The following is a 72,089-nucleotide window of genomic DNA, read 5'->3' as shown; positions in this document are numbered from 1 at the left end:
ACTTCCTCGTCTACTTTCCCGACTTCTACCAGCTCCATGTTATTAGTCGAGGGCTCCCCGCTAAACCTCTTTGACCCGCCTGGATTCATCCGCCCCCGTGAGTCTTCTTTCAGCTGGTGTGCATATAGGGAACCAACGCCTGCAGCGAAAAAGTCTAGTCCATCGAGCACGGGGAGCTCCCTCACCGAGTCCAAGAGCTTAGACCACTGGATGCATATGTTGAATATTGGCGGTGCTCCCTCAGTCCTGCTGCGGGGAGGAGAGCATGGCGTTTTTGACGACGTGTCTGCAGGGTTGTCCTCGTGGAGACAACGTAAGAGCCACCCTGTTAATGAGTGCAAGTAGGATCGCTGAGAAGTGATCCATGACTCGAAACAGGCTCTCCAATTCCTGAGCTCCATCTCAAGGTTGGCCGCTGAACGGGCTAGCTGGTGTGGCTCAGAAGGCGACATTATCGTGTATTTCTTAATCCCAGCATGTTTTGACGGTGTGCCAGCAAGTAAGAGCTTCGCGTCATCCAGTGTACGCTTCTGTATATGGTGGCACTCTGCCATCACCTTCCACATTTTACCTAGCCTGTTTGTCACACCAATATAATATCGTTGGTGATCAAGCTTAAACTTCAAGATCAAATATTTTCAGAAATTTGTTTACAATAGAATTAATGCAGATACTACTTAATTGTCTCTAAAGATTTCATATTATATTTGAGTCACAATATAATCCTTAAGTGCTTTAGAAATGGGATCATAACTTACATACCCTTCCACCAATTGTAAAAGCTGAGGCTGCAGTTCATCGTCCCTCAAAGATTCAATCCTTTTCGAGATAGATTCAACCGAGTGTATCGAGACTTTTATCTGAGTATGCAAATCCCGTATGGCTGCTCTCGTTTTTTCAAGAGAAGAAGGGTCTGCCCCGCTCACATCTTGATTTCTCAGTTGCGCACATTTCTTCTCATATGCTAGCCGAACACGTTCACCAGCCTAATTAACATTCAAAATAGTCAGCCACCAAAGCTATAAACATTTTAGTTATCCTCGATCAACAAGATTTTCATTCTATTTTCTGATTAAGTCAGACTGATCAAGAGATTTAGAAGGCTAAAAGCAGTATAATCATTAGAATTCTATGTATCTCCTCAATGTTAAGTAACATATTTCACATTTCAAGTAATATGATGAAGAGGTTTGTGAAACTCCCATACCACTAACACCAAATACTGGGCACCACAACAAAATTAAATAATAATGCACAAACATTAATCATGAGTTTAGTGATTTATAGAGGAAACTATTCATCCTAAAATGATTGCATATGCATAAGAGTAGATCGAGAACTATTCATCTTTCTCTGAAGAAAATAACATCTTATGTATTCTAACATTATTTGTGAAGTGACTAGTGGAAATTGATAAATTGATGGCAGCAGCATACCCTAACTTCCTGGTAAAGTTTCTTTTCCCATACAAATAATCTGTCCAGGGTAGACTGATGACTGCTCGAAAGCATGGAGGAGTCATCAGAAGTATCACTGTTGCTTTGATAACATTCATCTTTTAAAGTTGAGGGATTGATCAAGAATCTAGATGATGATGATCTTGAAGATCCCGAACGAAACAGAGATACTGGGTTCAACATTTTCATGTCTGCAAAAGAAAATTAAAATTAATAGATGTACACCAAAACAATAAAACCCAGTTCTTGTTGCCTTATCTTCAACAGTAATTTTATCGTAGTTCAGGCAATAGATAGTTTTTCCTAAAAGCAATGATATGCTTTACGTGCAGTTCACTTTAGACTATCACAATAAGCACTCTTCTAAACATTTTATAAACCAGGGAGTTTCTGTCTAAGATGCAAAATGTCAGAATTAAACTCATGCTTTAGGAATTTTAAAGGAATCACAACCCAATGTGAATTGGAACCAAACGTGCATAGTATCTCATTCTAATGTTCCACATTCGTAGTCCATAAAAGAAATGCTTTAGATGTCATGACTGAGACTGGAAATGCATTTCTATGAATTTGTCTTTATTGCATGAAGGGAGCTTTTGTTTGGAAAAATGCTGCAGAAATTTGTCAGATGTTCTGGATGAATACTGCTCAAAAAATTAATTTAGCCATAAGAATTTAATAAACGATACAAAACAACACCAACTAAAAAGAAATGAAAATAGTCGGCAACAAGTAAACGTACGCTTGTCATTTGATGTTGATGAATACTGAGCCCTGATTGACTCTAATATAGATGACACCTCTGTAGCTGAATTGCAGGCAATCGTAAACTGCGTTTCAAGGTCCTTAATAACTTCTGCCATGCTTGTTGGCCTTCTATTGACATAAACCGTAAATCCAGGTGCTACCTCCTTTGCTTCACAATCCACAACTGCAGTCCCTTTACTACTAAGCTGGCCCCTATTTTGTGCCTTAGCCACTGCTGTACTATGATTGCCGCCATTGGGTTTTAATCCTTGAACATGATGATTGGCATTTGATTTTAACCCTTGAACATGACGATTGGCATTTGAGTTTAATCCTTGAAAATGATGATTCGCATTTGAGTTTAACCCTTGAAAATGATGATTCGCATTTGAGTGTAACCCTTGAGCATGATGATTGGCATTTGAGTGTAACCCTTGAGCATGATGAATGGCATTTGAGTTTAACCCTTGAGCATGATGATTGGCATTTGATTTTAATCCTTGAGCATGATGATTGGAATTTGAGTTTAATCCTTGAACATGATGATCTGTATCAATGTGTTCGTCTATTTCATCATCATCACCACTATCATCGTCGTCCTCGTCATCGTCATCATCAACATCTTCCACCACAACTTCATCTTTAACGAATTTCTGGTGGATTCTAGCTCTCTCTTCTTTTGCAATTCTCCTGAACTTAGTTTCTTCTTGTTCAGATTCTTCCTCAAGATCAGGAATCCCTTCCTTTTCTCTAACTTGCCTTAGCCCATCATTATCATCATCATCCAAAATCTCATGATCAAGATTGCTCGTTGTGGGATAACCATAGTAATCCAGTGAAGCAAAGGGGTTCCAGAAGAAATCCCACTGGGTGTTTTGTGGTGAAGGGGGGAAATTAGGCCTATTGTTGGGTGAGTAATTAAAAATTGAAGAACTCGCGGGTGGGGATTGCATAGGGAAAAAACCATCCATCCCATACTGATGCACTGGGGAATAGGTTTCAATCCTGAATGTTTCAGGCAACTGAGGTCTCTCCTCAACAGAGACCGAAGCATTTCCACCTGATCTAAGATAGTTCACTCTCAAAGTGGAACTGTTCTCGGGCGGCAAAGGTGTTATTGTGAAGGATTTTGGCTCAATCGAGATGAAGCCACCCCCAGATTTCACTTTCTTAGCTGGTGTGAAAGGCGGGTTGGTAGTGAATGCATCTAACAAGAACTCCCGAGGCTCATCCACCTCAACATAATCTCGAAGAGCAGCCGAAACTCTTTTCATAGACTGGATATAAGCAATGTGACCAGAAGCAAACCTCAACCTGTACTCAACTGCTTCTTTAATGAACTTCTTCCTATCTTTACAAAGCCTCACTGACTCTTCATCATCCACCTTGGATGAAGAACATCCCATTTCTTAACCCCTTAGATAGGCCTCTAAGAATTCTCCAGACGCAAATCGAAACGAAACTGCCCTCTTACTCTCACCACATTCATACTCAAACTGTTCATAACAAGACGATGAGTTCCCTAAAGAGAATCATAACAAGTGTAGCCAACAAGTAAAGAAAGACACTCACAAAAGCAATACAAAGGCAGCCCCCAAAAAATAATGTTAACAGATACACAGGATTCAGGTTCTTTTCTTAGCCTTCAAGTCTTTGGGAGATTACTAGAAACTCAAATTTGATAAACAATTCAGATAATCTCATGAGAATATAATGCATGAAACTTAAACACAAACGACAAAGAAATCTCTTATTAATTACAAAACATCAAGCACTAAAATGTCCAAAATTTTGAGCTTTCACACGCATTCTACACCCAAATTTCAGAGCAACAAACCCATTCTAAAAAAAAAAAAATCAAAAATTATCATCAATAATTGTCCAAATCAAGTGAAAAAGAGAGAGGCTTAAACTCAAACTAACAAAGCATTAAAAACCTAGAACCATTCTGCAATTAAATAACAGTGAGAAACAAGGAGGAGAGAGTAGAATTAAAAAAAAAGACAAATGCAAATAAACAAATGACAAAAAATCAAAAGAAAATGCGGTTTAGGAAATGGTGGTTCATGATTCCCAACTAATTAAAGAGCTAAAAGACAAAGAAAGAGACGAAGGAGAAGAAGAGTTAGTTCACACCTTTGTTATCAGTGAACCGGTTTGCGGACACAAACAGGGAATTAATTTCACTTTTGGTCCCACGACTTTTGATGTTCTATCACTTTTGGTGCACAACTTTAAAATTTTTTAATTTTGGTGCCTAACTTTGTTATTTTTATCAATTTTGGTCCTTTCGGCCAAATTGACAGTTAAATGTTGTTGGATTTTATATTGTTAGGGGTAAAATCGTCATCCCAAGGAAACATCTTCAATATCTAAACAAAATCACCGTAAAATCATATCTATAGGTGTTTGATGATGAGAATAATGGGGAAGATGGGCAGAAACCAGACAGATCTATGGGATTTATAGTTTCGACCATTGGCAAACTCTTCTTTTCCTCTTAATCTGATTTTTCTTTTGTTTAAATATTGAAGATCTTTCCATGGGATGACGATTTTGCCCCTAAAATATAAAATCTAGAAATATTTTACCGTCAATTTGGCTAGAAGGACCTAAACTGATAAAAATAACAAAGTTAGGCACCAAAATTGAAAAAATTTAAAGTTGTGCACCAAAAATGATAAGAACTCAAAAGTCGTGGGACCAAAAGTGAAATTAATTCCACAAACAGGTGCAGCAAGATCACTGTGCCGGGGCTCTGTTTTTCGTGCAGACAGAGACAGGGTTTAGAGGAGAGAGAGAGAGAGAGAAAGCAACGGTCAAAAAATGAGAGATTTTTTAAAGCGAGTAGAAAAAGAAAAAGACGGAAAACAAAAGGGACCAAAAGCAAAATAAAGTGGGGGGCCTTGAGCGAATATGGACTTGCTTTCCTTTTTTGACACTGTTCTTCCTCTTATTTACCAAATTGCACTCGCCTTTTCTACTTGCGGCGGAGTGGAATGTTTCCTATCATCTATAAAATCACAATTACTCGTATCCAACTTTTTTATTTACCAGATAACTAAAAACTTGTGTTAGACTATCTCACAAATAGACAAGTGGAGTCAAAGATCAAATGTAATATTAATAAAGAGGAAAAAGTTTAGTACTTATATAAAAAAGTGTAAGTTTTTTGAATAGAAATGTAATACTTTTACATTTTGATTAAAAGTATTATATTTTTCTTTAAAATTATTACATTTTTATATTAACCCGATCCCATCTGAATCGTCTCACAAATAAGGATCTGTGAGACGGTCTTACACAAGTGTATGTAAAATAAAATTTGGTATTACTAACAAATTATAAAGGAAAAATTATGGTTTTTGTCCTTCAATTGTTTGTAATTGTTAATTTAGTCCCTAATTTTCAATTTGATCGAATTGACCTTCCAATATTTTTAAATTTCATTAATTAAATCACATAGTTACTGTTTCGATAACTAACGGCTGAATGATGCAATAGTGATTATAGGACTTAATTAACAAAATTTAATTAAAACAATTAGAGAATCAATTCAATCAAATTAAAAATTAGGAATTAAATTGACAGTTACAAAATAATTGAGGGATCGATTCTTTCAATTATAAGATATAGAGTTTTCTTCTTCAATCTCTATTCCCATATAAGCAAATATTGGATAGCAACAAAAATAAGATTAAATTCTAGTGCTAGTTATCAACATTAGATTATGACCTGAAAGATAAAACATATACACTCGAAGATAATAATCTGCAATGCCACCCTAACAGTTTCCGGTCAATAGCTTCCAAGATATCTACTATAATATATATATATATATATATATATATATATATATATATATATATATATACTATACTATACTAATAAGAGTCCAAGAGAATTAAGCCTATAATGGGTAGAAAAAATGGCGGTCAAATTTTTTAATCAAATGAATGGTTCAGATTGACCAGATTTTAATTTTTCCTTAAGATTTTCTAATTTATCCCTAATGAATATGATTATACGTTAACTTTTCCGTTAAATATTATCTTTTTCGTTAATTTCTGTCAGTTCACCTAACTTATTCATTGATTTCAATAAGAAAGGTATTAAGTTCGAACCTCATCCCAATCAAAGTTGGCATAATTAGTACTTTATTTTACTCTTATTAAATTAAATAATAATTTAATAGCTACAACAAAAAATAATAAATATGCATTTCTTTAATTTAGAATTATGTGTCTACAATGTCTTTATTTAAAAAAATAGTATTCATTATCAATAAATTAAATAAGAGAAATAATTTCATTAGTTATATTGTCTTTATTTTTCTCCAATATAAAAATTCTTTACATTCAAATTCATCACTTGATTATATTCGCTACATTGTCCCTGCAATATCTTTATTAAAAAAAAAAAAGTCATTCATTATCAATAAATTAATTAAGAGAAATAATTTTATTAGTTATATTGTCTTTATATATTTTTCTGCAATGTAAAAATTCTTTACATTCAAATTCATCAATTGATTATATTCACTACATTGTCTATTATCTTTTTTTGTGCACTATTTTTTAATTAACTATCAAAGTTATAATACAAAATAATGCTATATATTTATTTACCAAGTATTTTATTAATATCATGAAAAAATTTAAAAAAATATAATTAATAAAGTCAATCATATTAACTACTTGAGTGATTTGTTGACAAAGAGAGTATTCAAATCACACAACAAATTGAAGTGAGAACTATCTCAGAATGTTCTTGTTTGACAATCAACAATTAGTGGTTAGCGTTAACGGATTATATTAGCCTATTTGACAAGCGAATTATATCAATGGTTGGTAACAAGATATGTGAAAAAATTAGTTGTTTAGATTAACATGTAAAATAACCTAATGGTATAATAATAATAATAATAATAATAATAATAATAATAATAATAATAATAATAATAATAATAATAATAATAATAATAATAATAATAATAATAATAATAATAATAATAATAATAATAATAATAATAATAATAATAATAATAATAATAATAATATTTTTTAAAAAAATAAAAAAATAATAAAAAAAAATATAATTAAGTCAATCATATTAACTATTTGGGGGATTTATTGATAAAAAAGAGTATTCAAATCGCACAACAAATTGAAGTGGAAAACTACCTCGCAATGTCCTTGTTTGACAATCAACAGTTAACTCTTCAATATTAGTATATATTTATTATTTTATGCCCTAATTTTTATTTGCTCTCCCTTATGTCCCATATTTGGTTTCAACCGTACCTATACAATTATTTTATTGACAATTATAATCAATCTTGACTATATTATCTTGTATTTGTAAACTTAGAATTAACCATTTAAATACACAACATTCAACATTCAATTATCTATGCATGAACAATTCCAATATAATATTGCATTGATATATACTTTAAAGTATTTATTTAAAAAAAAACATTGGGCATTATCCCAATCGCGCAATGCGCGTAAAAAACTAGTATATATATATATATATATATATATATATATATATATATATATATATATATATATATATATATATATATACTAATAAGAGCCCAAGAGAGTTAGGCCTATAATGGGTAGAAAAAATGGCGGTCAAATTTTTTAATTAAATGAATGGCTCAGATTTATCAGATATTAATTTTTCCTTAAGATTTCCTAATTTATCCTTAATGAATATGATTATCTGTTAACTTTTCCGTTAAATATTATCTTTTCCGTTAGTTTCTGTTAGTTCACCGTTAACTTACTCATTGATTTTAATAAGAAAGGTCTCAGGTTCGAACCTTATCCCAATCAAATTAAAATTAGCATAATTAGTACTCTATTTTACTCTTATTAAATTAATTAATAATTTAGTAGCTACAACAAAAAATAATACATATGCATTTTTTAAATTTAGAATTATGTGTGTACAATGTCTTTATTCAAAAAAATTATTCATTATCAATAGATTAAATAAGAGAAATAATTTCAATGGAAGGACTATGTGGTCCAATGGTACCCGAGTTGGATTTCCATTTGGAAGGTTGTGAGTTCGAGCCTCAGTGGAGGCGTTATTAGCTCTTTGTGTTTCAGTAGGTTGAGAAAGTATATGAACAGATACTACAATGTAATAGAGCTAGTAGCATTCAAAAAAAAAAATAAGAGAAATAATTTCATTAGTTATATTGTCTTTATTTCAAAAAAAAAATAAGAGAAATAATTTCATTAGTTATATTGTCTTTATTTTTCTCCAATGTAAAAATTCTTTACATTCAAATTAATCAATTAATTATATTCACAACATTGTCTGTTATCTTTTTTGTGCACTATTTTTTAATTAAATATCAAAATTATAATGCAAAATAATGCTATATATTTATTTACCAAGTATTTTATTAATACCATGAAAAAATTAAAAATTAAAAAAAATATAATTAATAAAGTCAGTGATATTAACTACTTGAAGGATTTGTTGACAAAGAGAGTATTTTAATCACACAACAAATTGAAGTGAAAACTACATCGCAATGTCCTTGTTTGATAATCAGCAGTTAGCGGTTAACGTTAGTGAATTTGACCAGCGACTTATATCAACAGTGGGTAAAAAGATATTTGAAAAAATTAGCCGTTTAGATTAACATGTAAAATGACCTAAGGGTATACATATATTTCATAATAATAATAATAATAATAATAATAATAATAATAATAATAATAATAATAATAATAATAATAATAATAATAATAATTGTTATAAAAAAAAAAAGTATAAGTAAGCCAATCATATTAACTACTTTGGAGATTTATTGACAAAAAGAGTATTCAAATCAGCAATGTCCTCGTTTGACAATCAGCAGTTAGCTCTTCAATATTAGTATATATTTAATATTTTATGCACTAATATTTATTTGCTCTCCCTTATTTCTCGTATTTGGTTTCAACCATACCCATACAATTATTTTATTGACAATTATAATCAATCTTGACTATATTATCTTGCATTTGTAAATTTAGAATTACCTATTTAAATACGCAAATTCAACATTCAATTATCTATGCATGAACAATTCTAATATAATGTTGCATTGATATATTTTATAGTACTTATTTAAAAAAAAAAAACATTGGGCATTATCTCAATCGCGCAATACGCGTAAAAAAACTAGTATTGATAATAAATAATATGATTCCGGCCTTGGAACAAGTTTACTCTAAGACTTACAAGATAAAACATGTAGTTTTCACTAAATAATAATAATAATAATAATAATAATAATAATAATAATAATAATAATAATAATAATAATAATAATAAATTAAAAAACAAAATGGACGATTATAACTTCTTTTAGGGCGCATTCTCTACACTCAATTGTACATTTCTATATGAAACACAATCCCCACCTTAGCTCAATAAGAGGAACACATTTCTAGCATAGGGAGCTCAATTCCAAATCGTTGAAAGCAAGTCTAAAATGCAACTCTAAATTGGGGGTGAACTCGATACTTAAATTCAAAACCCTCGGTGATGAATATATTGAGTTTGGACCCAAGCTAAGAAGACGATTTAACCGTGAGGGAGGTGGGGAGAGGAGGGGGGGGGGGGGGGGGGAGTGAAACGACCCAAATTGGGGGGAAGATATGACTTGAAATGAGTCAAACCAACTTGAGCAAAGGAATCTGTTGGCCAACATTGAGGTCGGCCAAAGGCTAAGGAGTCGGGTCGCCACGACATGGTCAGTCAAGGAAGGTTGGTATGACGTGATCAGTCAGAAAGTTATAACTGTTTGCTTCTGCACATGGTTGTTTGGCATGCCTTGAATAAATAGTAACATACTCGTCTTATTTTGGCATCTCATGTCTAGGTAAAACACATTTATTGTAAAATCATTCCAATTGAATACAATAGGTATCTTGCTTAAATACTTTCCACATTCTATATTCATTCTATATTCTTAATCAGATTGATTACTTCGGGTCAACCAAGTTAATTAATTCCTATTATTGGACTATCAAAAAAATTGTCTAAAATTTAGTTGAGATCGACTAAATAGTAAACACGCCTTTGTTAACAATTTCACCATATTAACTCTACAACTATAGTGACAATGTTAAATGCAATCCTTTGTTTACATTTTTGTCATAAACCATTATATTAGACTCTCGTTATCCATAGAATTTACTCACTTTAAAGCGACATGTCATAAGTCATATAACTATTTATAAATTAAAAGTATTTTTAAATATGATGTGACTTGCACTCCTTGCAAGATTAGAAAGGGTTGCATGCACGGATATAAGGAAAATAATAAACCAATTACAAATTTGATGATTTGGAAGTAAGATTCACATTTGAAACTTGAAAGTAAGAGAGTATTGCAAGGATGATGGCCTTACATTAATGATTATCTACATCTACATCTATCTACAATTCTAATAAGAGCCAATAATGTTAGGCCCTTAATTGGAACAAAAAAATGTCGGTAATATTGTTTCTTAAAATGAATGGTTCATATTATTTTGATTTTAGTATTTTTTTTAAATGATTTTCTTTATTTACCATCTATTATATTATTTTCTTCTCTTAAATAACCTAAATTCCGTTAGTATAAACTTTAGTAATGAAATATTTCGTTAACTATTTATTATTTTTAACTTACTCATTAATTTTTATAACTTTAAAAATTATTTGATTTTTATGCATTTAAAAAAAAATTTAGGTTAAGTTTTTTTTCGTTTAATTAATCTTCTTTTGATTATTTAGATCAGAACAAAACTTAATATTTCAATTATACTTTTGCATTATTGGTATGATTTATGTCGTTATGGTATTAATATTTTTTGTATGTATTTTTATAATGGTACAATTGCACATTACTTTACAAATATTATACTATTATTTTTTTATAGGACAAATTTGTTCTTACATCATTGTCAGACCTGCGCGACCTAACTACAAAGTTGTTGATCATAAATAAAATTACACCCGGACTCTAAAACGGTATGACCATTTTCTAAAGAATTGACAATGTTGACATCCCACTGGCTCCAATTGTACAAGTTTACACATCAGAATTTTATCAATGCATGGAAACTTCTAAAGAAATATGTAAGTTAATTTTTATTATATCATTATAACAATATCTATTGTAACTATATATATTGAATTATTTATTATCATCCTCTATTGACAGAAATTGTAACAATTGTCATTGACAAACTCTCAAAACAATTTGTCTCAAAAACGAATGTAAATTTAAAAAAAAAAATCAATGATTTCATTATTGTTGATAAAAAAGTATGTACGCCACTTTATTACTCTTATTAAATTAAATAAATTAGTAGGTACAACAAAAAAATAATACATATGCATTTAATTAATTTAGAATTAGATGTCTATAATTAGATGTCTATAATGCCTTTATTTTAAAAAGTTATTCATTATAAAAAATTTAAAAAGAGATATAATTTCATTAGTTATATTATCTTTATTTCTACAATTCAAAGATTCATTACCTTCAAATTTATTAATTTATTATATTAACTACATTGTCCATTGTCTCTTTTTACATTATCTTTTAACTAAATATCAAAGTTATAATACAAAATATGTTATATATATTTATTTACCAAATATTTTATACAAATATAATAAATATTAATATCTTGTTCAATACTTTCACATGATAACCCACGATACACATCTCACAAACACATAAAACATATAGGGGAAAAACTACCACTACCAAATATCAATAGGTGCTTGTAAGATAAGAATTCATAGAACTAAGATCACAGTCATATACACAACAAAGCAAATCTAAAGCTTCCTACATTATAATCTCACTGCACGATGTATCCTTCTATGCTACCACCAGTAACCCAATTGCACATGACACACTACCAATAAAAAAAAAAAAAAAAAAAAAAAAAAAAAAAAAAAGAGGACATGTACTGAAGATGAAGATAATGATAATGCTACTCAAAAGAGAATTAGAGAAATTTAAATCAAAAGTAGTATTTATTTAGACTATCTCTTTTAGACTAAGTATTTAGGGGGTGTATTCAATCATGACTTTCATAGAGTTTTAAAGACTTTTATGAACTTTAAAGTTTGGAGGTATTCAATTCAAAATTTTAGAGAGTCTTTAAAAGTCAGGCGGTATTCAATCAAGATTTTTAAAGAGTCTTTAAAAGTCGTGTGGTATTCGATTAAGACTTTTAAAGAGTCTTTAAAAGTCATGTGATATTCAAAAGTTATGAACTTTTGTAGACTTTTTAATTTTAAGACTTTTGTAAACTTTTCCTTCTCAAATATAAATAGTTGAAATCCAACCATCAACCCCAAGATTTCAAATTTTCTTTTTAACAACTTTGAATGTTTTCTCTCTATTTAAACTCTATTTTTTCTCCCTATTTAAATTCAATAAACCTATCTAAATTCAATAAAATTATTCTTCATTATCCTATATTTTCCTCATACCTAAACTCTACCAATTTTTCTCTCTCCTAAACTTTAAAATCTTCATCTAAAAATTCGAAATAATATTATTTTTACTTCATTATTGCTTGTTTATATTGATTTTTATTTTTTTCTATGAATTTTGTATCCCTAACTTTCTCTAATTCTCCCTAAATACATGAACAAAGCAAATTTTTCATTGTAAAATTTTAGTAGTTGTTTCATAATATTCATATAAATACTTATATATTTTGATTTTTATTCTTTTTATGTTTATATTCGTAATATATATATATATATATATATATATATATATATATATATATATATATATATATATATATATATATATATATATATATATATATATATATATATATATATATATAAATTTTTTTTTAACGATAGGTTACTACGAATAGCGAATTACTATTCGCAACAACAATTTGGGGTTGCAAACATCAGCACCTTGTTGTTGTTTGCAATCTCAAATTGCTATTGCAAATAATAGTTCTTTGCGTGATGCCTAGCAATATATCAAGTATAATTATATATATATATATATATATATATATATATATATATATATATTATTAATATTAGATTTTTATTTTTTTATTTTATGCAACTTATAATTATATTTTTAAATATTTTATTTGATCAAGTCTTTTATTATAAATTTTATTGTTCAACATTGTTATGAATTTATAATGAAATAGATTTTTTTTTTGTTGATGTTTATTAATAATATATAAGAGTAATTAGCATATAAGTCTCATCATACTATGGATAAAAATAATAATGTTGAGAATGTTGATGTGTGTGAAGAACTATATAATAAGAAGAATTTTATGATATATTATAAATGTTTTGTAAGAAAATTGTAAATGATAAGAATCAAAATCATTGAAAGTTGCATTCAAAAAAAAAAAATCATTGAAAGTTTGTAAGGATGTATTCAATTTAGAATTTCAATGACTTTTGTAGACTTTTTAAAATAAAAAGTTGATAAAAGTCTATAAATATTTTTTATATAGACTTTTATAGAGTCTTATAAAGTTTTAAAAAGTTTTGAATGACTCTGTGAAAGTCAATCAAAGTTTATTAAAATCTATCATTTTAAAAGTCTTTAAAACTCTACAAAAGTCATGATTGAATACACCCCTCTTAGACTAGCGTTATTACAAATAAAGTTGCAAACATTTATTTTAGCGACAATTATAATCAATCTCTCATATATTATCTTGCATTTATATACTTAAATTACTGATTTAAATAAACAAATTCAACATTTATTTACCTATGCATGGACATTCTTATATAATAATTGCATTGCTATACTTTGAAATATTTATTTAAAATAATTATGAGGCATTATCTCATTCGCACAGAGCGCGTAAAAAAATGGTTATTAAAGCTATAAAAGCCGTAATTTCCATATCAATATCCGCTTCATTTAATAGTTAATTCATTTTTAATTTGGTGAGTATAAATACTCAGTTCCTGCCTATCACCTCCGTGTATTAAATTTGCAAATCATTAATAATAAGAATTAAAGAATTAATGAAGTGTAAATTGGGGAAGATAAATTGGTCAGGGTGGTTAATTTACCTCTTTGGTAGAGTTACGAGGCACGTTTCATCCTAAACACAAATTTATAAATAAAATAAATTATGGAATGTGTCTCAACATAACTACTGCGCACTAAACTTACTTTTTTTTTGTTATTAGCAGAATTCGAAACTTATATACATACTTGTAAATTAAAGATTGATGTTGTATATGAATAAATACTATAATATAATAGAGTCAGTAGTTTAAGAAAAAAAAAAAATTAGATGTTATATATTCACTTAGAATTACCCTCATTAAATGATGGCATTGCCGTCGCAGAGCTATTGCAACGACTACTTCTCCGTTTAGTTGAGAAAAATAAAGGACTTCATCATTAAAGTGAGAGAGTACGTGAATGGTGAGTTATTGAGCACTAAGGAAAACAAAAAGATTAATAATAATAATAATAATTAAGAAAGAGATAGTGGCAGATCAGATATAAATTACTTTAACCATCCATTTGTTTTAATGGTTTGTGGGTTATACTTTATCAAATTAATAATCAAATACTAAAATATTAAATTGTAATATACTTATTCATTCTTCAAGAGATGGTGTTAGATTTGTTTAGAATCAGGTTGTAAAGGAAAAAAAAAAAAATCTTAAGAAAAAAGTGATACTTTTTTTGAATGATGACGAAAACTTGTAATTATATATTAAAGTGTCAAATAATTTCATATATTTCTCGCAAGTGTTCAATTAACCCCTTATTCTAAAATAAAATCTAATTGGCTACATTTATTTTTAAAAATGTGTTCGCTTAGCATTTTCTCCAAATTTCCATCAGGTAATCTTTCCATAATGCTGATATAGAATTTAAATAAAAATAATTTGATAACTTGTTTCATTGTTGGCTCATTCAAGATTTCAAACGCAGTGAAAACCGCTACTCTCTCCCTCATCATCCTCACCACCATCATCGCGACTGCCAATCTGAAAACAAAATTAACAACTTCTTTTGGCTTTGCACTACCATTTAGGCTCTCCCTTCTGTTCTCGTGAAAGGTTGGTAAGTGATAGTACTATCGACACTCTACACATCCAAAATGAACAGAATAGATGTACTCATTGGCTGTCCAGTTCAAAGTTTTCTGAAAAATTTGGTTTCAAAGACCTCATAGATTATAGGGCATTTTTACAATTGGTGCACGCCCAACCGAGGCAGCTGATGAAGCAAACATGAGAAATAAAATTCTAAATTGTGACTAGGACCGCAAGGCCATGAATAAGTTTTGCCTCCGAGCATGTTCAGGAATTAGGTGGCAAAGAGTTTCAGGAGGGATGTCAATGAGCTCTACAGCAAAGCATGAAAGGGCATGGTAATAGGCATATAAATATCATACAACCATATATAGAAAATTTCAGCAACCTCATACTAAAGATACCGTGGGATTACTTGAGCACACAAGTAACAAGTGGGAGGCAGCAAACAATTTTTAGTTTTCAAATCGGCAGCCGCGATGCTGGTGGTGAGTATGAGGATGGAGGGAGAGAGTAGCAGTTTTTTCTTCTGGGTTTGAATGAATCAACAATGAAACAAGCCATCAAATTATTTTTATTTAAATTCTGTGTCAACATTAATTATGGAATGGTTTGTAAGATCTAAACATGTTCTAACTATACAAAGAATAATCTACGAGAAACTTAACTCATAGTAGCGGAAGCGGAAGCACTGTAGATATCTCCAGCCATGGTTGATATCCTGTTTGTATTGCCTCTTGAACAGTAGATCTGTAAAATAGGGTTAGCCGATGTACTGGTATTTTCTGAGCAGTATGAGTACTATATAATGAATCATGTATCTTGTACCCCATCAATACAAGCTTTATATAGGCACATTGGTGGAATACAGACTTAAACCTAAAGGTCCAACCCAACCAATTACTTAACGGGCCTAGTCCACTTGCATCACATAAGTAAGACCCATAATATATAATATACAATCGTTATTCTGTGCATCCGTATGCACTATGCATGATGCATACAGATGCAAAAACGATGTCGTTTTGACGTCTAACTTAAAAAAAAAAAAAATTCAGAATTGCATAACTACAGATCCATAATTTCATCACACCCATAATTTCATATCTATATATCTAGAATTACATAACTACACATCCATAATTTCATAACTATAAATTCAGAATTGCATAATTACACATCCATAACTTCATAACGATACATCCAGAATTGCATAACTACACATCCATAACTTCATAACTATAAATCCAGAATTGCATAACTACACATCCATAACTTCATAACTACACATCCAGAATTGCATAACTATACATCCAGAATTGCATAACTATACATCCAGAATTTCATAACAAAAAATCCAGAATGAATGAACTAAAAAATGAATAACATAATGTTGTTGCTGGGAATCGAAACTGATTTTTTTTTAAGTAGGACGCGCGTTTTGATGCAAAACGACGTCGTTTTTGCATCCGTATGCACCATGCATGGTGCATACAGATGCACAGCATAATTTGCCATATAATATATATTATACGGGAAAGTCTTACATGGTTACCTAATGAAAAACTTTGAGAAAATTCTAAGCGAACATAATTTTAAAAGTAAATGTAGGCAATTAAATCTTATTTTAAAAATAAGGAGTTAATTAAGCATTAGCGAATAGTAGATAGAACTATTGACACTTTGTAAAAAAAAAAAAAAAAAATTGCCGATAATATTGAGGTAAATTTAGAGTGGAATTAAGTGGTCAAAGGTATATATGAGGTATCGGTTCTTGAATGACAATAATGTTATTATTAGTTAAATTATTTACGTATGTAACTACCCTCACCAAATGTCGGGAAATGAAGGAATGTATGATGATAATGTTGAGGATAGGCTTTGCCTTTTTTATTTGTGATGGCAATAATATCCGATATGTTTTTTCCTTTTGTTTGTTAATTTCCGTATGATTTGTGGGTCACAATATTCACGTGATAATGTTGTTTTTTTACCAACAATTCTGCACGACGTACTAGAAGTGTATTTAAATAAATATTAAATATCACATTCGATATTTTATTGTTGTTTTTAGTACTTAGTGACTCTATTATAATATAATATCTGTTCATAATAATTACATTTTAACTCACTAAAACACAAAGAGTCAATATTATCTCCATTATAGATATCGAACTCATGACGTGCTACATATTTAATTATTATTATTAGTAGTTAGAAAAGGCTACATACATTAAAACATTTTAACACAATGCACCTCTATAAAAATCGATCCTTCAATTTATTGGCAATAATTATAATAATCTAGAAAAAAAAAAATGATCCAAGAATCCGATGCCATGAACAGGACACCTCACACCTTTACACACCATGTGGATAGCCATATATAGAAGCTAGCTAGCTAGATGAATGTTTATTATATAAATGCTTCCTCCTTAGAGTTTCATGACTTTTTTTTTTATTCTATTTCTTTTTTAATTTACAAAAAAGCTCGATCTAAATATGCATGCATTTTGAGCACAATTTTGTTAAATATTAATTTTAAGAAATTAAAAATTGTAAAGTGTATATATATATATATATATATATATATATATATATATATATATATATATATCCCTTGTGGCCTTGTAATAACATGCATTGACTCTAATTAGAGAATACAAACTTTAGATGTAAATCGTCGTAGTGAAAGTATCACAATTGATCTATATCTATTTTTCTAGGTAGAAAAGTTATTTCTATTAGGACTCTACTAGTAGTATTAGACTAGATCTCTTTTATATTAGTAGTATTAGACTAGATTTCTATTTCCTGTCTTTATATTCTTTGTATCCAATGTTCCTGATTAATATACAGAAAATATATTCTCATATGGTATCAGCTAGGTTTTCTCTCATGGAAAACGTCGGTGTTAATGACGGCTTTGTTCTTGGTTTTTCTGAACGGACCGTTACCGAGATTCCTACGATGCCTGCGAGTGGTAGCCTGTCATCGGCTCATCACTTCGTTTCTTTAAAGTTGACCTCCCGAAATTATCTATTCTGGCGAACTCAGATGCTTCCGTTTCTTGAGGCCAAGGGCTTCTAGGGTTTGTTGATGGTACAACACCCTTTCCGACGGCATCGCCGGCCCTAACGTCGACCGTGGACAGCGTCCCGGCGGCGGTTTCCGATCTCCCCGCCTGGCAGCTCGCTTGGCGTCGGCAAGACAAGGCCATCCTCTCCATGCTCATCTCCTCTTTGTTCGAAGAGACTCTTCGTTTTGCCGTCGGCAAGGGCACCTCTCGGCAGCTTTGGCAGGTAATCGAACAAACCCTAGGTTCGTCTACCCGCTCTCGTGCACACCGACTACTCGGCGAACTTCAGGGGCTCCGTCAAGGTGATTCCTCAATATCTGATTACCTTGGTCGTGCCCAGATGTTGATTGATGAATTGGCCCTCGCCGGTCGTCATGTTGAGTTGGATGATCAGAATTTATATGTGTTTCGCGGTTTACGCCCGGAGTTCCGACCGTTGGTGGCAACCTTAGCCCGTGGTGCGCCTATTCCCCTCCCGGAGGTTGCGGATTTTCTTGTTTCGCAGGAGTGGATCTGTTCGGACGACGGTGCGGCTCTGAGCGCACCGGCAGCCTTGGCCGTAAGCCGTGGTGGTCACGGCGATCGCGGTGGCAGCCTGCAAAACTAAGGTGGTGGCGGCCGCGGCAAAGGGCGCGTCGGTCGTGGCCGGGGGTGGTCCAACTCGGGTCGTAGGTGTCAAATCTGTAACAAGCAAAGGCATATAGCTACGGCGTGTTGGCGTCGCTTCACTCCTGATCAGGACCCTCAGGCGAATGTCGCCGTTTCTGGTGTAAATTGTTCTATGGACGACTCTCATCAGTGGTTCCCTGACACTTGTGCCACAAATCATGCTACCCCTGATCCCACATTATTGACGTCCTCTACTACGTATGATGGTCCGGAGACACTTCGGGTCGGCAATGGTACAGGTTTGTCTATTGTTACTGTTGGTTCTACTTCGTTAGCCGCTAATTCTAGGTCGTTTCGTATGTCTGATGTCTTGCATGTTCCTGGTTTATCTTCTTCGTTATTGTCTGTTCAGCGTTTTGCTAAAGAAAATAATGTCTTATTTGAGTTTCACCCTTCGTGTTTCTTTGTGAAGGACATTCAAACCAGGAACACTCTTTTTAAGGGGCATGCGTCCGGGGGTTTATATGTCTGGCCTGCCTCGCGTCCGGCTCCCGCTGCCTTTGTTGCTGCACGGTCCTCTTTCATTTGGCATATGCAGCTTGGGCATCCACACTCTCGGGTCCTTCGTCAAGTGTTAGCTTCTTCTAGTCTTAGCTCGTTTAATTCCAATGATTTGCCCGATATTTGTTCCTCTTGTCAATTGGGCAAGTCATCCCATTTTCCTTTATCGCGTGTTGAGTGTACTAGTTCGCATCCTTTAGAATTAATATATTCAGATATTTGGGGCCTTGCGCCGATACTTTCTGCAAATGGCTTTAAATATTTTGTATTATTTGTGGATGATTACACTCGTTACGTGTGGTATTATCCTATGCGAGCTAAGTCTGGTTTATATGCGATGTTTGATAAGTTTCGGTCACTTGTTGAACGTTCCTTCTCTCGTAAAATTTTGTCTTTTAAGTCTGATTTAGGGGGAGAATACAAAAAGCTTGGTTCAACTCTCGCGTCGTTGGGTATTCGTCACAGGCAGTCCTATGCGTATACTCATGAACAAAACGGCAGGGTAGAACGCAAGCATCGCCATGTTGTCGAAACGGGACTGGCGCTAATGGCCCAATCCTCGGTTTCGTCTCGTTTCTGGGATTATGCCTTCGAAACTGCTGTGTATCTTATCAATAAAATACCCACTCGTGTCTTGTCTGATAAGTCTCCTCACTACCTCTTGCATCGGTCTCCGCCCTCTTACTCATACTTACGGGTTTTTGGGTGTCTGTGTTACCCTAACTTGCGGCCCTATAATCACAACAAACTGCAATTTCGGTCGTCTCCTTGTGTCTTTCTAGGATATCCTTCGTCTTTTCGTGGCTATCGTTGTTTAGACACTAACACTAACAAGGTTTTTATCTGTCGCCATGTGCGATTCGATGAGATTGTCTTTCCTTTTGTTGCTTCAGTTGATTCGCAGGTACTCGCACCACTCCCGGAGCCATAGGGTGTTGTGCCGGTTGTGCTTCCTGGTGAGCCGAGTGCTGTCTCGGTTTTTGACTCTCCTGCCGTGCCCATAACCAGACCCGAGCCACACCGCCAGCAGCCTGCTTCTGCTGAGCCGCCCGTGACCGAGTCCGAGCGGACAGTCACGGCTTAGCCAACTGCTCGGCTGAGGGGTCGACCCCGTGGTCGATCTCGTCCCGCATCCTCGCCCGTTCGGTCTCATACGATGAATACGCGGAGCTCGGGACCGCATGATCATGTCGCTCTATCTACTGACGTCACTACTGAGCCTACATGTTTTACTCAAGCGGTCAAATTTTCCGAATGGCGGGATGAAATGGATTTGGAATTTAATGCGTTGGTGCACAACAATACATGGCGGCTTGTTCCTTTTAAATCAACTATGAATGTGGTTGGCTTTAAGTGGGTGTTTAGAACCAAGAGGAAAGCTTATGGTTCAGTTGAGCGTTACAAGGCTCGTTTGGTTGCCAAGGGATTCAATCAGGTTGCTGGTGAGGATTTCTTTGAGACTTTTAGTCTCGTGGTTAAACCAACTACGGTACGTCTTCTTTTATCATTGACTATTTCTCGTGGATGGACTATTCGACAGTTAGACATACACAATACTTTCCTAAATGGCAATCTCGCTGAGACGGTTTATATGCGCCAGCCCCCTGGCTATGAAGACAAAACGATGCCCGAGCACGTTTGTCTCTTTCAATGTTCCTTATATGGGCTTAAGAAAGCTCCCCGTGCTTGGTTCACTCGTTTGCATGATTTTCTGGTTTCTGTTGGTTTCTCACCTTCTAAGACGGATGTCTCTTTGTTTATATATTCATATGACAATACTCGTCTATATTTTCTGGTTTATGTGGATGATATTTTGGTTATGGGATCTGATTCGGCTCATGTGACTGCTCTTATTGACAAGTTGGCTCTTGAATTTAAAGTTCGTGATATGGGTGTGCCCTCGTTTTTTCTGGGTATTGAGACCGTTCTGTTGTCCGATGACATGTTTCTGTCTCAACAACGGTACATGAAGGATATTCTAAAACGAGCAGATATGGTTGACTGCAAGCCCGTGGCCACTCCGGTTTCAACCACGAAGGCCGAGACTGATACCGTCGTGCCGTACACTGATCCCACTCATTACCGCAGCTTTGCAGGTGCTCTGCAATATCTTACGGTAACTCGTCCTGATCTTTCCTATGCAGTCAATCGTTTGTGTCAGCACATGCATTCTCCCTCTACTGCGGATTGGGCGGCTCTCAAGAGAGTGTTACGGTATGTAAATGGGACACTGCATCTTGGTCTTAAGATTGCTTCTTCTCCTTCTCTGGATATTCATGCATATTTTGATTCGGATTGGGCTGACAATCCTGATGATCGCAAGTCTACTAGTGGTTTTGTTGTGTTCTTGGGAACCAATCTTGTCTCATGGGTTTGTCAAAAATAGCGTACTGTGGCTCGTTCATCAACTGAGGCTGAGTACAAAGGACTGGCTGATGTCTCTGCAAAGGTTACTTGGCTAGTCTCCCTGATGAAGGAGATCGGGTTTGCGCCACCTTCTGCGCCCAAACTCTGGTGTGATAATCTGGGAGCTACTTATCTGTGTGCTAATCTGGTGTTTCATGCTCGCACCAAGCACATTGAGATCGACTACCACTTTGTTCGTGATAAAGTAGCAAAGAAGGAATTACAAGTCAATTTTATTTCTACCAAAGATCAGATAGCGGATATTTTTACTAAGTCTCTTTCGTCTGTGCGTTTTAATTTACTCCGTTGCAAGCTTTGGCTGACCAACCTTGTGCTTGAGGGGAGTATTAGGACTCTACTAGTAGTATTAAACTAGATCTCTTTTATATTAGTAGTATTATACTAGATTTCTATTTCCTTTCTTTATATACTTTGTATCCGCTGTTCCTGATTAATATACAGAAAATATATTCTCATCATTTCTATATCGGATCATTTCGAATGATTCTCCACCATTACTTGTATTTTTGATTTGCTGAGCCTTGCTTGATATCATATCAATGATATGGTCGTTGTTAATGGATTATTAGTTTTTTTTCCTTTTAATTACTGTACCAAAAAAGATACCATTATTTTAGTTTTTAATATAAAGTTGCAATAGTTGAGTAGTAAATCAAAATCTCAATCACAACTTTACTAAAATAGTAAAAATTTTGAAGCTAAAAACCTTTAATACAACTAGGCCAGGCCAGATTATTCTAACTTTTTCTTAAAGTTTTATATCGTCTTATAATGTGTTATATATTCACCACATATATATGCATGTAATATATGTTATCAAAATTGTCGATAAGATCAGACCAGGTGATATATTATAACACAGGATGTAGGAGTTGACATAATTAAAATATTTTATATGTTTAACTGTTTCAAACATCACTAGCGACGTACAGTTGATAGGTTTATGCAAAACCGTTATACCAACAGCAACTACATGCTAAACCCCTACACGAGGATATAACTATTTCTAAAGTCTTTAATATGTACGTATTATGCTATCAAACTAGCATTATTAATCATAATTTCGTAAAATAATTTTTTTAAGTACTACTGACTCATATATACTTTCTCAATTTACTGAAACACAAAAAGTCAATGTTCACTGAAGTTCGAATCTGTAACGTCCCATTTAGTTGAGTCACAGAGATATTATTGAGTTACAAGCTACTTAGCATTCCGGATACAATTTGATATATCAATTACTAATTAAATTCATAAAGAGTTCTATTACATGGACTCCCAAAATTCTACTCCCTCATTTATACTCTCTGAGGCGGCAGATCAGGATTAGTTATTTTCATCATGTGGGTCCACAGAAAAATGTCTACATCAAAAATATGTGAAAGAGAGTACAAATTGAGAGTTTAAAATAGGAGTATGTCAAATATTTTCCATTCATAAATGAGTTGGGCAGTCGATGGTATTCTTAAATGCACCTAAAAAGATTCACTTTCGAACAACTGTCGCTGGGGGACCCAATCATATATATATATATATATATATATATATATATATATATATATATATGCATGGTCAGTACTAATCCTCAGATAATATTATTTACTCCGATCCGTACTATAATGTTTTGGTCGAAAATTCTATCCTACATAAGCTGCTGTCTTTATATTATATCAACCAATTGCATAAAATATACGGAGTATTATTTTTATAAATGTGTTTTGATGCATTGTTAACGGTAAAAATTTGGCAGAAACAAAATTACAGCCCTGACAGAGTGATACTGAAATTTGTACCCATCACAGTTTTCCATGGCACATGCTGACATGCACAATGTCAAAAAGTAAATAATTCGAGACTTGACCTTTTATTTATTTATTTATGGCTTTGGAGTTTGAATTGGAATACAATAATTTGCTTGCTTGACTGTTCCTTCGACAACTATTCCAACTGCCAATCAAAGTGGTGAAGTTGATCGAAGTAGAATCTGGATTAATGTTCGAATGGAAAAGACTCATTTATTTTAATCAAAACTTAAGAATTTGAATTTTAGTTTTGGATATGGAACAATAATCCAACCTTAAATTACTTATAATTCAACGAGGGGTTAATCACTGAATCTAATGGTGGAAATTGTGGGTACACAAAAAAAAAAAGGTAGTGAAGTAGTAAAGGTGTATTTGGTTTATGAGTTTACATATTATGAATGAACATTAAAAAAAAAAAAAGTGGTGAAGTAGTAAGGAAATGTTTGGTTTATGGTTATATATTAGGAGTGAGAATTAAAATCATAGTTAATGTTTGATTGATAACTTTTTAGAACACAACTATGGGAATTGATTACCCTTCAACTAAAAATCCCATTCCTTCATTAAAAACGGGTATCATTCTATTTTATTGGTAATATGATTTTTAAGTTTGGATTAATGATATATTTTTAGATTTTTTTTTTTTTTGTTTATATTGATATTTTGGATGTCGTTATATATATTATGATCATTTTGCTTGTTTTTTTTTTTTTAAACATTTATTCCTATTATAGGGTCAAACATAACCAAACATTAATAATATTGGTAATCATTTCAATTCCACCTACTACCAAATATGTAAAATACTTTCACCAAAACTTATTATTATTACCAAGTTAAGTATTTGATTCTTATTTCAATTCTGATTCTCATATGTGAACAAAACACACCCTAAGTTTTCAATTCTGGTGATGTGTCTCTAATAATTTATGTGCTAGCACTCTTGTACCCCTTTATAAATTAAAGTTAAAAAGATAGCAGTTAAAAAAAAAAAGTAAATGTATCATTAATCTGTAAAATATTTCTCTTTAATACTCATTGATTACTTTATGCAAATAATTAAGTTTAATTTATATAATTAATGACAATATTAACTGAGTTTTAATATAAAAAAATCAATTCCCAATGATAAAAGATGTAAGGATAACTGCATAGATTAGTAAAGTGTTTAGAGCAACCTCATTATATGAGAATTTTATTTGGTTTTTACATAAATGATTAGGAGAAAGAATATGGGAAAAAGAAGAGAAAGGAGGGGGAAAAAAATAATAAGAACTAACGCGCGTGACGTGCAACTGAAAACCAAAAGAATATAAACATAAAAGGGAAAATGGCACTTTTCCCCCCTGAGTTATATACTTATAGCACTTTTTCCCCCTCAATTATTTATGTAAGCACATTAGCCCCCTCAATTATTTTAAAAGTGGTGGTTTTTCCCCCAAATATATTAAATTGACATTTCTACCCTTAAAGTAAACATTTTATTTATTTTACTTCTCCAACAAATTATTGCGTATATGTAGCGATTACCGCGGTTCGGTTCGAACTGAACCAGACACTATAGCAATCGAATTAAAAGTTTTCAGTTATGATTCAGATCTAGAACCCAATATTTGGATTTCAATTTATTAAATTTAAGAATAAAAAAAAAAACTGGATCATGAACCGTGAACCGGCGGTTCTGGATCCAGTTCGCGATTTTGAACCGTCTTTATTTTAAAATTTTATTTTTTATTTTAAAATAGTCTAAATTCAACAATAAATGTATTTTATTTTTTCAGTTCGGAACATGAACCGGTCATTTCGGTTCGCGATTTTAATAAACTCTAAATATCGCGTTTTGATTATAAATTGTAATTGGAATATTTTGGTTTGGTTGCTATAGTATCTGTTTGATTTGAACCAAATTATAGTAATAATTTGTTGGAGAATAAAAATAAATGAAATATTTATTTTAAGGGTAAATATGTCCATTTAACATTTCAGGGGGAAAAAGAGCCACTTAAATAATTGAGGGGAAAAAAGTGCTATAAGTATATAACTTAGGGGTAAAAAGTGCCATTTTCCCAACATAAAATATCTTTGATCATCGCTTGAAGATAAATTAAGTTACTTAAGTCAGATTGGTTTACATGTCTTTTCCTTCCGACATAGATTTCTATCTCTGCTTAGCTTGAATCTTATTATCCAATACATTGTAATGGTCACCAATACTAAAGAGTGTCAATTGTATCAATATAGCCGCTGCCATCACAACCCGCCATAAACATTGAAAATAACATAAATAACCAGATAAGATCTATGTTTTTATGAATGCTATTAACTCTATTACAATACAGTATCTGTTTATAAATATTTTCTCAACTTATTAAAGTACAAAAAGCCAATACCTTCCACACTGGAGTTTGAACCTGAGACCTCTTAAAATAAAAACAAGGTAAGATTTAAATATATTAAAACAAACTAAATTTAAAATTATATAACCTACCATAGAAAATATGTAAAATAATAATAATTTGTTTGACCAATTAATAGTAACTTTAACAGATAAAATGTGATAGAGGGGCCGGTAACATTTTTTCAATGAATCAAAAGTTGTTATGTCATTAATTATGAGTGCAATCAATTAAATAAAAATATTAATAAATTTTAATCCATGACCGTACTTCGCAAATTATGCCGTGGAAACGTGTTTACCATGTTTTGTGAACATGTTTCAAAACGGCGTCGTTTTTACGGGAAAAAAAATTTAGTTAATGTGCGGTTAACGGCGTTTTGCATTATATGTTCAGATTATGAATTTACATTTATTAAATTATGAATTTTCTGTTATGAGATTATGAATTTACAGTTATGTAATTATGAATTTTCTGTAAATTCATAATCTCATAACAGAAAATTCATAATCTCATAAAAGAAAATTTATAATTTCATAACTGCACATTTATAAATCAATGCCTGCACATTCATGATTTATGAGTGTTGAAGAAGCTTGCGCGAAGAGGAAGTGACCGCGAAATATGAAAATGATGAACAAAAGTCGCGCTGTTAATTAAAAAAAAAAAAGATTGATGAAAGATAACGGTGCTATTTATGAACACCGTTACCGTTTGGGACCGTGTTCACCATGAATGATAAACACGGTTCTATGGCATAACGATTGACCATACTTGCATTGGTCTAAAAAGTTTTGAGAAACTCCCTTATGGGGGCCTATATCTCTTTAGTGACGACGTGGTATTATTGCTAGGCCCGAATACTTAAAAGTTTTTGTTAAGCAAATATTTAACAAACAATATAGTTAATGAATTTGTTTAAGTGTGTAAGTTAAAACTATTCCACTATACTTTGAGCATTGTATTTTTTATTTTATGAGTGATATTTATTAGTATTCATTAGGATAGAAAGGTTGAAGATGTTATTAATGACTAGCTAAAGGGACAATGCATTGGCAGAGTTGACAATTGATAGAGCATAGCAATCGTTATCCTTCGACCCGTGTCTAGTATGCATTGTGGACACGGTAACGATGCCGTTAGTGACATCATTATCTTTCACTTTTGTTTGTTTATTTATTTATTTATTTATTTTTTTTTTTTTTAAATTTCAGATCGTTTCGTTATAGGAGTATATGTTCATAATTTTATCACTATATGTTCATAATTGTAAGTTCATAATGTCAGAGCTCTGTGTTCATAATTCCATAACTGTACATTCATACTTCCATAACTGTACATTTATAATTCCGTAACTATACATTCATAATTCAATAACTGTAAATTCATATTTTCGAAGCTCTATGTTCACAATTTTAGAGCTCTATTTTCATAATTTTATCACTATATATTCATATTGTAAGTTCATAATGTCAGAACTCTGTGTTCATAATTCCATAACTGTACATTCATAATTTTATAATTGCATTCATAATTCCCTAACTGTACATTCATAATTCCATAACTGTACATTCATAATTTTCGAAACTCTATGTTCACAATTTTAGAGCTCTAAGTTCATAATTTTATCACTATATGTTCAGAATTGTAAGTTCATAATGTCAGAGCCATGTGTTCATAATTCCATAACTTACATTTATAATTCTATAACTGTACATTCATAATTTCATAACTGTACATTCATAATGCCACCAACAAATAATGCCGTTAACAGTGAAACATCAATTTTTTTTTTTTTAAAAACTAAAATACCCGAGTTTTTTTTTAAAACGACATTGTTTTAGATTCGTGTCCACAATGTATTATGAACACGATTCCACAGCATAATTTGCGTAGAGCATAGAGACTTGGCCAGCGAAGCTAAACTGACAGGCCCGCATGACAGTATGTGTAGTCCATACACCCAAATGGAGCCAAAATCCATTAAAGGGCATTATTAATTAGCTTCGAAGCACCTTGCAATGATCAACCCTCACCTTGTTCGCAATTTATATCGTCCACAAGGATGCGTATTGCATTGTGCACTTTGATGCAAAACGACGTCATTTTATATAATTATATAAAAAAATATACATAATTGTATAAACAAATACACATAATTATATAAACAAACACATATAACTGTATAAAAAAATAGACATAATTATATAAACAAATATACATAATAATAATATAAACAAATACACATAATGACGTCAACTCCCTTCTGCGCCTCCCAAAACGACTCCGTTTTGGGAGGCGCGAAACGCACAGTGCTGCGCGCGCTGTGGTGCAGAGTATAACGATTGCACCTTGTTGCTAGAAGTAAGTCTTAAATGATATTTTTCATTCGCTCTATACCAATGCTTTGGGGCATGTCTCATAAATCATGTGCTAGCCGTCATGTACTTTTTTTATATTTAAATTTTGAGCAAGGTAATATAAGATCATTAAAATTAAACTTTCACCATATGTCTATTTTATTCAAGATCAGTAACGTATAAAGTTAGAATGATGTTCAGTTATGTGTTGGATGTCCTAAACTTGAGTCAAGAGTGTCAGTGGATTGAAGCGGCTTACCAACAAGGCAAGATAATGGAGTTGGGTCATTGCACAACAACTCAGACCAATTTGTTAGAATTAAGAGCCTTAGAAGAAGGAACAATGGAGAATTGAATTGAAAAAGGAAACAACAAGGATATATAAAATATCCTCCAACAAGAAATGGTTCTGGCCCAACTATACTTAGCCCTTATTCTAATTACAATTGTCTACCTCAACACTAAGGAAGACTCCGTATTTATAATTTCATACTCCCTATTTATAATCTCATATATTGTATAGGAAAGTAAATAGCATAATATATTTCCTGATTCCTTGCTAATATCCTCCCTTGATTCCATGTTGCAATTCCATGACTTATGCTTTATTTATGACCAATATGAAATTATGCTACTTGATTGATTCATATTTTCATTTGTTTCCTGATTTTTTTTTTTCTTGAGTAAACAATCCACTGGTGTTTTGTCAAACATACACAACATTCTCAGAGTCCAAAATGAGACAATAGAGTTAACAAGACAATATTTGTCTATATTCTTAAACAAAATAATACCCCAGTTTAAATAGTATATTCTTGAACAAAGATTAATCATTTATGTCCTCTTATTTATGTATGTCTCATTCTGTAATTTTATACAAAGGGTTGTCTGCATGAACGTAACAATGCACAACCAATAGAACTTAGGAAGATGAAATTAGTAATGTATATCCCATCCTATCCTATATATAATATAAAGCTATATGGTCTTGTGAAAATTAAATGGTGATAGTCAATATTTAATTTTCACAAGACCATAATAATATTGTTATTGTGAAAATTAAATGTTGATAATCAACAATTAATTTTCACAAAACCATAATAATATTATTAATTATAATAACAATAATAATAATAATAATAATAATAATAATAATAATTGCAATAATAATAATAATGATAATAATTACCAAGTGGCTTGTAGTCCATTGGTATCGGTTTGCTCCCCTAAGTGGGAGGTGTAAGGTTGAACCTTAGTTGAGGCAAATAGTGTGTATATGTAAGGTATCCCTCTTCCTTATAAAAAAAATGATAATAATTTTCACGGACAGTTTCTAATATATATATATATATATATATATATATATATATATATATTATATATATATATATATATATATATATATATATATATATATATATATATTTATTTATTTATTTATATTTCAATTTCTACTGGCAAATTATTGTGTGAACGATGATCCACATAATTGTATGGATCATGAATATCAAATACATTTTTAATATATTAAAAATACATTGTTTTTATATTGAAAGTACCTTACATACATATATAATGTACCCTTAGTATATTTAAAATATACTTTTTATTGCATGCAACCCCAAAGTTCATAAGTTTGAAATTAATATATGGCATAGCTAGGCGGCCTAATATTTAAGATTGTTGATGTGCATATTGAGGACTACGGAGACAAAGATGCGTTATTCGTGGATTCATCGGATACTATCCAACAACACTCTCCAACTTAATTGACGTGAAGTGGCTTAGTAACATTAAGATTATATTCTTGAATTATTAGTTCTCATCTTTTATTGATTACACACTTAATTCGATAGTATTTGGAAGAAAAAATCAATGTTCGAACTAAGATTGTGATTTTGGTCTTTAAAGGTCAATTGTATGTTGTTACATCTAGAGTTAGAAATCTCAAAGGTCTAAAAATTTTGATCCGTGGTGACTCTAAAATTGTAATTCAATTACTATTGTAGTTTACTAAGTTCTTAAAAATTTGTAATATTAAATACTATGTACTAAATTTTTAATATAGTTTAAGATTTGTAGTAATCACCCACCTTAAATATTATTTTAATTGTAAATATATTTATGTTCATAATTTTATCATATGAATTCACACATAATAATTATTAAATAACAAAAATTTTATATATGAATAAACCTCATATAGAGTATATTTTTATAACATATTTTCCGTGCATCGCACGGGACAGATACTAGTTAAATAAATAACCACACGCATTCACATTAAAGAGCATTAATTTATAATATTTAGCTCTAGATTGTATGATTTGATGGGCTATATGGGAGAACCGAAACGATATGGTGTGGAACAACAAATGCAAGTATTTTTTAGAGCATCCACTAAAATGGATAATTTCAAGTTATTTCAGAATGCATTCTTCCCAAACAAGGAGCAAAGCTAATGTATTAAAAAAGAACTCTCCTGCAAGGATTGGAATAATTCAGAATTGGTGAGACCCACCAATATTTACACCAATAGTGAAGCCAGCCCAGCGGTGCATGGGCCCGCGTGTCAGACGTGCCGGACAATCATAAAATATATATTTTTTTAAAATTCAATTTTCCTTTTTATTTTTTTCTTTTTTTTTTTCTCTCCCTTCTCACATTCTCTTTCCTAATCACTCTTACATTTTCCCACATTCTTCCCAACTGATAATGTTGCTCTTACCTTTGATAAAACATGCGTTCAGCTTTGTGGACGCCTGGAAGGCCGTAAACGCTGTTGCGATTACTCCTAGACCGCACAGAAATCAGCAGACTACGCATGGTCAGTGGTGCCCTCCTCCCCCACATTTTTTGAAGGTCAATATTGATGTTGCCATGGACTTTGAAAATAGGAGAATGGGTTTTGGTTGGGTGGCTCGTGATGATGAAGGCATTGTGAAAGGCGTAGCTATGAGCAGTATCGATGGTTTATTGGGTGGCAAAGAGTGATCTTAGATACTGATGCTCAAGTTGTCACAACAGCGGTAAAGAATGGTGGAAGTTATACTCCTTTCGGTGGCTTGATAGGTGAGATCTGTGCGCTGCTGAATCAGATGGAATCGGCATCCTTTCTGTTTGTTCGTCATGAGTTTAATATGTCGGCCCATGTTATTGCCAAACAGGCTCTTTGTAGTACAAACAACGAGTTGCGTGAGTGTTTTGATTCTATACCTCGTTGTTTGTCAGGTTTTATTTGTACCAACACTATTATGATTTAATGAAGTTTGTTTTTTTTTTTTTTTTTTTTTTTTTTTTTTTTTTTTAAAACGAAGCTCTAGATTGTATAATCCAACTCGCAGAATTATTTTGGTAGGTGGAGACCACCAGCCTCGACGGCCCGACGCTTACAACGATAGGTCGGCCTTGGAGTGCAAATGGACATCTCCGGAATGTGAACGCCGCATGCCCTATCTTCTTATTGTTACGATATACCATTTTCACTCTTATCAGCACAAAATTCGCTTTTATATTGTTGGACAAGTTAGGTTGATAATGTGAAATTAAGAAAATGTTGTGAGATAAAATAACCACTACCATAGAAGTGATTCGTAGCTACATGTGCAAGCTCACAACAACCGTGTCAAGGGTCTCCATGCACCTGGAGTAGGAATTGGAATATACACAACATTCTCATAGTGAAAAAGGGACAATATTTGTCTGTATTCGTGAACTCAATAATACTCCCGCCAAATGATTAGGACCACATACTACCTAACAAATCTTGGTCACTCTTCAACTTGTGGTGAATAGTGGACCAAGACTAAATCATTAGTAAAATCTTAACCACATACTTGCATTTTCCCGGCCAACAATGTAGAGTTCTAATAAGTGTATCTATCTTTATCTGAATAACATTAAGTTCTAACTATATTGTAAGGTTGTATTCAGAGTAAGAGTTGGTTAATATAGACATGTGTGTTAGTTGTTCCTAGAAATATGGATTATGTATCCCATTTCTTCATAACAATAAAATTTCCTATTGTTCAGTGTATAATAGTTGTATAATCTTTGAATTAGTTCTTGATTTAATCTTTAAATTGAATAATCTAAATCCGATCTATCACTTACAATAGTATTCATATAGATACCACGATGATCACACACCAATCCTGCAATACATTAAGGTTTACAAGGTATACACAGCCTATACATATCAATTTAAAATATATAGATAACAAATGAGCTAGTGGGTCAATTTTGTTATTTTGGTATAATCTTGTCCACAAGGGGAAAGCCCTTTGCATACTCCCAAGACTCTACATTTCGACTTGATAGGAATTTTCATATAATCTTATCACTAGCATATTGCAAAAGAAAAGTGGTAAATGCAATAATATATTGATACTAAGTTACTCAACGGTAGAGATGCATGTGAAGGTAGGCGTGGGGTAAGAAGAGCATAGAGGGGAGTTTTCTTCATAATTGTCAGCCCAACGCTCTTAGTCATGTCAATAGGTTCATTTGGAATCCTATTTAAATTAAAGTTATGAATTAGACTAGCCAAGACGAACTCCAAAATTTGAAGCGCTAAAGAAATTCCAGGACATATTATCCTTTCGCTTCCAAACGGAATCAACGCAAAGTGATTGCCCTTAACATCAATATCTTTATGTTCACTCAAGAATCTCTCTAGCCTAAACATATTGGGATCTAACCAAAATCTTGGATCTCGATGAATCTCAGAAACATTCACCAATATGCGTACACCATTTGAGATGTGGTAGCCATTGACCATGCAATCATCAATAGATTCGTGCAGCACTAAAAGAGGACCAGCCAGCCGGATATAAACGTAAAGTTTCTTTCACAACAGCTTGAAGATAAGTCAAGTTGTTTAGGTCGGATTTGTTAACATGTCTTTCAATTCCCTCCCAACATGAGTATCTAGCTCAACTCGAATCTTCTCCAACACGCTATAATTGTTCAAAACTAAAGAAATTGCCCAGGTTAATGTTACTGTAGTTGTATCCGTGGCAGCTAATAGCACAGCCTGCCATAAAAATTGAAGAATAAATGTAGGACTAAAAATAGAATTAACTCAAACCGAAACAACAAATTAAAGGAGTCGCATACCATGCAAGTGGCTTTCACAATTGTGTCTGCATCAAAATCTTTAGGAATATTATCTTTGTCATCCTCAAAACTGGACAGCAATCCATCCATGAAGTCTTCTTCTTCTTCTTCTTCTAATTCCTCTTTAGATTTCGTAATATTTCTTTTCCTTTTATGTTGTTGTAGCCAACTTTCCATTATGGTGTCCATCTCTTTGGCTGTCTTCTTCATGGCCTTCTCATGTCCTCCTATGTCCAACCATCTTAGCCATGGTAGGTAATCCCCCACAAGAGTCACTCCCATCAATTCAAAGATTCTCCTCACCGTCACCACTACTGTCCGGATCCCTTCTTCCTCATACCCAAGACTTGTTGGGCACAGAGCCTAATTTGAAATATAGGCCCGTATTTGTCTGCCATGTCCCTCAAGATTTTGAAGGTGGCTCGAGGGGCAGCGAGGAGGTGGAGATGGCCGATTATTGGCCATGCGCCGCCTGCTTCCGGTGGGTTTTGGCTACACGACGTCCCTTTGTGAAATAAGAGGTTGTAGAGAAAGGTGAGTAGTAGAAAAGACGTAGCCAAAGCTGCTACAATGGCTTGCACACTCAAATCCATATATAGTTTCAATAAACGTGAGGTCGCTTAAACTTTTGCATTATTGTCCCATGCAGTGTACGTGTAGATTGCATACAAACTAAAATCCTTGAAGATAAAAGTACGAGTTGTTGGTGGCCTCATATTCTTAATCATTTATCTTCATAAATAATTATGAGGAAATTATTTAAATATCATTGATTAGGAAAATATAAAAACTAATAAATTATAAAAACAGTGAAAAAAATGTAGAAACCTGTTTGCCGACAATATAAAATATATTCAATGACCTCAAGATACTTAGCTATTAGAATCAATCACTTCAAGCACATATCTATTTCTAATTCCATATCACAATAAAAATTATAGTTATTAGTAAATGTACAAATATAGATGAAGATACTATATATCTGAATAATCAATAATGAGTCTGTACAAGAGTATATATAGTAGTGAATAGTAAACCTATTACAAGACGAATACTAATAATAATAGGTAACGAATACTAATGATGATAGAGTCCTAATACTCCCCCTCAAGCACAAGGTGGACTAGCAATGACATTGAGCTTGCCACATAGAGTAGAGAAACGCGGACCAGGGAGAGCTTTAGTGAACACATCAGCCATCTGATCCTTTGTGGAAATGAAGCTAACCTGCAACTCCTTCTTCGCCACTTTGTCACGAACAAAGTGGTAATCAATTTCCACATGCTTCGTACGAGCATGGAACACCGGGTTGGAACAGAGATAAGTCGCACCCAAATTATCACACCAGAGAGTGGGAGGAGCAGCCAATGACACTCCAAGCTCGTGCAACAGAGAAACCAACCAGGTGACCTCCGCAGACACATCAGCCAGAGCCTTGTATTCAGCCTCTGTAGACGAACGAGCAACCGTGCATTGCTTCCGACAAGACCAGGAAATCAGATTGCCACCAAGAAAAACCGCAAAACCACTAGTAGACTTCCTGTCAGCTGGATCACCAGCCCAGTCCGAATCCGAAAAGGCATGAACCGCAACAGAGGAGGAAGGACGAATAAAAAGACCAAAGTGCAGAGTTCCTTTTACATACCGCAGAACACGCTTGAGCATAGCCCAATGCTCAGTGGTTGGAGAGTGCATATGCTGACAGACCCGATTCACGGCAAAAGAGAGATCCGGACGAGTAACAGTAAGATACTGTAGAGCCCCAGCAAGACTGCGATACTGCGTGGGATCCGCATAGGGAACCACAGAATCAGAAGAAGGTCGGGACACAGGAACCTGAGTAGCCAACGGTTTACAGTCCACCATACCTGCACGACTCAAAATATCTCGCATGTATCGCTGCTGAGAAAGAAACAAACCACCATCCTCGGAGACCGTCTCAATGTCAAGAAAAAAAGACGGAGCACCCATGTCACGAATCTTAAACTCCGAGGCTAAGTCAGTAAGAAGCCGAGTAACACACGAAGCATCAGACCCCATAACAAGGATATCATCAACATAGACAAGCAAATATAAACAGACAGAGTCACAAGTATAGATGAATAAAGAAACATCAGTCTTGGAGGGTGAAAAACCAACCGACACCAAGAAAGCATGCAACCTATTGAACCACGCTCGAGGAGCCTGCTTAAGACTATAGAGTGACCTCTGTAACAAACACACATCATCTGGCCGTGACTGGTCTTCATAACCGGGCGGTGTCTCATGTAAACTGTCTCTGCAAGATTACCATTGAGGAAGGCGTTGTGAACATCCAACTGCCGAATGACCCAACCGCGAGAAACGGCTAAAGAGAGAAGAAGCCGCACGGTGGTGGGTTTGACAACAGGACTGAAAGTCTAAAAAAAGTCCTGCCCAACGACTTGATTGAAACCCTTTGCGACCAATCGAGCCTTGTGCCGCTCAATCGTGCCATTGGCCTTGCGCTTCGTTCTGAACACCCATTTGCACCCCACAACATTCATGCCAGGTGTGCGACTAACTAGGCGCCAAGTGTGATTCTGGAGCAAGGCATTAAACTCAAGATCCATGGCCTCACGCCACTCCGGATACCGAACTGCCTGAGAATAACAAGTCGGTTCAGGAACAGTCATAAGAGCCACATGCTGCGTCGGTCCTTGAGAACGGGTTGCTATAACATGAGACCGAGGCTGAACAGGCTTCGCCGTACGGCGGCCTCGCTTGGGCGCAGTAGGAGCACCCGAGACCGCCCCTTCCGGAGCCGTGGCAGTCACGGTGCGAGAATCTGAACCAGCTGCGGCAGCCCCGAAATCCGCGTCCAACTTCGGATGAGGATCAGGTCCAGTGGGAAAAACATCGGAGCCAACACCAACCCGAATGGCACCAACACCCCACGGCTCAACCGGGCGAGAGCTAGAGACCTGAGAAGGCATAGAAGAAGCAAACGGATATACGGTCTCATCAAACCGTACATGACAACAAATGAATACCTTGTTAGTAGCAGGATCTAAACAACGATAGCCACGAAACGAAGACGGATAACCAAGAAACACACACGGGGATGACCGATACTGCAACTTGTTACGATTGAATGGGCGTAACAGAGGATAACAGAGACAGCCAAACACACGCAAGAAGGAATAAGAAGGATTAGAATGATGCAAACGATAATGAGGACTGACATTGTCTTGAACTCGAGTAGGCATTTTATTGATGAGATAGACCGCAGTCTCAAAGGCATAATCCCAATATCGCTGTGGAACCGAAGCCTGAGCCAAGAGAGCTAGACCCGTTTCTACAACGTGACGATGCCGACGCTCAACTCTACCATTCTGCTCATGGGTATAGGCATAAGATTGCCTATGATTGATACCCAAAGAGACAAAAGTACGGTGCAATCGTTTATACTCTCCCCCTAAATCAGATTGTATAGAGACAATCTTACGACCATATGAACGCTCAACTAGTGACCGAAACTGCTCGAAGATAGCATACACATCAGTTTTTAATCGCATAGGATAAAACCATACATAGCGTGTGTAGTCATCAACAAACAAAACAAAATAACGAAAACCGACGACAGAAAGAAAAGGCGCTGGGCCCCAAATATCAGTATAAATAAGCTCTAAAACATGCGACGTAGTAGTATTGACACCAGGCAAGGGAAACCGAGATGATTTCCCAAGCATACAAGCACGACACGACACCGAACTATTACTAAAACTAGAATCAATGGAACACGAATTCAAAATCTGCCGCAAGACACGAGGATGAGGGTGACCCAACCGACCATGCCAAACGTCAGAGGAGACACGCGAAGACACTAACGCAGCGGGACTCGAACGAGAAACAGGCCAAGAATAGAGACCCCCCGAAGCCTGCCCTCTATACAGAACTTCCCTGGTTGAACGATCCTTCACAACGAAACAATCAGGGTGAAATTCAAAGAAGACATTATTATCACGGGCAAACCGTTGTACAGATAATAAAGACGCAGAAAGCCCAGGAACAAAAAGAACATCAGACAACCGAAACAGTGTTTTAGAAGAGGCTACCGAAGACGAACCAGTACCAACAATAGGTAAACACTTACCGTCACCAACACGAAGATGATCCGGACCGTTATAAGAGATGGTCGAGGACATCAAAAACGGATCTGGGGTGGCATGGTTCGACGCACCAGTGTCGGGAAACCATTGCTGAGTGCTAACCGAAACCGCATCGTCCACAGGATACGCAACATGCGCTCTCGGCCCCGGAGCTCCATCGTACCAGGGAAAGCATGAAGCGGCCGAATGGCCCTCGCCGGAGCAGATCTGGCACTGGACAGCCCCGGCACCGCCACGCCCTTTGCCGCGACCACGGCCGCGGTTGCCGCCTCCACGCTGCTGCCCGCCCGAACGGCCTCCACCTCGCTGAGCCACCATGGCGACCGGAGCAGCAACAACATCACCAGCATCATCGGCACATATAAAAGCCTGCGAAACAAGAAAATCGGATAACTCGGGCAGAGACACCGGAGCACCCCTTGTGAGCGACACCACCAAAGGACGATATTCGGACCGCAAGCCTCGGAATATATACATATTCTGATCCTCTAGCGTCACCGGACGGCCGACAAGCGCTAAATCCTCGATAAGCACCTGCGCACGGCCAAGATAGTCCGGGATCGAAGCATCCCCCTGCCGCAGTCCTTGCAACTCGCCCACCAACCGGAGGGCACGAGCCCGTGTAGTCGAACCAAGAACCTGTTCGATTGCCAACCACAAATGCCGAGAAGTGGACTTACCGATTGCGAGGTGCATCATCTCGTCGGACAAGGATGAGATTAATAAGGAGAGCACAGCCTTATCTTGACGGAGCCATGCACTCCGAGCAGCGGAAGACGAAGCCGACGAAGGCACGGCAGGAACGGCTCCCTCGGCAGGCGACACGGCAAGCGCGGTGATCGGCGGACATACCGAAGTACCATCGACAAAACCCAACAACCCTTGGCCATCCAGGAACGGAAGAAGCTGAGTACGCCAAAACAAAAAATTGCGGGATGTCAACTTGATGGAGACGAAGTGATGCGCCGAAGAGAAAGACACCCCCGACTGCAGCGGTGCAACAAGCGCGGCCTTGGAAACGGTCCGTTCAGAACTACCAACAGAGCCGTCATCAGATCCGAGGTGCGCCATTAGAGAGAGGAGAGAGAAACCTGCTGATACCAGATGAGGATACGATATATCTGAATAATCAATAATGAGTCTGTACAAGAGTATATATAGTAGTGAATAGTAAACCTATTACAAGACGAATACTAATAATAATAGGTAACGAATACTAATGATGATAGAGTCCTAATAATATATTCACTTATATTACAGCCAATGCTATATTTGAATAGTAAATTACTATACTTAAACTCGGGTCGGATTGGAGTGTGGAGACTCTTAGGGGTTGAGGATTCAACCTTTTGAGAGAAGAATAGTAAATTACTGAACTTGACTCTTTAAATCTCAACTTAACATATACATAGTCACTAACTCTAGAAATGTTTGATTCAAACATTAAAATCAAAATTAAAATAAATTTTAGCTAAAATTGCGAGTTGAGTTTAAAGTGATATCAACAGGGGTAGTAGTGTTGTAAAATGAGCTATATAAACAGCACAAAAATAGTGGGCAAAGTTATCAATCATTATATTATGGACCACTAATAGTGGAAAAAATGCTTATGTATTTTTTTTTTTTTTTCCTTTTCATTGATTTTTAACATTTGAAAGTGCTTGATGATATATTTGGAAATACTTAACGGTATATTTAAAAATGTTTGGGATGGGTGGGGGAAAAACAATTTTCGACAGACTGTTCTCTCTAGAGCTTGGATCTCCAAGCACACGCCTTTTGTAGTCTTTTTTTTTTTTTTTTTTTTTTTTTTTTTTTTTTTTTTTCACCTCAAAGACTATTTTGCTGTTCGAGGCTGCAAATTTTTACTTTTATTTTTATTTTTCATTTCATGTTTCATTTCCTATTTATTAGGGTATTTTAGTCTATTTTAAAAAATTTTAAATTTGAATTCCGGGTTAAATTTAATTTAAAATTTTAATAATTAGTATTTAATTTCCGATGGAGTTGAGGGTTGGGCGTGGCAAATTGTGTTGTGGAACCGTGTCCACCTTGCAAGTGGACATGGTTCTAAAACGGAGTCTTTTTGGAGAAAATGACACCGTATCAATTAAAAAAAATTGATTTCTTTCGTCGTTAATGTCGTTTGTCGTCAGGAAGTCTATGTTCATAATTACTGAACTCTATGTTCATAATTATTGAACTTTATATTCACAATTATTGAACTCTATATTCACAATTATTGAACTCTATGTTCATAATTTTTAAACTCCATATTCACAATTATTGAACTCTATATTCACAATTACAGAACTCTATGTTCATAATTATAGAACTTTATGTTCATAATTTTTTAACTCTATATTTTTAATTCTTGAACTCTATATTCACAACGTCTCGCTGAGTTGTACGTTTTGAGAAATAAAAAAAAAAAATTTGATTGGTAGAGAAAAACGACACCACTAATGACATTGTTACTCCAAAATTATCAAACGGTATCCACCTTGCACGATATAACAATTGTCTGACAATAGCGTCTATAAAATTAGGAGAATAACATACTGTAGAAACATCCAAATTGTTTTTCCCCTGCTTAGCCCATTACTATCAACAGAGAGCAGCCCATTTTAATGTATTAGTTACTTACTTTATTAGCTTCTTCTTTGTTTTTGTTTTTTGTTTTTTGTTTTTTTTTTCTTTTAAATATATAACAACTATTTTAATGATTTCCTTGTCATACTTTAACGTACGCATGCGTATCCTTTCCGTTACTTTTTTTTTTTTTTTTTTAATTTTTTTTCTTAAATCTAATTTTATCTTATCGCAAATTTTCTTAGTCGTGATACATTAAGGGTGTGTTTGGTTGACACATAAGAATCGGAATCGGAATGGGTATCAAATACTTGGTAATGGTAATGGGTTTTGGTGAAAGTATTTAACATGTTTGGTAGTATGGTGGAATGAGAATGGTTACTAATAGTAGTGCTTGAAAATGAATAAGGGAATTAAACCCGGCCTTATTCTATTTGGGTATGGGTTTTTCAATTGATGGGGTATTCGAAACCCAAAGTGGTGTTCTAAAAACTTATCAACCAAACAACACCAATCACTTTCATACTCATTCCTATTGGCAAAACCCACCAACCAAACACACCCTAAGAATTCTTATACACAAACACTAAAAATGTTTGTGTTGATTAAGAGCTAGATAGAAACCTGCCCCGGCCATTATCTGATTCATACAAGAATGGGTTCTAGTTCTATTTATTATGATAATTATTACAAATAATAAATTAAACCAAACATATAATGATATAAAGTGGAAATTAAAGAATATATATAGCTATTAGCTAGCTAGCTTTCCTCCAAAAGTAATGCCATATTTCCATATCTCCTCTCCATCCAACTTCCAAAAACACTCTCACACTCCACACCCAACCCTCTTTAGTCTTTAATAATTTATTTATATATAAATCCCAATATCTTATATATGTCTCTCATATATATCATTGCGTAGAGAGAAGCTAAGCAGTAGACAATCAAGAAAAAAAAAAAAAATGAGAGAGAAAAACATTAATAATAATGGAGCAGAGAAAAGCTACTTTGATGTGATTGGGATTTGCTGTCCTTCTGAGGTTCCTTTGATAGACAAGATTTTGAAGGGTCTTGACGGAGTTCATGAGGTTTCCGTCATGGTTACCACAAAAACTGTCGTCGTCGTTCATGATCCTCTTCTCATTACCCAGCACCAGATAGGTATATTAATACATTTTGTTCCTAAGTTATATGATAATTGTAGAATTATATTCATTCTTATTGATCATGTTCATTTTTCGTTTATTTACTAACAAAATATTATGGACAAAATTTGCAACTTTAGTATAGCTTAGAGACGAAAACTACAACAGCAATGATAGCTTAATTAAGGTCGAAAAGTAATCACACAACTATCACTTAAAGGACAATTCTATAATTATCATATAACTTAGGAACGAAAAATGTAATTTTCTCTTATTTGTATGATTAATTAATTTTCAAGAACTAACTTTAGTAAACTTCAAAAGGTAATTTTCAAAAGAAACAATTACAATCAAGTTTGTCAATTAATTTAGTACTAATCACTAAATTACAAGTTAGAAATCGGTTAATTTCCTTTTACTTTTTTGACAATCTAGAAAAGTACGTAAATTGAAATTTAATTTTTATAAAAAGAAAAAAATATTTTCCAATCACTATTGACGGTGATAAGAAGTTCCGACCATCTATTAATTAAATATGATCGGAAAAAATTCAATACCTTAAAAATTTGTGATTTTAGAAAATGTTAATCACTTTTTTGGTGATAAATTATTTTTAGTTCTGTACATATGTTTCCAAGCTGGGAAGCTGCAAGAAAACTTTTGTATTCCGGTAATTTATTTCCCGTGTTTATGGCAAAAGCAGGCACTAAATTTCGGGCATGTATATTTTATTTGGCATCATTTTTGTTACAAAGAATAGTTATAAGTGGTTCAAGATATTGGGCTAACCCATTAAATTTCGTGTTAGTGAGCCACCGAGCTTATCAGTTTTGGACTATTAGGCCATTTTTTAATTTATTAACTACAAATATTTTGGTTCTAATTCTAAAATTTTTCAATTTTATTGGGCCAGCTCATCAATTTCGAACTAAGATTGACATCCCCCTATTTAGCTATCAATTTTTAAGTCGAAAGCTAAATATAGCAATATATACAATCCACTTTGCAATTATATTAGTAGTTACTGAATATCTCTTTAATTAATATATTGATTAAGTTACTGAATTAGCAATATATCGTTCTTCGTTTACCAACTATTTTAAATTACTGAATTTCTCTTTAATTAATATATTGATTATTTATTTAAGTGACCATCTCACATGAAAAATATTATATTTTAACCAAAAAATAGTACACATTTGATAAAATGATCTCACATAAGACTTATTCAATTTCATAATCATCGGGTATGTATTATAGAGTATTATTTGAAATGGATATGTATTTGTCATTGATGCATGGACCACAATAAGGATAACTAACGTAGAAGGATCGTCACGTTTGGTATGAAATCACGAACGTATGGACTATGGAGAGAACAAATGCATGATGTCGGAGAAACAGTTTCGTGGCGTCGAGTGCCCAAATGTAAGATGCCGTATATGCATGCATGCATATATGACGTCGTTGGATTGAAGTTACGTTGCATGATGCCAAGCAAATATTTTTATCCCTTTCAATTCTCCACTTATCTTTTTTTTTTTTTTTTTTTTTTTTTTTTTTTTTTTTTTCAAATTTCAGAAATATTATTGCCTTATTATACATGTCATCTTCCATTTTTTATATCCATACATAGTACACACAATTAAGTTAGTCCAAGAGAGGCTTGCATGTACGCATACAGACGAGTGTTTGGTAAATAGCTGTTAGTTGTTAATTGATTGGATTAGTAAGTTTGAGTAGTTGATAGCATTAGCTGATTGTAGAAATACGTTTGGTAAATTAGTTGTTAGCGGATTACATGCATACCACTGTTGCAAAAATCGGTCTATGCGCCCCCCTAGGCGCTAGACCCTGGCGATTTCTCCCCTAGGCGTCCGCTTAGCGCTTAACTCGGCCGACTTGGCCGCCTAGCATCTAACTTAGCTGAGTTAACTCGTCCATTTCGGTGAAGTTAACCCGATCAGCTCGGCCTTGCTTATTTTTTTCATATATATATATATATATATATATATATATACCCGTAGACTAGTTTGATACTTTGAATCTTTTGGATGATTGAAGTATTTGAGTATTTCATATTTGAGTATTTTTAATTTTTAATATTGTTTTGATGTTATGACTTATGAATTATCATTATTTCATTTATTTGGATGTGTTATTTGATTGAATGTTGAAAACAGCCTCATTAAAATTGTCAAACTACAAGTCTGCCATTGTTTTTTTGGTGCCCGCCTAGCCCGGACGCCCGACTAGCGCCTACTGCAACTATGATGCATACAAAATGATTTTCTCAAAAAGCTGATCGAAAAAGTTGCTTTTAGCAGTTTTTTGAATTTTAGTATTTTGAAGCAATAAGAGGTTATAAAAGCAAATTAATCAACACTTATATTGAATGTTTAACCAAGTTAAACAACTAATAGTGATTAAATAAGCCAAAATTGGTGAATAAGCTAACTATGTTACCAAACAGGCCAAAAGCTACCATGAACATTGGGGGTTGAATTTAGGTTGATTTTTTTTTTTTTTTTTTTTTTTTTTTTTTTTTTTTTTTGTTCAGGTTTGCAATTCAAATTGGTGTTGAGTATGGTACATTGATTAATGAATAATATAATATATTAATAATCCTTAATTAGCTTGTGGTTAATTATGAGCAGTGAGGGCACTAAATAAAGCAAGTTTGGAGGCAAGCATAAAAGTGAATGGAGAAACAAATGATGGCCCAAAAATGTTGCCAAGTCCTTATGCGGTGGTTTGTGGAATCCTGCTACTGCTCTCCTTTCTTAAATATGTGTATGCACCCTTGAAATGGTTAGCTGTTGCCGCCGCCGTCGCCGGCAGCTTTCCCGTTCTTAGAAGGGCCGTGGCGGCGCTGCGTAATCTCACACTTGACATCAATATTCTTATGATAATTTCAGGTAATAATATATTATTGATGGAGCTCTATAGCTAGCTATCTAGCTATCTCAATCATATATCATACCCCAGGATGCATGCATCTCTTACTGGAGTTTTAGGCCCTGTTTGGTAAAAAATTGGCTTATAGGTCAATTTTAGCTTATTTGATCACTATTAATTGTTTGATTTAGTTAAAATATCAATATAAATGTTTGGTTAATTAGCTTTTTGCAACTTCAAAAGACTAAAATTAAAAAAGCTACTCCTAGCAACTTTTTCAATTAGCTTTTTGAGAAAAGAAATTATATCAAACAGCTATCAGCAAACAGCTTATTTACCAAACACTTTTCTACAATCAGCTAATGTTATCAACTATTTATACTCTCTAATTAACACAATCAGCTAACAGAAAACAGTTATCAGCTAACAGCCATTTTACCAAATAGGGCCTTAATACTTTGTGTTATGAAACTCTGTCCTTTAAGAGTATGAATTTTGTACCTGAAACAAATTAGTAATTGTGTCTTATATTATGAATTTCTGTGTGTTATGTGTTATTAAATTTTGTACCAAACTTAAGCTTTTTTATAATTAATTTTTATGTTTTTCTCTGTGTCCAGTTGTAGGTTCAATTGTTCTACATGATTACTGGGAAGCTGCTACAATCGTCTTCCTTTTCACCACAGGTGAATGGTTGGAGTCAAGGGCAAGTCACAAGGTTTGCAAACAGGCCAACAGCATTATATTATTCCCTCTATAAATTTTTTTACTTTTTCTGGAAAAATTAAAGGACATTAACTACTTCACTGTTTAGGCCATGGCTGCTATGTCATCACTGGTAAATGTTGTCTCACAAAGAGCTGTGTTAGCTGAAACTGGTGAAATACTTGATGCTAATCAAGTCAAAGTGGACACCATTCTTGCTGTTAAGGCTGGGGAGGTAATACCAATTGATGGAATTGTTGTGGAAGGGGAATGTGAGGTAGATGAGAAGACTTTGACTGGGGAATCATTTTCTGTGCCAAAGCAAAAGGATTCAACTGTTTGGGCTGCCACAATTAACCTTAATGGTACTTATAGCACATCAACTTCATGTGATTTATAGACGACAGTTCACTTTTAGTCCTTTTTCAGAATATCTTCGTTTGGTCATAGTATTGCTGTGGCATGACCAAATCTGGTCCTTTTTATATCGTTCAGGCTACATTAGCATCAAGACTACTGCAGTGGCTGAAGATTGCGCGGTGGCTAGAATGGCAAAGCTGGTAGAAGAAGCTCAGAGCAACAAGTCCAGAGCCCAAAGATCAATAGACAAGATTGCTAAGTATTACACACCAGGTAACAACATCTTCTCTTCTCTCAATTAACTTTCTGGTTAATTACTACTTGACACCCTACACATTCAATTCTCTGCATGCAATGAAATATTTGGTATATATGTGTTGCAGCCATTGTGGCTATTTCAGCCTGTTTGGCAATAAGTGCAGTGAAAGTTGAGAACCGAAGCGAAAGGTACCACTTGGCTTTGGTTGTGTTGGTGAGTGCATGCCCCTGTGCGCTTGTGTTGTCCACGCCTGTTGCAATGTTCTGTGCACTTTCGCGAGCCGCAGCTTTAGGTCTGCTGTTTAAAGGTGCAGAGTACCTTGAGATTCTTGCCAAAGTAAAGGTCATAGCTTTCGACAAGACAGGGACAATAACAAGGGGGGAATTTACAGTGGCACACTTCAGCTCACTCCTGGATGGTATCAACCACAATACACTGCTTTCCTGGTATAAAGATTACATCCATCTCAGCTCCAAGGCCAATATATTGTTGAAGATTGTGGTTATGATTCTGTTTGGCAGAACTTATTTAAGAGCTTATAGCTTACTATACTGTATAGTACTACTGATACATATAGATGATAATAAAGTCTAGTGATTCACATTCAGGGTTTCAAGCATAGAGAGCAAGTCAAGTCACCCAATGGCTCCTGCCATAATCGACTATGCACAGTCACATTCAGTGGAGCCAAATCCTGAGAAAGTGGAACACTTTCAAAACTTTCCTGGTGAAGGAATTTATGGTGAAATTGATGGGATGGAAATCTATATAGGAAACAAGAAAATATCTGCCAGAGCAGGATGCACCTCAGGTAACGCATCAATTTATTAGTTATTACTGATTTCTAGTTAGACTGTTGATTTAGTAACCACAACGTTACAATCAAGTTCGACTGTACTCTGAGTGAAAGTGGCCTATTGGCCTTCATGGTTTGAGTCGGTCAGCAATAGGCTGGTTTACTCTTTTGCTGGCTAGGGTCACATAACGGGGTTTATGCAGTGCAGACCCTCGGATAGTGGCTATGAGTTTCCCTTGTCATCAAAAAATATGTTGCCATGCATGATTCATCCTAATGAACAATCTACGAATTTAGTTCCAGAATTTGATGTTGATGGAAGAGAAGGAAAGTCCATGAGCTACATATTTGTGGGATCATCTTTGGCTGGAGTTTTCAGCCTGTCTGATGCATGCAGAACTGGGGCACAAGAAGCAATTCGAAAGCTGAAGGTGATGGGCATCAAAACTGTAATGCTTACAGGAGATAGCTATGCAGCTGCCAGGCATGTTCAAGAACAGGTACCTATGTATACTTATATTATCAATGCTTCAATTATTTGTACTTGTGGTGATTCTAGTAAGGATATAATCTGCAGCTAGGTGGTGCCTTAGACGAGTTTCACGCCGAACTACTTCCTGAGGAGAAGGCACAAATCATAAAGAAGTTTCAGAAGGGAGGTCGAACGGGGATGATAGGCGATGGATTGAACGATGCCCCTGCTTTAGCCACTGCTGATGTTGGGATCTCGATGGGAATATCGGGGTCAAATCTTGCCCAGGAAACAGGTCATGTTATACTCATGACAAATGATATTGGCAGGATAGGGAAAGCCATAGAACTTGGCAGAAGAGTTTGGAGAAAAGTGATTGTGAACATTGTGGTGGCAATCTGCACTAAGGCTGCTATAATGGCACTGGCCATAGCTGGTCACCCACTGGTTTGGGCTGCAGTGCTGGTTGATGTTGGAACCTGCTTGGTAGTGATCTTTAATAGCACGCTTCTTCTACGAGGAGGAGATCGAGAGGCGCCTAAACGTCGAAAGAAGTGCTGCAAATCTTCTTCTGCTACCAAGAAACATAAATGCAGCAGGGAAACTACTACTACTACTACTAAATCGTCATCTCACCGGCCTTCTTGCTGCTCCAAATCTGAGTCAAGAAAGACCTGCAAGTCGTCTCGGAGATGTTCAGCGAAGAAATGTGGTTCGAGATTTGGCAAGAAGTCGTGTGCTCCATCATCATGTTCTTCCAAGATTTCATGTGCAAAAGACCATGGTTGTCATCAGTTACATGCTAATAATGCAGCATTCCATGTACATTCTGATTGTTCAGATAATTCAACATTACACAAACATGATGATGAACATTCACAAACAGACACTAGGATAATGGAAGAGGAACATCACTGTGAGCATGGAGCTGATGAGGATAACCATTGTGAAGGCTCTACAGAACCTGCAGAGATAATGCATGACTGTTCTGAACTCCATGAATGTCATAGAAATAATATATTAGGAGGAAGCTTATCTGAAATAGTTGTAGAATAAATTAAAGCTTAGTACGGTGCAGAAACTATTACATACATATATATTATGTTTATTTGATCATATCATCATATAGTAATGCTTACATAAAGGATAGTGCCTACTATATATACAGTTCCATAATTAATTGTAGAGATGAGAAGGCAGGCGTGGGGTAAGAAAAACATGGAGGGGAGTTGCCTTTCTGTTGGTCATCCCAACCATCTCTATCATGTCAATAGGCTCATTTGAAATTCTCTTTAAATCAAAGTCATGAATAAGACACGCCAATACCAACTCCATAACTTGTAGGGCTAAAGAAATCGCAGGGCACACTCTCCTTCCACTCCCGAATGGAATTAGTTCAAAATGATTGCCCCTAACATCAATGTCCTTGTATTCATTCAAGAATCTTTCTGGCCTAAACACATTTGGATCTGACCAAATATCTGGATCTCGATGAATCATAGATACATTCACTAATAGGCGTGTACCCTTTTGAATGTTGTAACCATTAACCACGCAATCATCAATACATTCATGGGGCAGTAAGAGCGGACCAGGAGTATATAAACGTAAAGTTTCTTTCACCACAGCTTGAAGATAAATCAAGTTGTTTAGGTCAAGATGGTTCACATGTCTTTTCCTTCCAACATGGATGTCTAGTTCTGCTCGAATCTTCTCTAGCACACTAGAATGATTTAATATTAAAGAGAGTGCCCATGTTAATGTTATAGTAGTCGTGTCTGTACCAGCGAATAGCATACCCTGCCATAAAGAGCAAATAATTATATATCATCTATCATGATATGATTTAGATTTCAACAATACAATATTATAGAATATTTCATATAAACATTATAGTTACAAAAAAATTTCACCAATTTTTTTTACTAACTGATGTAGCAAGAAATCTCATTTTATTCATTGATTATTATAATTGGTCAATCTCATCTATATTAAAAAAAATAATCTATTTATTAATCAAATATGAATTATATAATATCATATGGTGAAAAGTTTTGGTCCCTATAGCAGATTCTAAGCAAATATAGAGAGAACATTTAATTTGGATCTAGCTAGGTGGGTGTTAAAAAATTAATAATAATGACCATCGACTAAATTTTATATAATTATTGATGACAAACTATTCTTCATTTATTTCTACGGAGAATTAGGGGTGTAAACGAGTTGAGTCGAGCTCTATAAATAATAGGTAGGCTCGAGCTAGAGCTCTATAAATAATAAGTAGGCTTGAAGTTGACCGAGCTCTAGTCAAACTTTGACTAAATCGCTCAGAGCCACTCGACTATATATATATATATATATATATATATATATATATATATATATATATATATGTATATGTATATATCGCTCATGAGGGGCTAAACAAATTAGGAGCCTAAAACATTTGAGCTCGAACTCGAAGCTTTGACCGAGCGGCTTGCGAGCTGTTGGGCTGATTTACACCCCTACCGAGAACTATACAGCAAAAGAGTCACATACCATGCAAGTAGATTTCACAATTGTGTCAGCATCAAAATCATTAGGAATATCTTTGTGATCCCCATCACCATGAAAACTGTTTATCAATCCATCCATGAAGTCTTCTTCTTCTTTAGATTTCGTATTTCTTTTCCTTTTATGTTCTTGTAGCCAACCTTCTGCTATACTGTCCATCCTTTTCGCTGTCTCCTTCAAGGTCTTCTCATGTCCTCCTATGTCCAACCATCTTAGCCATGGCAGATAATCACCCACAACAGGGACCCCCAGTAGATTAAATAATCGACTGGCCGTCCTCACTACTGTCCGGCTCCCTTCTTCCTCGTACTGCTGCCCGAAAAGCGTCTGCATCGTGACGTCCATCACTACTTCCCCAAACAACTCCTTCATGTCCAGCTTTACATCCTCGGATTCATTCTTGTCCCTTAGCCAGCTTCGGTAGATGTCTTGGGCAAATGATCTTACTCCCGATTCCCAAACCCGCATGAGCGCCTCCCGACGGCGGTTGGACAGCAGCTGGAGCACCACAACCTTGCGGACATGGCGCCAGTACTCACCGTACGGACACATCCCAAACATGGCGTAGTTGTATCCTATGATCTCCGAAGTTAAGGCCTTGGGCCGGCCTGCGAGTGCTCTGTCGTTAGTTGTAAAGCACTCTTTGGCGATTCGTGAGTCGCTCACCACCAAAACTTGTTTCGTGCCGAGCCTTATTCGGAATATAGGCCCATATTTGTCAGCCATGTCGGCCAAGATTTTGAAGGTGGCTCGAGGGGCAGCAAGGAGGTGGAGATGGCCAATTATGGGCCATGTGCCGCCGGCTTCGGGTGGTTTTTGGGTCGACCCTTTGTGAAATACGAGATTGTAGATAAAAGTGATGAGCAGTAGAAAAGTGGTAGCCAAAGTTGCTACAATGGCTGGCAGAGTGAAATCCATGGAGGTCACCTGATGAACTTTCGACTAGATACGACATACAAGGAAATCTCATTGTTGTCTTTAATTAGCGTCACAATTTATTTACTGTAGGGTTTGACTAAAACATCTGACCAACTTCTCTTAAAATATTATTAATGAGTATTACAAATGATTTTCGGTTTGATAATATAATTGCAATGGGATCAGGGGGCCACTGACCAATTTCACGACGTACAGCTCACCTCTTTCTAGAAGCTAATCTGAAATAATTATACATAGAATAAATTTAAGTTTACCTGCGTAGTTGTAGAAATTAGAACCGATTTGGTTCACAAAAAGTATTTATAGGATTAATGAAATTTAAATTTCATTAAAAAAAAATTATTGAGACATTTGATTCTATCGTTTGATTGGCGAGAGAAAATTATGTGAATATTATTAATTTCATTGTTTGGTTGAATTTGGAATTGTAAGGTTGAGTATGACCAATACTGGAGAGTAACAAAACTTAATATTATATATTGTGAGAGTGTATATTTGATCAAAATCAATTTGAATTTTTTGCCTAAATCATTGAACTATTAGTCTCACTTTATATCACACCACCTCATTATTTTTATTTTTCTTAGGTACAAATATACATTTGTAAACTACAAAGTTAACACTTAACAATGTACGTACTATAAAGAGAATACATTCAATCGCAATGAAAGTTGAGTTGATATTTCATATTCTCTCCTTGTATAGTAATCACTTTCCCTCTATGAAAATGGTGCCATAGTATTCATAGAAACTGTTATATATGTATTTATTAATTAATTAATTAATTAATTTATTTATTTATTTATTTTCATATCAGAACACCCTTTCCGAGAATGTGAGGATTAATTTGAGTCATTTATTTTTCTTGATCTGATGATTGTATTTTTTTCTTTTCCTTTCCATGTTCGATCTCTCTTTTATGTAATAAGGGTATTTTTGGTATTCTAAATAAATTTTTAATTGTAGATATTATATTTTGGGTATGTGGGAAGGGTTTAGGTGAGGGGAAGGGTTTCCGTGCGGTTGTGCCAAAGACGCACCTTAAACATTAAAATGGCGCACCTTAAGTACACAAATCACGCACTTTAAGCACACAAACAAAACACCTTAAGAACACAAATCACGCAGTCACGCATCTTAAGCACACAACAGAGCACCTTAAGAACATAAACCACGCACCTAAGGTTAAAATGATTCATCTTAAGTTTCACACAACTGACACACCTTAAGCATACAAATCACGTACAAGGAAAATAACGCACTTTAATAAGGAAACCCACGTAACCTTAAGTTTCAACAACTACTCATATTGAGTACAAAACCCACGCACCTTAAGCACGAAACTCACGCACCTTAAGCACAAAACCCACGCATTTTAAGCACGAAACTCACGCACCTTAAGCACAAAAACGACGCACCTTAAATTTGACTAGATGCAAAAATTATCAAATTGCCACTGTATTTTTTTTTGTTTTAATTTATTTTGATAATCATGAACGTTAACTTAAACAAGATCAATTGCTCAGATTCACTACTGAAAATTATGAAATTTCCGACCACCTGAAAGTGATCTTAAATCAAGTCAAAAGCCTTGTTCCGACCACTTTTGGTATCCGGAAAAACCTTTGTTGCTATTTTCGACCACTTTTTGGTATCAACTTGATTTAAGATCACTTTCAGGTGGTCGAAAATTCCACAATTTCCACTAGTGATTTGATCACACAACCGCACCAGAACCTAATTCTTTGGTATATATGTTATGCATATTTTTAGAGTTGAATTTAAGGTCATGTAGCTTTGGATTCTCTTTTGATTTGTCGTTGGAGTCTTTTACTTTCTTTGCGTCAACTATTCTCCATTTTTGACGGATTAAAGCTTTGGTGTTTGTCATAACTCATAACAGCATGTGTGTTATTTTTTATTTTTTCATGTTTATAGTATAGTTTTGGTGGTTTTTTTTTTTTTTTTTTTTTTTTTTTTCTTTTTTTAATCTCCAGCAGCCATGACAAGCAGGATAGTTGACGATGATGGCATCAGGCTCTTGAGGGGGGAGAGTGACGAGGGTGGTCGGCAGAGAAGCGACAGAAGTCCCGAGATGGATCGGAGGCTCGCTTTACCAACATGAAAGGAAGCTGCTGCCGTTTCATGTCTTGCTGCATGATTTGATATGGAAAAATTCCTTTCCCTTGAAGTTGGGAATCCTTATCATTTCGGGAAGAAAACGAATGAGAAATGACGAGATCTTGGGTTAGATGTATAGAAAAGCTGGGAAGAGTGAGAAAGGAGATCGATGGTTGGTGGTTTCCGTGCAGCTACGGTGGTACATGTAGTATGGTTTGTGTTTCTTATATATTCGTGATATGTGTATTTGTGTGGTGCGTCGTGTGCATTATAGAGTGGCGATGGGGTCGTGTGCATTATAGAGTGGCGATGGGGTCGTGTGCATTATAGAGTGGCGATGGGGTCGTGTGCATTATAGAGTGGCGATGGGTTCTGGGAGCGGGAGCTTCTACACATCTGGTGGTCCAGGTCCACCCGGTTCGCTCCGAGAGGCACAGAAGCTGGCTTAAAAGGAATCGTCACTTGTAAAAATCGAACCCAGATTATCTTGGAATTCTTCCACACAAAGAGAACTCATTTGCCAGTTAAGCTACCCTGTTGGGTTATAGTGTTGATTTATATAAGCATTATGGATAGTATGTGAAATTATGCCGTGAACCTTAAACTAGCTGAACCTGAACTTCTACTTGATTTTTAAACTTATATTAGATTTTGATCGATTAATTTTTGTTATTTAATGATAGTAAATAACAGAAAATAAAAGCAGTAAGTAAATCAAGTACACAACGATTTGTTACGCAGTTCGGAGCGCTTCTCCTACGTCTGCGGGGCATCCCACGTCAGCCCAATCCACTATTGATGTTCACCAATGAGTTTTACAATAGAACGGTACATTAAACCCTTACAGTCTTAACTACCATACTACAAACAACCTTCCTAACATCCAACCTGGACCGTGACGTGCATCCCTTGATAATCTTGAACAGTACTTCACCTGAGTCAGGCTCAGTCAGTAGCTCAGCAGAGTAATAATATAATAGCTTCTTAATACATAAGTAGTAATCACTTGTCAGAATAATAACTCTCAAAAAGGCAACTTTCCACAATGAGTAACCTTTCCTTTTATAGTGTTAATCCCTTGATCAAACATCCACGTGAATAGCTTCATTCTTTGCTTGATTCATTTTCAGCCACTCATTTAATTTAGATTCCCATGCTTGAACCATTCATAGCTGACTTCCTCTTCATTGATTGTGAACCACAAAAAAAGTCTCTTATGATAAATAACCATGGTCCAAGAGTTTTTTTTGTTTAAACCTAAGACTATGACTTATAAAAATAAATTAGCCAATCATAGGTTTAATGTGTACAAAACTATGTACACTTACAATCTCCCCCTTTGGCTATTTATTTGGCAAAAACTCTAACATCTTATACTTTGGGCAAACAAGAAAGATACAATAATTTTATTAAAAAGCCCTTAATATATGTGCCATACAATAACCTAAGGTAAGAAAAAAAATATTGCCAAAAAACTCTTGTAGACCATGTTCCATGAACTCATAGTATTAATTTTCAGAGAATACGTGTGCTGTATATGAACCCCGAAAAACTTCAATATTCAGATAGAATAGTTGATCACCAATAGAAAGATTAGCTAAATAAAAGCTGATCATCCAATAACAATAGATTTACTGTTTAGATAATAAAAACCAGTAACTGATAATAATAGCCATAAACTGAAGAGATATATTTAAGTCAGAGATTACCAAAAGAAGTGTAGCATAATAGAGTAGTAGACAAGCCATACTAAAAAAAATTCCATATGTCGCAGTCATCATGCTTTCCTACTACTCCCCCTTTCTTGTATCTTCCCTTATTTCATATTCCAAAATATTTAGCCAAAATAAAACTCCCATTTCTCATAAAACTCCCCCTTTCTTCAAAAACTCCTCCTTTCCATTACTCCCCCTTTTTTGCCAAATAAGTGACAAAAAGGATCGGTGAACATCAAATCAGTGGATTAGACTAGTGAGTTGACGGGGTGCCCGACCTTCTTTCCCGTAAAATAGCAAGAAACTTATCCAACATTCATCCATATTTATCAATAGTAATTATCATACACCAAGAAGGTAGTGTTGTCATATTCATTCCATGTTCGCAATAGTAGAAAAAACCATTCAGAGATTCTTTATAAAAAGCTATCACACCACCAATAACACGAGAGTCTGAATAACATGATAATCCAAAGGATATGATATCACAAATAATATGGTAACTTGGATAACCTAATAATCTGAAGATTTTCAGCCAAAAAGATAATCCAATATCCAATAATATCCACTAAAGCCAATAAGAGAAACCATATAAAGAGAAGCCAATAACTAATACCAGATAACTTTTGCTTGACGATGAAATAGAGAGAACAGCTCCATAATAGTTCCTTTTTGCTTTTTACGAAATCTTTTGCCACATGAACCTGCACAAGTGAAAATAGAAAAGAGAAACACAGAACAAGGTACATACAATCTTGAAAACGACTTAGCAAATAACAAAGAAGCACAAAAATTCAAGAAATTTTCAATTTTGGTCAAACAAGACAAGAAGATGATTCAGGCACAGAATCACAACAGATATCATGAAAGCACACAATCAAACAAAAACACAGACGGTCATGACCGGACCAAACAAATAACACAGAGAAATAAACACATTAATCAAAATTGCACCAAATTTATCATTCAAGCAAACATATTTTAACACATGAAACACCAACAAAAAGGCATAATCAAAGAATTATCAAAAACACCAACACAACGTAGATATGGCATTTAGTGAACACACAGAAACAATCAATAACAAAACATAAAGAATAACCCAAGCAAATTAAATGAACACTTAAAAAAAAAATGAACACGTAAAGAGAAATAATCTAAAAGATTAAAAGTACCTAATGATTTAATGAATCCAGTGATACACGTATATATATAAACTAGAATGGATAATTCATGTTCAAAAAGATATTCGCACAATAATATCAAAACAAACATCATCTTTAGGGAATTCAAGATAAAGAGAAGTTGGATAGATTAGAAACTAATAAGACCTGAACACTTGACTTTTAAAACGTGGATTCAAGATAGCTTTTATGACTGCTTAGCCTTAAGACTTAATCTGCACACGAGAGAAAGAAAAAAAATATTAGTAACACTAAGTAATATTTATTTGTGAATTAGTGTACCTGAAATTTTATTAACACGGGCAAAAGGAATTTAATTAGCTGGATTGCTGACGCCTTAATTTTTTATGCCACAACTTAGACTCATTTATGTTGGACCTGCAACAGAGGATATCATTTGTTAGAATATAGTAGCTGTCTGTTGATCGCTTACCTTCCATAACACATTGCTTTTCATTATCCATAACACTGCAGTTGTCTTTGGTGAAGCTAACATTCCAGTTTTGGTCGCAGAGTTGGCTAATGCTTATGAGGTTGGCATGGAGTCCGTTTACTAGTAGCACCTTTTTCAACTTCGGCAGACCTGCAACATTTAGAGTACCTACGCCGGTTACTTGCCCTTTGACACCATCTCCAAAGGTTACTTCACCGTTGCTTGCGTGAATGTTGCATAGATATTTTGCGTTCCCAGTCATGTGGCGTGAGCAGCCACTATCGAAGTACCATTTGTCATCCCTACCTGCACTTTTAGTATGAAAGGATACAAAGCTAATATAATCAGATTTTTTTACCCATATCTGTTTGACAAATGGAGTGATAAACCTATGACTGTGTTTTTCCACCATTTGGTCTTTGTAGAAATAATAGCACTCAGGTCTGATGTGTCCACGTAACCTGCAATAGTGACACACAGGGTTATAAACCTTATATTGAAACTTTTGACGTATTGTACCTCGTGGTTGTTTTGCTGAGCCTGAAATAGGAACTGATTCACGATAGTCTTTAGCTTTGCTTGACTCAGGAGCAATTTCTGAATGTGATGCCTTGACAAATGTAGTTTTGTCTTTGCTGGTTTCTCCAGTGAATCCAATACCAAATCTTGCAGAGGATTGCCGCCCTGAATCAAGGATTTCGTCAAGAGTTGATGTGGTATCCATCATTTGGATTCTCTTTATATATGTGTTCAGTTCCAGCGTCAGTCTCTTGATTTCCTGTTGCAGTTTTTCTTCTCGGTTAGTGTAGTCTTTAATTAAGGCATCCCTGTCTGCAACTTGACCTTTGAACACATTTACAGCATTTTGCAAAACTCTAACTTCACTAGACACTACACGATATGTTTTAAGTAATGCTTCCCATTTTGGATACAGTTTATTAAACTCTACTTCATAAGATATATCTGGTATGTCAAGATCTTCTGCCGAGTTGTAATCACCACCTTCTGTATCAGATGCATCTACAGGTTCAGAGCATATCGTACTCTTGGCTGCAAAGGCTACAAAATTGCCAAACATTTCTTCTGCGTCAGATTCAGCATTTTCTGATTCAGGTTCATCATCACTCCAAGTTGTGGCTGTCATGGACTTCTTTCGTCGAAGATACGTTGGACATTCAGCTTGAACATGACTGAAGCCCTCACATTCATAACACCTTATTCCTTTGTTGTTTGACTTTTCTTTGGGGCGAGCTGGTCGTGAAGTAGTATTTTTTGAATTTGACACGCCACTTTTTGTGCCAGTTTTTGGCACGTTGGTGCTTGTCCCCTTTTTATGTTTGTTGTTTTGTGTATTCTTCTGAGATACCGGTTTCAAAAAATTAGAAAATTGTTTAGTTAAAAATGCTACTGAATCATCATTTGATGCAATGTCGTCCTGTTCTTCAGCTACAAACGCAACCGTCTTTTGCTTTTTAGTGTGATCAGTAAGGATTTCCATTTCGTAGGTTCGAAGGTTGCCCATTAATTGAGCTACAGATTTGTCCTCCCAGCCGTCATGCTCTTGAATGGCAGTTACCTTCATCCTAAACCTCGGAGGCAAGGATCGTAAGACCTTTTTGACAAGTTTCTGTTGGGAGAAGGGTTTTCCAAGAATAGTTGCTCGATTTGCTAATTCTTGTAAGCGTCCATGAAAACTTGCAATGTCTTCATCCTCATTCATACGTAGTTCTTCAAACTCAGTTTTTACCAGCTGGAGTTTTGACTGTTTGACTGAACTCGTACCTTCATATGTGGTTTCGAGGATTTCCCAAGCAGTTTTTGCACAATCAATACCTGTAACCAACGAAAATTGATTTTCATGCATTAAGGAATAGATTGTGTCAAGAGCCTTATCGTTATATCCAGCAGTGGTAATTTCAGCTTGAGTTCGCTCGGTTTCAGGTTTGATTACTGGTGGATCACCGTCATTTTCACCAGGTTTTGTAGGTGGAGTCCAACCAGTCAGAACTGCCCGCCAAACTTGATCTCCTTGAGCTTTAAGATGAGTTCTCGTTCGAGCCTTCCAGTATGCATAGTTATCACCTGTAAGCTGGGGAAGGGGCCTGAACCTTTCCATTCTGAAACACTTAGCAACAAATGAGATTGAACAAAGTAATAGCAAGAAGAACAGAATGAACCGCTGAACGTAAAAGGAACACGTAAAAGCCAGATCGAAAGACTAGTAACTTGAGTCTCCAAGCTCTGATACCAATTGAAATTATGCCGTGAACCTTAAACTAGCTGAACCTGAACTTCTACTTGATTTTTAAACTTATATTAGATTTTGATCGATTAATTTTTGTTATTTAATGATAGTAAATAATAGAAAATAAAAGCAGTAAGTAAATCAAGTACACAACGATTTGTTACGCAGTTCGGAGCGCTTCTCCTACGTCTGCGGGGCATCCCACGTCAGCCCAATCCACTATTGATGTTCACCAATGAGTTTTACAATAGAACGGTACATTAAACCCTTACAGTCTTAACTACCATACTACAAACAACCTTCCTAACATCCAACCTGGACCGTGACGTGCATCCCTTGATAATCTTGAACAGTACTTCACCTGAGTCAGGCTCAGTCAGTAGCTCAGCAGAGTAATAATATAATAGCTTCTTAATACGTAAGTAGTAATCACTTGCCAGAATAATAACTCTCAAAAAGGCAACTTTCCACAATGAGTAACCTTTCCTTTTATAGTGTTAATCCCTTGATCAAACATCCACGTGAATAGCTTCATTCTTTGCTTGATTCATTTTCAGCCACTCATTTAATTTAGATTCCCATGCTTGAACCATTCATAGCTGACTTCCTCTTCATTGATTGTGAACCACAAAAAAAGTCTCTTATAATAAATAACCATGGTCCAAGAGTTTTTTTTGTTTAAACCTAAGACTATGACTTATAAAATAAATTAGCCAATCATAGGTTTAATGTGTACAAAACTATGTACACTTACAGTATGCATTCTTTGTTCTTTTGTGCATATTTTAGGTTGTTGTCCATTGACATATTTTCATGGGTTTTTGCACTTGTTTCAACATTTTATTTTGGTGCAATAAAGCCCATTAACCGGTTAGTGACTTGTGATAGTAGGTTACTAGAGTTCCGGCAACCCTTCAGCGACATACACGTACTCCGACTTACTCCAACGCCATTTCTAAGAACAAAGCAACCGACGACCGGTCGCCATTGAAGAAAGCGACTATGGTCGCCTTCTCCAGTGTGAAAAGGCAACCCCGGGTTGCCTTTTCACTGAAGAAGGGAACCAAGTGGTCTCTTTCTCAAGCCTTCTCACACTAGAGAAGGCGATCATGGTCTCATTTTTCAGTGGTGACCGACGACTGTTCATCAATTTCTGGTTGCTTTATTGTCGTCGGAAATATAATGGCACCGGAGTAGGTCAGAGTGTCGCCGAAAAGTTGCCAGAACCCTAGTGACCTACTATCACATGTCACTAATCGGTTTTTGCGCTTCATTGCACCAAAAAAATGTTGATGAGTTTAATTGCAATTTTATAAAATTTAGAAGTCTAATTGACTTTTCAATAAAGTTCGAAGGCCTATTTGACCTTTTTTCCTATAAGAACTATATTTTGGATCTACAGTATAGAAATTATGAATCTATTTTATAGAAATTATGAATCTACTGTATTTAAATTATGAATCTACGGTTCAAAAATTATGAATATACAGTATAGAGTTTATGAATATACTTTATAGAAATTATAAATTTACAGTATAAATATTATGAATTTAGACCCGTATGTACCATGCATGGTGTACACGATTGCACAGCATAACAATCCGTAATCATATGCCCCATAGTAGGCAGCTTTACCCAGTTTATACTCCTTATTTTAAGGTATTTAATTATTGTCAAATCTTAAATTTTAGCTTTTGATTCCTTGATTTCTATGGTTTATTGGTTTAGATTAAATCTCACGTTCTAATGAGGGAGATGTTCTCATCAGGTAAACGCAAGTCTATATATTTTTTTAGATATAAGGAAACCCTTCTAAATATTCTCTAAGGCTTAGGGCGAACCTAAGCAATAGAGGGAGTTTGGAAATAGTTTTCAACCAGCAAAAGACGCGCCTCGATTAGAACCTCACTAGCTGCGTCATTGCCCCAAGCGCAAGTCTATATATATAATGTTTATTTGATTATATATATATCATATAGTAATGAACAGATAGAATTGGAATGATGTCCACGATAATATTCGGCAAATTATGTTGTGCAACTATGGTGCACACGGTTGCAAAAACGACGTTATTTTGATTAAAAACGCGCGTTCTACTTTAAAAAAAAATCAGGTTCGATTTTTGGCAATAACATTTTTTTTTTTTTGTATAATTTGAATTATATATCCACAAGTTCATAACTATATATCCACAAATTCATAACTATATATCCACATTAAATGAATAACACAAAATCCAGAATGGATGAACTAAATATCCACAATGAATGAACTAAATATCCACAATGAATGAACTAAACATCCACAATGAATGAACTAAATATGCATAAATTCATAACTATATATCCACAATAATTCATAACTATATATCCACAATAATGTTGTTGAAGGAAATCAAAACTTTTTTTTTTTTTTTTAATGGGATGCATGTTTTTAATCAATACGACGTTGTTTTGCAACGTGTGCACCATGTACAGCATAACTATTGATAATATTCACGCTTATGGCATATATATAAGCACAATGATCATACACCAATACGGCAATACATTAAATTAATGTTCACAGGATACACACATATGTTCTTAACACCAGCATATTGCAACAACAAAAATTAAACAAACAAAAACAAAACAAAATAAAACAAAACAAACAAACAAACAAAAAGTGGTATTAAATGCAATGTAGAGACTAAGCTCTAACTGTAGCTCAGAGCCTTATAATTTCTATGAGATCTGAATCCATGTCTTATACTCTTATGGATTGATGGTCAACACCCTTCTTCCCTACCTTTAGGAACGGCATTGGATTGCCCCAAATCTCACTCTTATGCATGGGTTGTTTGGTTGGATGTAGTTATAATTCAATTACAACATAATTTTTTAACTACTCGAATTATAATAAAACGCCATGAAAGATAGTACTTACTATACAATTCCATAATTAAGCAGCTCAACCGTAAAGATGCGAAGACAGGCGTGGGGTAAGAAAAACATGGAGGGGAGTTGCCTTTTTGTTGGTCATCCCGACCATCTCTATCATGTCAATAGGCTCATCTGAAATTCTCTTTAAATCAAAGTCATGAATAAGACATGCCAATACCAACTCCATAACTTGTAGGGCTAACGAAATCGCAGGGCACACTCTCCTTCCACTCCCGAATGGTATTAGTTCAAAATGATTGCCCCTAACATCAATATCCTTGTATTCATTCAAGAATCTTTCTGGCCTAAACACATTTGGATCTGACCAAATATCTAGATCTCGATGAATCATAGATACATTCACTAATAGCCGTGTACCCTTTTGAATGTTGTAACCATTAACCACGCAATCATCAATACATTCATGGGGCAGTAAGAGAGGACCAGGAGTATATAAACGTAAAGTTTCTTTCACCACAGCTTGAAGATAAATCAAGTTGTTTAGGTCAAACTGGTTCACATGTCTTTTCCTTCCAACATGGATGTCTAGTTCTGCCCGAATCTTCTCTAGCACAAGAGAATTGTTTAATATTAAAGAGAGCGCCCATATTAATGTTGTAGTAGTTGTGTCGGTACCAGCTAATAGCATACCCTGCCATAAAAGAGCAAATAATAACATAAATGACAACATTCTTCCAAAAGGCTGAACCCCAACCGTAAGGCCCCCCACACCCCGACCCGACAGAGCATTTGGGAGGATGTAAATCATGGTGACTCAACTGAACATGAACCATAGAGGCTAGAGGACCCCCCTTACTTTGAGAGGTTGCTCCCACACACATAAATGACAACATTAGATAAATAGTTGGTATACCCATCATGTTTTCTATTGAGTTTGCAATATTTATATATCATCTATCAACTAAATTTTATATGATTGATGACAAACTACTCTTCATTTTTACTATAGATCAGAGTACTATACAACAAAAGAGTCATCACATACCATGCAAGTAGATTTCACAATTGTGTCAGCATCAAAATCTTTAGGAATATCTTTGTGATCCCCATCGCCACCATCACCATCAAAACTTTTAAGCAATCCATCCATGAAGTCTTCTTCTTCTTTAGATTTCGAATTTATTTTCCTTTTATGCTCTTGTAGCCAGCCTTCCACTATACTGTCCATCTTTTTGGCTGTCTCCTTCAAGGCCTTCTTATGTCCTCCTATGTCCAACCATCTTAGCCATGGCAGATAATCACCCACAACAGGCACCTCATTCAGTTTAAGTAATTGGCGGGCCGTCGTCACTACTCTCCGGCTCACTTCTTCCTCGTACTGCTGCCCGAAAAGCATCTGCATCGTGACGTCCATGATTAGTTTCCCAAATAACTCCTTCATGTCCAGCTTTACAACCTCGGATTCATTCTTGTCCCTTAGCCAGCTTCGGTAGATGTCTTGGGCAAACAATCTTACTCCCGATTCCCAAACCCGCATGAGCGTCTCCCGACGGCGGTTGGAGAGCAGCTGGAGCACCACAACCTTGCGGACATGGCGCCAGTACTCACCATACGGACTCAGCCCAAACATAGCGTAGTTGTATCCTATGATCTCCGAAGTTAAGGCCTTGGGCCGGCCTGCGAGCGCTCTGTCGTTAGTTGTAAAGCACTCTTTGGCGATTCGCGAGTCGCTCACCACCAAGACTTGTTTCGAGCCGAGCCTTATTCGGAATATAGGCCCGTATTTGTCAGCCATGTCGGCCAAGATTTTGAAGGTGGCTCGAGGGGCAGCGAGGAGGTGGAGATGGCCAATTATTGGCCATGCGCCGCCAGCTTCCGGTGGTTCTTGGGTCGAACCTTTGTGAAATACGAGGTTGTAGATTAAAGTGATTAGTAGAAAAGTGGTAGCCAAAGTTGCTACAATGGTTGGCAGAGTGAAATTCATTGAGGTAACCTGATGAACTAGATTGCTTTCTACCATATACATACAAGGAAATCTTATTGTTGCCTTTAATTAATGTCATAATTTACTCTTTATAAACAATTAAAATAAATAAAGTTTGATAAATTTAATAACCAATCATTATTTAATTTTGTCTAGTAAAGTTTGACTCCATTCTATTTATTTACTGTTTGACTGAACCAACTGACCAACCTTTCTTAAAATATTATTAACGACGAATAGGCCTTATTACTTCATGAGTATTACAAACCTTTTTCGATTTAAAAATATAATGATGGGGCCAGTGACCATTTTCACGACAGTTCACCTCATTAATATTCTAGAAGCTTATCTGAAATAATTATGGAATAAATAATCTAAGGGGTTGTATTCAATCATGACTTCATAGAGTTTTAAAGATTTTTATGAATTTTAAAAGTTTGGAGGTATTCAATTCAAAATTTTAAAGAGTCTTTAAAAGTCTAGCGTTATTCAATCAAGATTTTTAAAGAGTCTTTAAAAGTCGTGTGATATTCAATTAAGACTTCTAGAGATTCTTTAAAAGTCATGTGGTATTAAAAAAGTTATGAACTTTTTATAGACTTTTTAATTTTAAGACTTTTTGTATACTTTTTCTTCTCAAATATAAATAGTTGAAATCCAACCATCAAACCCCAGATTTCAAAATTTTCTTTCTAACAACTTTGAATATTCTCTCTCTATTTAAACTCTATTTTTTCTTCCAATTTAAACTTTATAAACCTATCTTTTTTTTTTTTTTTTGAAAGTCTTTATAAACCTATCTAAATTTAATAAAATTATTTTTTTCTTCATTATCTTATTCATACCTAAACTCTACCAATTTTTCTCTCGCCCCTAAACTTACAATCTTCCTCTAAAAGTTCGAAATAATATTATTTTTACTTCATTATTGCTTATTTATATTAATTTTTATTTTTTTCTATGAATTTTGTATCCCTAACTTTCTCTAATTCTCCCTAAATACATGAACAAAGCAAATTTTTCATCATCAAATTTTAATATATGTTTCAAAATATTAATATAAATACTTATATATTTTGATTTTTATTCATTTTATGTTTATATTCGTAATATATATTTTTCCTTTTTTTTTTAACAACAACTTACTACGAATAGCGAACTACTGTTCGCAACAACAATTTGGGGTTGTAAATAGTAACACCTTGTTGTTGTTCGCAGTCTCAAATTACTATTGCAAATAATATTTCTTTGCGTGATGCCTAGGAATATATCAAGTATAATTTTTCATATATATATATATATATATATATATATATATATATATATATATATATATTAATAAAAATAAAAAAAATTATTTCGTTAGAAATTCATAACAATATTGAATAATAAAATTTATAATAAAAGAATTGATCAAATAGACATTTAAAAATATAATTACAAGTTGCATAAAATAAAAAAAAATAAAAATCTAATATTTATAATATATATATATATATATATATATATATATATATATATATATATATATATATATATATATATATATAATTAATTAATTAGCATATAAGTCTCAACGTACTATGGATAAAAATAATAATGTTGAGAATGTTGATGTGGGTGAAGAACTACATAATAAAAAATTTTTATTATATATTATAAATGTTTTGTAAGAAAATCTACTGTACTAATAAGAGCCCAAGAGAGTTAGGCCTATAATGGGTAGAAAAAATGGCGGTCACAGATTTTAATCAAATGAATGGCTCAGATTAATTAAAAGATTGATAAGATTTAAATTTTACACTAAAATTTCCTAAAATACCCACACACCGTTACTATTAGAACTCTATGTATATGAGTCTGTTTAGAACTTCTTATCCTTGTCACACTGTGACTCTCTACTTCTTATCATTGTCACACTGTGACTCTCTATTCTATATATTCACATCATATGATCTCATTGTAATCAAGTTCAGAAAATATAATACAATCAGTTCTCATCTGGTATCAGTTAGCTAGGGTTTTGTGATTCATAAAATTAAGAAGATGCAGCGCTGCGATGACAACCTTAATTACCGTGGAGGTCAGCAACGTGGCTTCGATGATCCGTGTCAAATCTGTAAAGGTTTCGGCCACACAGGAGTCAATTGTTTTTGGCGCTATGATGATCCGTGTCAAATTTGTAAACGTTTTGGTCACACGGGAGCCAATTTTTTTTGGCGCTATGATGATCCGTGTCAAATTTGTAAACGTTTTGGTCACACGGGAGCCAATTGTTTTTGGCGCTATAATGATCCGTGTCAAATTTGCAAAAGTTTCGGTCACACGGGAGTCAACTGTTTTCGGCGATATTCAGGGGCTCCGGGTTCTCAGGCTAATTTGGTGTTTCAGAATGGTTTAGTTGCTAAAACCTCGTCAAATTCTCATACTTGGGTTATGGACACTGGAGCCACAAATCATGCAACTCCGAGCATCGCTGCCCTTTCTACATCGGAGAAGTACACTGGTAATGACACTTTACGTGTCGGTGACGGTATGGGTTTATCTATTAGTCATGTTGGCCATGCCTCTTTTAATACCCCTTCTAGATCATTTACATTGTCTGATATACTTCACGTTCCGCGTTTGTCTAATTCTTTATTATCTGTTCAGAAGTTTGCATCCGATAATAAAGTCTTTTTTGAGTTTCACCCCTCCTTTTTTGTTGTAAAAGATATCAATACCAAGGAAATACTTCTTCGGGGCAATAGTTCGGGGGACTATACACACTTTCATTACCTAGTTCGTCTCCGTCAGCGTTTATTTCCGCTCGTGCCTCGGCTTCCACTTGGCACAATCGTCTAGGTCATCCTCATAACCGTGTTCTTAGCCATATACTTCGTTCTTGTTTGGTTAGTGGGTCTCGTGATAATATTCGTTGTCATAATTCTTTATGCAATGCGTGTCAATTAGGCAAATCTGCCCGTTTTCCCCTTCCCCGTGTTGCTTCCTCTAGTTCTCAAGTCCTAGATCTTATTTACACAGACATTTGGGGTCCTGCGCCCACTTTATCTACTTCTGGCTTCCGTTATTTTGTGATCTTTGTGGATGACTATTCCCGTTATACATGGTTCTTTCCTATGAAATTAAAGTCTGATCTTTATGTCATCTTTGATAAATTTCGTACTCTTGTTGAACGGTCCTTTAATTGCAAAATAAAGGCCATTCAGTCTGATTTAGGTGCTGAGTACAAAAAGTTGCATTCTTTGTTTGTTCAATTAGGAATTCAACATAGACAATCCTGTGCCTATACACATGAACAGAATGGTCGTGTTGAACGAAAACATCGTCACATTGTTGAAACTGGTCTGGCTCTTCTAGCTCATGCCTCTGTTCCTTTGAAATTTTGGGATTTTGCCTTTGAGACTGCTGTCTATTTAATTAACAGAATGCCATCTTTTGTATTAAATAACTCCAGTCCTCATCTCCTGTTACATAAATCCCCTCCTTCCTATCTTTTTCTTCGTGTCTTTGGGTGTTTATGCTACCCTCATCTTCGACCATATAATCGTCATAAGATGTCATACAGGTCTTCTCCATGTGTCTTCCTAGGTTATCCTGAGTCCTTTAGGGGGTACAGATGCATGGACTTACATACTAATAAGATTTACACATGCAGGCATGTCAGATTTGATGAAGAAGTTTTCCCCTTTGTTACTAAAACTTCTTTGCAGGATCTATCTACTCCGTTTTCTGGACCTTGGGCGGAATCTGTTCTCAGTCATAGCACACCTATTCCTGCCGTGTCCAATGATGAGCTGCCAGAACCGCCGCTACCTGCTTCATTCGAACCAGCCGTGGTTCCTGGACAGGCTGCCTCGTCGGGTGATCCTGTGGAGCCTGTTGCTCGCCGGCGAGGCCGTCCACGTGGGCGGTCCATCAGGCCCAATGTCCGTACTCATTCTATGGCCACTCGCAGCAACGCAAATGCTCATCTTTTTGCTCTAGCAGCTCAAGTGCATCCCACGGAACTCACATGTTACTCTCAAGCTGTCAAATATCCTGAGTGGCGTGAAGCCACGGACCAAGAATTCAATGCTCTCCTGCATAACCACACATGGTCTCTAGTTCCACCCACTGCAGGTATGAATATTATTGGCTGTAAATGGGTATTTCGTACGAAGAGAAAGGCTGATGGTGCTATTGAAAGGCATAAAGCCAGGCTGGTTGCGAAAGGTTTTAATCAGGTTCCAGGTCAGGACTTCTTCGACACTTTTAGTCCAGTGGTAAAGCCTACGACTGTAAGACTCCTTCTATCTCTAGCTTTATCATCTGGGTGGTCTATCAAACAGCTAGATGTTCATAATGCTTTTCTGAATGGTAATCTGGCTGAAACAGTTTATATGAAGCAACCCACTGGTTATATTGATGCTAACTTCCCGAATCATGTTTGTTTGTTAAAAATATCTCTGTATGGGTTAAAACAAGCTCCTAGAGCTTGGTTTAATCGACTACATACGTTCTTACTATCGGTTGGCTTTCAAGCATCCAAGACAGATGTCTCTCTGTTCTATTACTCTAAAGACTCTGCTTTGGTTTATCTATTGGTGTACGTGGATGACATTCTTGTAATGGGAAGTGATCAAGGTATTATGTCTCAGCTCTTGTCCAAACTGTCTGCTACATTCAAAATCAGAGATCTTGGTGAACCAAATTTTTTTCTGGGTATTGAAACAGTTAAGAGTGACAATGGGATTATTTTATCTCAACAACGGTATATGAATGATATTTTAAAACGGGCTGGAATGTCTGAATGCAAACCCCTTTCTACACCTATCTCTGTCTCGAAAACTGTCCCCTTCAATTCAGATCTATATGATGATCCCACACAGTACAGGAGTTTAGCTGGAGCACTGCAATATCTCACTGTCACACGACCTGACCTATCCTTTGCAGTTAATCAGTTATGCCAGCATATGCATGCCCCCACCATATCACACTGGGAGCAGCTCAAACGGGTACTCAGGTATGTTAAGGGAACAGTTGATCATGGTTTACGCATGCGACGGTGCTCATCTAGAGACATTCATGCTTTCTCTGATTCTGATTGGGCTGGTTGTCCTGACGATCGAAAATCCACGAGTGGTTTTGCTGTTTTCTTGGGGAGTAATCTTATATCATGGGTTTGCAAGAAACAGAGAACTGTTGCCAGGTCATCCACTGAGGCTGAATACAAAGCTCTTGCAGATGTTTGTGCTGAGGTTCTATGGATTATGTCATTATTGCGTGAGATACAGATTCCGGGTATTTCCATTCCAAAATTATGGTGTGATAATCTAGGAGCTACATATATGAGTGCCAATCCAATCTTTCATGCGCGCACCAAGCATGTGGAGATTGATTATCATTTTGTTCGTGATCGAGTAGCTTCGGGCGATATCCAAGTTAACTTCATCTCCACAAAGGATCAACTTGCTGATATCTTCACCAAAGCTCTGCCTGGACCTAGATTTTCTTCCTTAAGGGACAAGCTACAGGTTACTAGTATACACTGTGCTTGAGGGGGAGTATTAGGACTCTATGTATATGAGTCTGTTTAGAACTTCTTATCCTTGTCACACTGTGACTCTCTACTTCTTATCATTGTCACACTGTGACTCTCTATTCTATATATTCACATCATCTGATCTCATTGTAATCAAGTTCAGAAAATATAATACAATCAGTTCTCATCGTTACTAATTCCGTTAAAATTTTAAGAATTGCCGTTAGTTCACCGTTAACTTACTCATTGATTTCAATAAAAAAAAAAATAAAGGTCTTAGGTTCGAACCTCATCCTAATCAAAGTTGGCATAATTAGTACTCTATTTTACTCTTATTAAATTATATAAATAATAATTTAGTAGCTACAACAAAAAATTATAGATATGCATTTCTTTAATTTAGAATTATGTGTCCACAATGCCTTTATTCAAAAAAAATTATTTATCAATAAATTAAATAAGAGAAATAATTGTATTAGTTATATTGTCTTTATTTTTCTACAATATAAAAATTCTTTATATTCAAATTTATTAATTGATTATATTCGCTACATTGTCCTTACAATGTCTTAATTCAGTGAAAAAAAATTACTCATTATCAATAAATTAATTAAGAGAAATATTTTCATTAGTTATATTGTCTTTATTTTTCTCAAATGTAAAAATTTTTACATTCAAATTCATCAATTGATTATATTCACTACATTGTCTATTATCTTTTTTTTTTGCACTATTTTTCTAATTAAATATAAAAGTTATAATACAAAATAATTCTATATATTTATTTACCAAGTATTTTATTAATACCATGAAAAAATTAAAAATATATATAATTAATAAAGCCAACCATATTAACTACTTGAGAGATTTTGTGACAAAGAGAGTATTCAAATCACACAACAAATTGAAGTGAGAACTACCTTGCAATGTCCTTGTTTGACAATCAGCAGTTAGCGCGGATTATATTAGCGGATTTGACCAACGAATTTATTTAATTATTAACATTGGGTAGAAAAAATGACTGCCAAATTATTAAATCAAATGAATGGTTCAAATTGTTCAGGTTTTAATTTTTTTTAAAAAAAATTTCTAATTTATCCTTAATTATATGATTATCCATTTAACTTTTTCGTTAAATACCGTTAATTCACCGTTAGTCTAATTATAATATTAACGTCTAATATAGAATTATAATTACACCATTAATCTAATTCTAATATTAAAGTCTTAATAGAACTTAACCACAAATCCTAATGTCGAAATCTCCTCAAACAATATTAGTATATATTTAATATTTTATGCCCTAATTTTTATTTGTTCTCCCTTATGTCCCGTATTTGGTTTCAACCATACCTATACAATTATTTTATTGACAATTATAATCAATCTTGACTATATTATCTTGCATTTGTAAACTTAGAATTACCTATTTAACCCGCACGGGCTTAGCTCAATGGTTTAGTGGGCAGTATTTGGGAGAAGAGACCAAGGTTTGAACCTCGGCGGCGGCAGTGCGGGAATTATGTCCAAAGTGGGCAGATTCCTTGTTCGCACCGGCATTTGGTCCTGTCTGCTGAACCATTGAGTCACCGTGATTTACAACTTCCTACAATGCTCTGTCGGGTTAGAGTGTGGGGGGCCCTTGGGGTAGGGGACTCAACCTTTGGGAGAAGAATTACCTATTTAAATACGCAAATTCAACCTTCAATTATCTATGCATGAACAATTTCAATATAATCTTGCCTTAATATACTTTAAAGTACTTATTTAAAAAAAAAAAAAAAACATTGGGCATCATCCCAATCGCGCAATGCGCGTAAAAAACTAGTTATAAATGATAAGAATCAAAATCATTGAAGTTTGTAAGGATGTATTCAATTTAGAATTTCAATGACTTTTTGTAGACTATTTAAAATAAAAAGTTGATAAAAGTCTGTGAATGTTTTTTATATAGACTTTTAATTTATAGAGTCTTTTAAAGTTTTAAAAAGTTTTGAACGACTCTATGAAAGTCAATCAAAGTTTATTAAAATCTATCATTTTAAAAGTCTTTAAAATTTTACAAAAGTCATAATTGAATACACCCCCTAAGTTAACTTGCGGAGTTGCATAAATTAGGATCGATTTAATTCACAAAATTTTTTTAAGATGAATGAAATTTAAATTCCATGCCAAAAAAAAATAAAATTACTGGGATAATTAATTCCATTATATTGTTTGACTGTTGGAAAAAAATTCTAAGAATTTAATTTCATTCTTTCCAAGAATTTCATTCTAAGAATTTAATTTCATTGTTTGGATGGATTGCTTATTGTAAAGTTGAGTATAAAGATCAATATACATCTATACAATAATAATATAATGATAATACAAGTAATTGGAATTTATAAATTAAAATATTACGGAGTATAATTATATATTTTATTATAATATAATAAAAATTATTGTACATATTTAGTCTAAAGGTAATTAACAAAGTTTTATGATGATAAAATTGTCTTATAGTATTTGGTATGATGAAATTGTAATTATATTTCCACCAAATTTCATGAAACTTACAATTCTATTGTTTAGTTGCAATTCCTCTAATCATGGAACTGAAATTCCTAGTCCCCGTAATTGGAGTTCCACAGCAAATGACAACTTTGTCCAAATAATAATAATAATAATAATAATAATAACAACAACAACAACAACAACAACAACAACAACAATTATTATTATTATTATTATTATTAGTATCACACAAGAACAATTTAGTCTTTTTCATATCACTTTTTCCCTATCAATTTTCAATAATTCTATTTTTGTCTACCAAATAATGTAATTCGAATTCCAACCTTATCCTTTCATACCGAATTATAATTCTTTCCCTCACAATTCTCTCCTTCCAACTAAACACATACTGAAGTGATAATTTGTTCCCAATATTCATGAAAAAAAAAATACCAATGTTTAGCTAAGAATCTTTTCCTCATATTTGAAGAAAAAAAATTCGGTGAAAATATTTTTCATGAACCAAACAGAATGAAAATTCAATTTCCTTAAATTTTAGAAAAATTTGTTATTTTGGAAAAAAATTTTCGGGTAACCAAATGAGCTATCAACTATTAGTATTATCAGCAGCTAATTTGAGCAGTTAAACTACTATTATATATATATATATATATATATATATATATATATATATATATATATATATATATATATATATATATATATATATATATATATATACTTCCACTCAAACGCGGTCGCGCCTTAACATGCATGTTATGGACAAGTGTACTTAAATTTTGATTATACCAATATTGCTAGGACCGTAGACCCCTCTTTTTATATTCTTTATCTTGGATCTTTCGTGTTAGACGAAAGTAGTAGCAACTCACCATGTGATTCGTAATATGCAATACATCTACACAAATCTGAGTTGTGTTTAGTACATTAGGTCTACGAGAAGAAATAAAGAACGAGAGAAGACCGAGAGAACAACAT

At 34.6% G+C, this 72,089-nt stretch overlaps 6 protein-coding genes across 8 annotated transcripts in view; 1 reads left to right on the top strand and 5 right to left on the bottom strand.

Annotated features, from left to right (window-relative positions):
- Positions 1-4,378, bottom strand: part of LOC109152167 — a 17,239-nt gene extending 12,861 nt beyond the window's left edge. Inside the window, exons 1-5 of one of the 3 annotated variants that reach the window (XM_019299739.1) lie at positions 4,341-4,378; positions 2,200-3,726; positions 1,437-1,648; positions 763-986; positions 1-576 (exon numbers count right to left, since the gene is read on the bottom strand). The exon at positions 1-576 is cut by the window's left edge and continues 332 nt beyond it. In XM_019299739.1, coding sequence (XP_019155284.1) covers positions 1-576; positions 763-986; positions 1,437-1,648; positions 2,200-3,610 — 2,423 coding nt within the window. In that variant the 5' untranslated portion in view covers positions 3,611-3,726; positions 4,341-4,378. Of the gene's footprint in view, positions 577-762; positions 987-1,436; positions 1,649-2,199; positions 4,316-4,340 lie in introns of those variants that run through there. The other 2 variants (XM_019299738.1, XM_019299737.1) reach the window with 2 other exon arrangements.
- Positions 4,379-32,926: 28,548 nt separating this feature from the next.
- Positions 32,927-34,120, bottom strand: LOC109152175 (cytochrome P450 CYP82D47-like). The gene is made up of 2 exons (XM_019299743.1): positions 33,649-34,120; positions 32,927-33,565 (listed from the first exon to the last, which is right to left on the bottom strand). The coding sequence occupies exons 1-2, from the start codon at positions 33,928-33,930 to the stop codon at positions 33,410-33,412; spliced, it is 438 nt and encodes a 145-aa protein (XP_019155288.1). The 5' UTR covers positions 33,931-34,120; the 3' UTR covers positions 32,927-33,409.
- A 7,215-nt stretch (positions 34,121-41,335) lies between these two features.
- Positions 41,336-48,084, top strand: LOC109152172 (putative inactive cadmium/zinc-transporting ATPase HMA3). Its single transcript, XM_019299740.1, has 9 exons — positions 41,336-41,534; positions 44,176-44,436; positions 45,037-45,134; positions 45,231-45,486; positions 45,617-45,754; positions 45,865-46,186; positions 46,349-46,551; positions 46,834-47,036; positions 47,114-48,084. Exons 1-9 carry the CDS (start codon positions 41,336-41,338, stop codon positions 48,062-48,064), a joined length of 2,631 nt encoding a protein of 876 aa, XP_019155285.1. The 3' UTR covers positions 48,065-48,084.
- On the bottom strand, positions 48,082-50,495 carry LOC109152174 (cytochrome P450 CYP82D47-like). The gene is made up of 2 exons (XM_019299742.1): positions 49,550-50,495; positions 48,082-48,808 (listed from the first exon to the last, which is right to left on the bottom strand). Exons 1-2 carry the CDS (start codon positions 50,480-50,482, stop codon positions 48,185-48,187), a joined length of 1,557 nt encoding a protein of 518 aa, XP_019155287.1. The 5' UTR covers positions 50,483-50,495; the 3' UTR covers positions 48,082-48,184.
- A 4,375-nt stretch (positions 50,496-54,870) lies between these two features.
- Positions 54,871-58,072, bottom strand: LOC109152132. The gene is made up of 5 exons (XM_019299707.1): positions 56,476-58,072; positions 56,346-56,417; positions 55,957-56,262; positions 54,956-55,043; positions 54,871-54,907 (listed from the first exon to the last, which is right to left on the bottom strand). Exons 1-5 carry the CDS (start codon positions 58,070-58,072, stop codon positions 54,871-54,873), a joined length of 2,100 nt encoding a protein of 699 aa, XP_019155252.1.
- A 2,975-nt stretch (positions 58,073-61,047) lies between these two features.
- LOC109152173 (cytochrome P450 CYP82D47-like) lies at positions 61,048-63,135 on the bottom strand. Its single transcript, XM_019299741.1, has 2 exons — positions 62,132-63,135; positions 61,048-61,777 (listed from the first exon to the last, which is right to left on the bottom strand). Exons 1-2 carry the CDS (start codon positions 63,110-63,112, stop codon positions 61,154-61,156), a joined length of 1,605 nt encoding a protein of 534 aa, XP_019155286.1. The 5' UTR covers positions 63,113-63,135; the 3' UTR covers positions 61,048-61,153.
- Positions 63,136-72,089: the final 8,954 nt, after the last annotated feature.

Source organism: Ipomoea nil, unplaced genomic scaffold (genome assembly GCF_001879475.1).
Source record: "Ipomoea nil cultivar Tokyo-kokei standard unplaced genomic scaffold, Asagao_1.1 scaffold2387, whole genome shotgun sequence".
Lineage (NCBI taxonomy): Eukaryota > Viridiplantae > Streptophyta > Magnoliopsida > Solanales > Convolvulaceae > Ipomoea > Ipomoea nil.
This window is presented reverse-complemented; position numbering and strand designations above follow the sequence as displayed.

What these genes read in the sequence shown, in the direction of transcription:
- LOC109152174 (XM_019299742.1), bottom strand. Translation starts at nt 50,482, where the DNA reads ATGGATTTCACTCTGCCAGCCATTGTAGCAACTTTGGCTACCACTTTT. An exon ending in TTGTGAAATCTACTTGCATG is followed by an intron (nt 48,809 to 49,549) that starts GTATGTGACTCT and finishes TCTTTATGGCAG; the next exon opens with GGTATGCTATTCGCTGGTAC.
- LOC109152132 (XM_019299707.1), bottom strand. Translation starts at nt 58,072, where the DNA reads ATGGAAAGGTTCAGGCCCCTTCCCCAGCTTACAGGTGATAACTATGCA. An exon ending in CTCAGCAAAACAACCACGAG is followed by an intron (nt 56,418 to 56,475) that starts GTACAATACGTC and finishes TCACTATTGCAG; the next exon opens with GTTACGTGGACACATCAGAC. An exon ending in CGTCAAGCAAAAGTTATCTG is followed by an intron (nt 54,908 to 54,955) that starts GTATTAGTTATT and finishes TATTGGCTTTAG; the next exon opens with TGGATATTATTGGATATTGG.
- LOC109152175 (XM_019299743.1), bottom strand. Translation starts at nt 33,930, where the DNA reads ATGGGAGTGACTCTTGTGGGGGATTACCTACCATGGCTAAGATGGTTG. An exon ending in TTGTGAAAGCCACTTGCATG is followed by an intron (nt 33,566 to 33,648) that starts GTATGCGACTCC and finishes TTTTTATGGCAG; the next exon opens with GCTGTGCTATTAGCTGCCAC.
- LOC109152173 (XM_019299741.1), bottom strand. Translation starts at nt 63,112, where the DNA reads ATGTATATGGTAGAAAGCAATCTAGTTCATCAGGTTACCTCAATGAAT. An exon ending in TTGTGAAATCTACTTGCATG is followed by an intron (nt 61,778 to 62,131) that starts GTATGTGATGAC and finishes CTTTTATGGCAG; the next exon opens with GGTATGCTATTAGCTGGTAC.
- LOC109152172 (XM_019299740.1), top strand. Translation starts at nt 41,336, where the DNA reads ATGAGAGAGAAAAACATTAATAATAATGGAGCAGAGAAAAGCTACTTT. An exon ending in AGTCAAGGGCAAGTCACAAG is followed by an intron (nt 45,135 to 45,230) that starts GTTTGCAAACAG and finishes TTCACTGTTTAG; the next exon opens with GCCATGGCTGCTATGTCATC. An exon ending in CACAATACACTGCTTTCCTG is followed by an intron (nt 46,187 to 46,348) that starts GTATAAAGATTA and finishes ATTCACATTCAG; the next exon opens with GGTTTCAAGCATAGAGAGCA.